At 34.5% G+C, this 72,089-nt stretch overlaps 3 protein-coding genes and 3 long non-coding RNA genes across 6 annotated transcripts; 3 read left to right on the forward strand and 3 right to left on the reverse strand.

The window, feature by feature from the left end:
* Positions 1–5,907: 5,907 nt before the first annotated feature.
* LOC105767643 (uncharacterized) lies at positions 5,908–6,879 on the forward strand. Its single transcript, XR_001125562.2, has 3 exons — positions 5,908–6,205; positions 6,397–6,441; positions 6,532–6,879. It is a non-coding gene; the product is annotated as an uncharacterized LOC105767643 (long non-coding RNA).
* A 12,020-nt stretch (positions 6,880–18,899) lies between these two features.
* Positions 18,900–20,612, reverse strand: LOC105766141 (uncharacterized). The gene is made up of 2 exons (XM_012585487.2): positions 19,947–20,612; positions 18,900–19,469 (listed from the first exon to the last, which is right to left on the reverse strand). Exons 1-2 carry the CDS (start codon positions 20,483–20,485, stop codon positions 19,055–19,057), a joined length of 954 nt encoding a protein of 317 aa, XP_012440941.1. The 5' UTR covers positions 20,486–20,612; the 3' UTR covers positions 18,900–19,054.
* Positions 20,613–32,790: 12,178 nt separating this feature from the next.
* On the reverse strand, positions 32,791–34,247 carry LOC128041050 (uncharacterized). Its single transcript, XR_008195796.1, has 3 exons — positions 34,136–34,247; positions 33,790–33,836; positions 32,791–33,007 (listed from the first exon to the last, which is right to left on the reverse strand). It is a non-coding gene; the product is annotated as an uncharacterized LOC128041050 (long non-coding RNA).
* Positions 34,248–34,578: 331 nt separating this feature from the next.
* LOC105766142 (uncharacterized) lies at positions 34,579–35,814 on the reverse strand. Its single transcript, XR_008195797.1, has 3 exons — positions 35,567–35,814; positions 35,332–35,355; positions 34,579–35,259 (listed from the first exon to the last, which is right to left on the reverse strand). It is a non-coding gene; the product is annotated as an uncharacterized LOC105766142 (long non-coding RNA).
* A 15,245-nt stretch (positions 35,815–51,059) lies between these two features.
* On the forward strand, positions 51,060–52,528 carry LOC105767051 (uncharacterized). The gene is made up of 5 exons (XM_012586581.1): positions 51,060–51,085; positions 51,185–51,254; positions 51,342–51,636; positions 51,880–52,099; positions 52,228–52,528. The coding sequence occupies exons 1-5, from the start codon at positions 51,060–51,062 to the stop codon at positions 52,526–52,528; spliced, it is 912 nt and encodes a 303-aa protein (XP_012442035.1).
* Positions 52,529–53,673: 1,145 nt separating this feature from the next.
* LOC105767052 (uncharacterized) lies at positions 53,674–55,131 on the forward strand. The gene is made up of 4 exons (XM_012586582.1): positions 53,674–54,009; positions 54,112–54,260; positions 54,579–54,802; positions 54,965–55,131. The coding sequence occupies exons 1-4, from the start codon at positions 53,674–53,676 to the stop codon at positions 55,129–55,131; spliced, it is 876 nt and encodes a 291-aa protein (XP_012442036.1).
* Positions 55,132–72,089: the final 16,958 nt, after the last annotated feature.

Raw genomic sequence — 72,089 nt, forward strand, 5'->3', positions numbered from 1 at the left:
GTTAACAGCCACTTTTCCCGGCTGATTCACCATAATCGTCTTCGAATATCCCTTACTATATGAACTTATGTTGTTGACCTCTTTTTCTTTCTTCTTCGAGGCTGACCCTCTGCTACTTTCTCCAGCATCTATCTTCCCGCTTCTGATAGCATTTTCTATTATTTCACCATTCATAACTATGTCAGAAAAGCTTTTAGTAGCACTTCCTAACATATGTGTGATAAATGGAGCCTTCAATGTGTTAACGAAAAGCATTTTCATTTCTCGTTCTAGAAGAGATGGCTGAACTTGGAAGGCAACCTCCCTTTACCTCTGTGCGTATTGCCTATAACTTTCACCGGGTTTCTTTTCCATATTCTACAGAGTGATTCTATCATGTACCATATTGGTTACATGATTGTACTGCTTTATGAATGGCTGTACTAAATCTCTCCATGAATTAATTTTGGTACGGCTCAATTGATTGTACCACTTGGATGCTGCCCCTGTGAGGCTATCCTGGAAGCAATGTATCAGTAGTTGGTCGTTGTTAACATACCCAATCATCCGTCTGCAAAACATAGTAATATGAGCTTTGGGGCTAATAGTTCCGTTGTACTTCTCAAACTCTGGCATTTTGAACTTGTAAGAGAGAACTAAATTTGGAACCAAGCTCATTTCTTTAGCATCAATCCCATAGTAGCTCTCAACACATTCCATCGCTCTAAATTTCTCTTTCAGCCATTTGTACTTTTCCTCTAGTTGTTTTGGCAATTCATCATTCATTTTCTCTTTCCCAGCTGTTTCATCAAAGTCAGGGACAACAGGATTGACAAGGTTATCTCCGGGATTAGAGCCTGATCCAGCTTGAAAATTCATTGGCGTTGTAGTACTGGCCTGAAAATGTTGAGGCTTGATGGTGACAGAAGATTTGCGCAGATATACCTCCACTTGGGTCTGCACATGCTGAGGGGTAAAGCCTGGGGGATAAATGGGTCCCTCACTATCTCCTTCTTCCATATTGAGCATAGAACCCTTTCCTTTATCAGTTCTTCCGGTCAACAACTGAGTTAATTGAGCCATCATACTCCCTTGAGATTCCATCATTTTGTCCATCATTTTTTGCTGAATTTTCTCAAGCTGTTCATTCATTTGTTGTTGAAGCTGATCCTGCATCTCCTTTTGGAACTGTTATAGCCTTTACATCATTTGATCCATGTCTTTAGTTTTTGATCGAGTACCATAGCGGTGTGTGGTGGGTTGGTTTCCAGATTAACTGAGGAATGATTTATATTAATTAGAATCTTTTAATATTTTTAATGCATATGAAAAAAAATGCAATGCATGAAATGAATGCAAAAAAGGCGTCAATTTTGATTCAATTCCATTTAAGAAAACTTTACTAGAAAGCAAATTTCTTTACATAAAGTGAATTACAAATAAAGCTTTGCCCTATTACTCAGCATTCTAATCTTCATAAGTAACACAGCTAACTCTTGCCCTCGATCTAATTCTATCTCGTACTTCACACTCAGCATGTCAGCCTGCACTACTAAAGTTTGTATGTGATCAGCTACTTCTCGAATCTGGACCACCGCTTCCTCTATAATATGATCTCTGCTCCTAACTTGATTCTGAAAGTAGTGAAGCTGTTCCTTATTATGACTTTCAATTGCCTCCAAGCACTCGATCCGAATATCACAATTTTGCAATCTTGTTTCCAATTCTTCTATTCTTTTCTTCATTTCTTCATTTTTGCCTAAGCTTGCTTTCAACTCTATTGCGGAATTTCGATTTTGATACTGACGAAGAGATCTTTCCAACTCAGTCACTCTATCCTTTAATTCACCTTTTTCTCTTCGGCTATTTGACAAACTCTTTTCTAAAGCCTCGTTTCGCATCTGTGTCTCTTAGAATTTTCGTTCTCATCTATCGACTTTGTCCTTTTCCTCTCAAATTTCTGCTCGCCACTGTTCTGAAGTTTTTCCCAACCCGGCAATTTTCATTGACAGTCGTAACTTTTTATAACCTGTCTTCAAACTATCCAACTCCCCTTCAACCTTGTTTTTCCCTTTTCTCAATTTCTCAGTTTTGAGCTTTTGAATGTCTATGTCTAATCTTAAGTTCATCTTCTCTTCCTCCATTTATTCTATCTTCTTTTCTAACTCTGCATTTCTTCCTTCAAAATCTTGTCTTATGATTTCCAACTCAGAAGGGACGACCCGCAAATATTCCTCTATTGATTGGCTATTTTCCTAACTTATCTTGGGTATATTGTCGTTGATTCTCCTAACCCACCATTCATTATACTCAAGAGTTGTCATTGGACCCACCGCTAACCTCTTCATTCGGCGAGTTTGTTTCCATGTGCTAGACTTCTCTTGAATCTTCTTTCTATAACCATCATCCCTGTATGAAAATTCACAATCAGCTATTCCTTGGGTCGTAGGTATGAATTGCCTTGACCTATACTGCCTTAGCACTAACAATGGGGCATATCCAACAGCTCTCCAAATTCCAAGCAGTGGAACCCAATTGAAATTACCACACCTATACAGGACCTCATCTAGAAGCAACCATGGAGCCCTCCACTCGACATCCTCCTCTTGAAGATTCTGAAGAATCGCCATCCACTTCTCCTCCGAAATGTCGTCTCTCCTCGGTGTGGCTACAATCTCCTTTAGTGGCGAGTAATTTTTAGAGAAAACCCTATAGGAAACCCGATCAACCTTCCAAAAGTGATTGTGAAACCATGCGAGTAGGAGCTGTGTACATCCAATGAATCTACCCTCACTCGCCTTTCGACATGCACTCAATAACCTGAAAATTTCTGCCAGAATCGCTGGAATCGGTGTAACCTTCTTATCAAGCCGGTCAAATAAATCGGTGACTGCTTCATCAACATGCCCCAAAGCTTTGGGGAAGACAACTAAACCATATATACTCAAAGCAAAAACATCTAACCTGTTCCTCACATTTGGGTGCGTTAGAATTAAATCTTTCAAACTCTTCCATGGAATGCACTTGCTATCCCTTTTTTGCTTAATCCGTGCAGCAACCCACTGCTCACTCATCCCTGTTACATTAATCAGCTTCTTCGAAAAGGTTGGCACATTTATTGCTCTCAAGTAGACCTTGGCCACTTGAAACTTTGAACATCGGAGTAAAGCCACATATTCTTCTATCGTAGGCACCAAATTGACCTTCCCAAATGTGAAGAAGCTGTAAGCAGGATTCCAAAACTGGGCCAGGGCTCGAAATAAATGCTTGTCTACCTTTACATCAAGCAAATAAGGCAAATCCCCATAATTATTATAAAATAACTGTCTAACCTCGTCATTCCACTGATCCCAGATTTCCTTCAACTCTTGCAAATTGCTTTGAGTTACACTGATGCGAGTAAAATCCCATAGTTTCGATACATATCCGTCAACCAAACTATCGTCTTTCTTTTGCTGTGTCGTTTCAGACCAAGTTCGGACAGCCGCATTTTCCTCCACTTTATCAAGAAACCCTTTTTCCATGATAAGCTTTCTATCTAGCAACTGAATATGAACCGGCGCCTTTTATAATGAAATGAGATGCCATGTCATGCAATCAAAATAAAACACAAAAAGTCAGTATCATAAAATATAATCAAGAAATAGTAAAACACCTATTTGGATATCTACTAGGGTTCAGTGTAGTTCTACCTAAGGTGGATCCCTAAGGTTCACTTATGAAGTTTGGCTTCTAGGGCAAATGTACCCGAACCAGCAGTTTCCTCGATCTTCACCCATTATAGGCTCATATAGACCAAGTTCGATTAAGGGGAATACATTTTCCCTATGACTATACGGAGATGAAAATCTCACTAAGGCATAGGTACCGATGTATTTCGAAAGCGATCCACTATCCTATATGGAGGTGAAAACCTCACGAATAAATGGTTTCTCACTCCCACTTAGAAGGGTAAGATCATTCAATTCATGTAATGTGTAATGCAAACAATACTTAGATCAATTAAGTAAGAAAATAATGAATGCAAAAAGAATATCATGAATTTATTTTTTTCGACCATAAGACAAAAATTAATCAACTTTGTGGCTCGACTCTCTTATTTTAAAAAATGTCCCCAGCGGAGTCGCCAAGCTGTCGAAACCAATTTTATTTTTTTAAAACAAAAATTTGTTGTCGATGAAAATTTGGAGTCGCCACCAATCTTTTATTAAGGTGTGATTGGATCACCTAAAACGACTTTGGTTTACGAGTTTTTAGAAAAACAGGTTCGGGAGTCCGTTACGTTCGAGGAAGGATTAGCACCCTCGTAACGCCCAAAAATTGGTACCAAATTGATTAATTAATGTCTTAACGTCGAGAGTTAAAAATACGATCCTTAATTAAATTATTTATTAAGACTCCCTCATTTTGAAACAGAAAACATCACACCCAATGCGTTAGGGCACGATATTTTATTTCTTCAAGATGAGTTTGTCCAAAAGATTTGTGTGATAAAATTTAAAAGAATATTCAATTGTTTAAGATTTTTGACGAAACCGCAGCCCAATACGTTAGGGCACGATTTCTCAACATCTCAAACATTGAATATTTCCTTTATTAATATATATATTTTTTAAAAATATTTGTCTCGAGAAATCAATACGTCACATCCAATGCGTTAGGACACAACATATTAAATTCCCAACAACAAGCTTTTTCATTTTATTTTTGATCAAAGAGCAATTCTCGATTGTTAGATTTAACGAAGAAAATTGGAACCCAATACGTTACGGCTCAATTTTCTTGAAAATCCTGAATACGAGTATTATCTCTATTTTGAAAAGTTCTATTTTTAAATTCGAGTAAAAAGATGACGTGATTGAATGTATGTATAAATGTCACAATAACAAATACAACAACGGCATAGAAATAATATCAACAAATAAATAAATGAAATGAATATATAAAAAACAAGAATTCATGACATGCAAAATATCAAATAAATAAGAAATATAAATGTAAACACAATTAAATAGCGAAGGAAGAAAGCAAGCAAAATAAATAAAGAAAAGAAGGTATATAATATACACATAGAAATTATGAAGATTAAAATATACATATGATTTACAAATAAAATTTTGGGTTATAAAACTTATATATATATATAAAATACATAATGCATTTATGAAAACAAAAAAAAATATATGCATATATATACATAAATTATAAAATATGTGTTAAAAATATAAATAGGTAGTTAAACATTTTCGAAAATATAAAAAAAATATATACGTATATATATAAGTATAATAGAATATTCAAAAAAATAAATATGTATACATGTAAAATATATTAAAATAACTAAATAATATCTACATTATCAAAAATAAAAAAAATATATGTATATATAAATATGAGGAAAACATTAGTTGAAAAAAATAAATATGTACATAAGAAAATAATAAATATACATATATATATATTAAAAAATAGATAAAATAATAATAATTACATCATTAAAATTAACTAGTTTTAAGAAAAATATAAAAAAGGACTAAATTGAACTGCAAATAAAAAATCTGGGGTAACTCTGCAAATAAATAAAGCCCAAAGGACCGTATTGAACGCGCAAATAATCATGGAGGGACTGGAAGGGCAATTTTCCATTTTCCTCTAAACGGTGCCGTTCAAAGAGGACTAAATTGAGACTGGAAATAAATTTAAGGCGAAATTAAAAAATAACAAAAACTCAATTGTAAAAACATTAAAAGGCGGAGGGGCTAAAAGCGCAATTTACCCCTCCGCTAAGAAACACGCGGATCCTAGGCCGGTTCGGGTCGGTTTCGGGTTGACCCGGGCCTTAAACGGTGCCATTTCAATTGGCTATTTAAGCCAAAAACGTTTCAAAAATAATTCATTTTCATCCCCTTTTAAAAAAAACCAGAAATCCTTCAAAAAATTCTCTCCCCCCCCCCAAGTTCATCCGGCTAGGGTCCGGTCATCGGCCATTCATCGGCCACCACGCCGACCGTCGACCTCCGGCGACAGCACCACCGTCTGCAGTGGCCGGAAAAAGGAAAAATTACCCTTTCGACTCTCTCGACCCTTCCAAGCCAAAATCGGGATTCAAAATTTTCAAGAAACCACAAAAACACCCTCAAAAACCCTAGAAACCTTTCTGCTCCTAGCCGTCTGTCCTCGGAGATGAACCTCGGCTGTTCCAACGGCGTTTCAGAGGTAAACCAAAGTAAGTCCTTTACTTTTTTTGTTTTATTGTATTTTAGTAAAGTAAAAAAAATAAAAAATAAAAGGAAATATAGAATAAAACAATGCTAAAATATCAACCTTTCGATTTTTTTGATTGATCTTTGCTCTTTGGTGCTTTGCTGTGAAAATAATAGTCCTTTTTTGTATTGATTTCCGATCCCCTTTTTACAGTATATTAAGTGTCCTTTTATAGCAAACAATGAACAAAAGAAAAAGGTATGAAATCTCTTAGTGCATCTCGCTGATTTCCTCCGATTTTCTTGTTATTCTGTCGATTCTTGTTTCCTTTTTTGTTATTTCTTGCAGTGCAGGTGAACGGGAGAGGCGGCTGCGGCGCGAGGCTTACCCCAGAAACCCTAGGGTTTCTGAAACTGCTTTGGGCCTGGGATTAATTTTGGGCCTCTGTTTATTTCAGTTTGGGCCCTTATGGCCTGTTTGTAATTGGACTCTATATTTATTTTTATTTGCTTGGTGCGGGCCGGGTAAAAACTAGGCATTACAAGATCGATGATTGAAGCGGTTAAGTCACCGGTTCATCGGTCCAAATAAAAAATTAAAAAATTCGGTTCCACTAAGTTTTTAACTGATTTGTACCAATTCTCAGTCTGATTGGTTTAAAACCACTTTCCAAAATAGTATCCTAACCAATCTAATCAGCAAACAACACTGTTTTTAATTGAATAATAATGACTAAGGTGTTTATTTATTAAAATTTAAAATATTAAATACCTTTATTGTAAATTTGATATTATTTTTAATATATTTTATTGAGTTTGTATTTTAATTCGTGATAGTAAAATCAATTAGTCACGTTATATTAATATAAATAGATAAATATATCTTTAGAATTTAGCATGTAAGCTCTATACACCGACAATCAACAATATAATTTAATTTTAAATATTTAATATCCAAAACTAAAAAATATCAAACAAGAAATAAATATACCAATCTCAATAAATTCATATTTATTCTGGTCAAGTAATACCTGGAACTTAAAAGATTTCATTTTGGAAATTTTAAATTCGCGAAAATTAATTAAAATGAGGATGTAAAAGAAAATCATAATTGGTAGATACTTGGATTTCCAATTAATGATTTATCTTAAAAATAGTAAATAGTGAATGTATATTAATTAACGAGTATCTAAGAAAATCTCATTTCTCAATAATATGATTGACTTGTTGACCTGAAATCCTCCATATTAAGTAGCAAAATTAATTAATATTTTTGTCAATTTTTAATGTTACATGTGTTACACATAATTTTATGTATTTATTTTTTTAATTCATTACAAATGATTGTCGAAACCACCCGTTTTGAAAACAAGGATTTAGTTGTTGAAAAGAAAATTCGGGAGTCGCCACCGATCTTTTAATGAGGTGTGATCGGATCACCTTAAAAAAACGATTTTTAGGTCTACGAACTTTGAGAAAATAGGCTCGGGAGTCAGTTACGCACGAGGAAGGGTTAGCACCCTCGTAACGCCCAAAATTGGTACCGAATTAATTGTTTAATGTCTTAGTGTCAAAATATTGAAAAGATTTTAAAATATGATCCCTTTATCTTGAACAATGTTATTTTTATTAAAGATGCTTGGATAAATCGATGCGGATACCAAAAACCTCCTTGTCTCAGAGTAATAAAATGACACACCCAATACATTAGGGCACAACATTTTTAGTCCTCGAGAATAAGTTTGTCTTTGCTTTTGAAAACTTTTGTGGTGAAGTTAAAAGAGATATTCAATTGCTTTAAGTCAGATGAAAAATCGAAACCCAATACATTAGGGCACAATTTCTCAAAATTCCTAGCATTGAATATAACCCTTATCATTATTTTATTTTTTTTAATCTTCATTTTGAGAAAACGACACGTCACATCCAATACATTAGCACACGATGTATCGAATTTCCGAGAATGAGTTTTAATTATGCTTTGATTGAAGAAAATTTTCGATTATTTAGATTCAACGAGGAAAAATGGAACCCAATACATTAGGGCTCCATTCTCTCGAGGATTCCAAATTTCGAGTATTGTGTTATTTTGAAAGACTTTTGTATAAAATGATTTTGATATTTAAATAATATGGAGCGTAACATTTTAAGCAAATAAAATGCGATTGAATAATGATGTACAACGTGAATTAACCATTCGTAAATTTAAATATACACTAATGAATGCAAACAATCAATCAATAAATATAAACGAGCAAGCAATAACAATTTCATACATTCTAAATATCAACATTAACCAATAAGAGGAAACTAATTGAAAATCAAGCAAGAAAATAACACTCATGAAATATGCAAATTTAAACATAATTTAAGAAATAAGTATAACATGGATAAATTAAAAGGTTAAAATAAATTTGAATAAATTAACAATATTGAAATAAGTTGAGATAAATTAAAATGTTAAAATAGTGGAAAGAGATAAAATATCTATATAATAATAAGAAGTTAACATTAGATTATGTATGTATGGATAATGAAAATAATTTAATATGAAGTATGTACGTATATAATATTATTATATAATAACATTATAAAAAATATTTACAAATCTAAAAATATATAAATAGTGAATTTAGAGGAAATATATTATAGAATAAAATATTAAAATATATATAAAACATCAATTTACATGAAAATATATATAAAATGTGGAAATTTAAATAATGGTACATAATAAATTTTGAATAATAAAACATGGTAAGTTTATATAATATTAATCTTAGATTCAAAATGATAATATATTATAATATTGAAATAGTATTGATAATAAAATTAAGAAATATATTAAACTTAAATAAGAAAGAAAGTTAGATTTTATTGGACGAAATTGTATTAAATTCGAAATAAGAAGGAGAAAAAGAAAAAAATGAAAATAAAGCAAAATTGAGGATCAACAGGGCACATGCGAATAACATGGGGGACCAGATGGGAAATAATTCCCGTCCCTCCAAAACGCGGTGCACAACTTGGGCCAAATTGAAATCAACAACAAATTGTGCTGCCCAAAATTAAATAAGTTAAAAGGATCATATTGAAACACACCGCAAAACAGGAAGGACTTGACACGCAAATATCCCTCCCCATACCAAAACGCGCGGATCTAGCCGCGGTTGGATCGGGTCATCTGGTTGTTGGCCTTTAAACGGTGCCGTTTTGAAACCATAGTATTGGCATCAAACGACATCGTCTCATATTGCTTAAAAACTAAAAAAACCCTAAAGTATCAGCAGCCCTCCTTTATTTTGAAAGAAAAACCTAGGGCAGAGAGGCACTCCCCCATGCGCCGCTCGAAGAACTAGCCGCTCAGAGACTTTCCGATCTCTCGCCCAACTCCGATCATGACGGAGTGACCGACAGTTCGGCAATCAGGTACCTCTTTACCCTCTAATCTCTTCTTTTTATTTCTTTTTGAACCACCAATCACACGAAACACACAAAAAAAGATTAAAAGACGAAAAAACAAAATAAAAGTTTGAATCACCTTTTGTATTCTGAAAATTTTTCTCTGATTTTCTATTTCAAATTTTCGTATCTGTGTGTAACCGATTACAAAGGTTCCGCCTTTTGTTTTATAGGTCGGAAAAGGTAAACAAAAATGAAAAAAATGAAAAAATACAATTTTTGTTGTCTGCTGCGTTGTTTGCGTCCCATTTGCAGGTGTACGGGGGCAGAAGTCGACGTGGAGGTACGGAGGCGAAGGCACATGCGTACGGAGGCCTGTCACATGTGAAGGGGAGGTCCGAAAGCATGTGCGGAGGAGATGCATCAGCAGCAGGCGCAAGTCTTGAGAGCCTTGGGTTCTCTTCATGACCTTCTTGGTCGCTAAAGGCAGCCTAGGGTTTGGTTCTGTTTTCTTGTGTAATGGGCTTAGGGTTAGGTGTATTGGGTTGGGGTATTTGGGCTGAATTGGGTTTGTAGCGTCTGGGCTTAGGGTGTCTAAAACTTTAGGCTAGTTGGGCCTACTCGGATTTGGCCCTGTTGTTGTAAAGAAATGGACTGTGCTATTTTTTGGACTTTTAATTTTTTATTTAGTTTAATTTTTTTTGTGATTTTGGGCCCGGGCAAATTGGGCTTATTACAATGATATTTTTAAAATTTTAAATATCAATTATAATAAAAATCCATTAATTTCAAAAAATAATTAAGAGAGTAAAATAATATTTTAAAAATAATGAAAATGAAAAGAGCCAAACCATCTTATAGTAAAAATATTAAGTAAATAGATAAAATAACTTGTCATTCAAATATAAGTCAAAATTGTATCTACAAAGAATCATTATTTTAGTTCTTGGTTGATTTTGACATAATATTTCAAGACATTTGTTTCATAGAAAATGATTTAGGAATATGTTTTCTACATTTCTGTTTGTTTCATGGAAAACAATTTAGTCAATGAAAAATAACTTACAAATCAATAGAAAATAAACCTTTTTTTCCAATAAAATGACTTACTTTTTAGAAAATATAAGTCAATTTTAAAAAAAAAGCTCTTTTATAAATAATTTTTATATAAAAATTAACTTTATTCAAACCTAATATTATTATAATAATTTTTAAATTTAAATTTAAATTTAAAATTATTTAATATATTAAAATATTAATATAAAATATTATAATTTTAATATTATTAAACATACATATTTAATTATTTTCAATAATTTAATAAATTATTAATATAATAATTTATTAAAATAATAGTACAAATGTTAAAATATGTTATAAGCCCATGTACTCATCATAAATTTAGAATTTAATCCTCTGTACTTTTATTTTCGTGAATTTTGTCATTCTACTTTTCAATTTTCAATATTCAGGTCCAATTATTCACAATGTTAAAATTTTTGTTAACTTTGTTGATGTGACATCTTTAAATAAAAATACTCGGTAGCCATGTAACTAAAAATGACTGTAGTAAGCCTAAATTTAATAACAATATTTTTAATTATGTTAACAGTTGAATCTGAATTTTGACATCTAAAGAGTCGGACTAAATTCTCAAAAATAAAAGTACAGGGACTGAATTCCAAATTCATGAAGAGTAGGACTTATGATATATTTTAACCTAGTATAAAATGTAACGCCCAAAAATTTATCTGATTTTACTTTACACTATTATTAAGGGATTTAGTAGGATTCTGATATGAGAAATTTGAATTTTTGATGGATTAATTAATTTTAAGTTACTGAGAAGCCTTTAAAAGATAATTTATGTCAACTGGACTATATTTGGCCCAATTGGGTAAAAATACATGACTAGATGCAAAAAAGTAATTTTTCCACTGAAGGTAATTTGGTCTAGAGGTGTTCATGGGCCGGACGGCCCGCCCGAAATATGGGAGAGTTCAGGTAAAAATATAGGCTCGAAATATGGGTTTGGAAAAAAAAAGGAAGCTCGTTTAGAAAACAGGCCGGGCCTCGGCCACCACTTTTTTGGCCCGGGCCCGACCCAAATATAATAAATATATATTTTATTTTTTTAATTTTAAAATATTTTTAAAATACTTTTTTATTTTTAAAATAAATTTTTGATGTTTATTAAAAAATGGGTCGAGCTGGGCTTGGACAAAATTTTAGGCCCATATTTCAGGCAGGGTTGGGCCCGAGCCTAGGACGCGGGCCGAAATTATTTTTGGGCCCAGCCCGAACCTAGCCCGGCCCGACCCATGAACACCTCTAATTTGGTCATTTGGAATATATATGGAATTAAATATTAGAGATAATTAGACTTGTGATGATGAGATGATGATGAAGCCTTTTAATTGATATTTAAGTGTTAAAAATAACCTCTTTTTTTATCACATGTATAATAACCTTTGATTTGTTGATCATTTACCATGTATTTTATATTATTAAAAAAATAAAAGATGAGAAATATCTTCTCATCTCTTTCAAGTAGCAGTTGACTCTAATAGAGAAGAGGTTTCTCCATTTTCCCACCATTTCTACCTATTTTTCTCTTCATTTTTCACCCTTTTTCATCATTTCTTAGTAAAATCTTCTTACCAAAACATTGATTGAGCTATTTCTCTCATAATCTCCATCATCCAAGTACTTAGGGTTTGAACTCTAGAGAAAGAGAGCTTGGTAAGAGTGAGAAAATGATTAAGGTATGAGGTTCAAAGCTCTTATTTTGTCACACCCTCATTTGGAAAACATGTATGATTGGAGGGTTGTTCTGGAGAAACCACCTAAGCCGCAAGATTTAAACTGGTTAGCATTGGCAATTTTCCCGGTGATGTATTTCGCAGAGCTTTGCCAAGGTTGCATGGTAGCATGGATAACCTGGTTATTGACACTTAGAGAACATGATTACTGATTAGAGATTTACTTTGAGTGGGATCTGGACTATATTTAGCTATAAATAGGATAACCTGGTAGCATGGAATTTCATCTTCTCTACTCACCTTCATTATCATCGAAGAAAACTCAGAAGTGTTCTTCATTGATTTCAGAAGAGCTAATTGTTAAGCTTATAGAAGCTACCTTCTTTAAGTCCTTTGCTGGAAAAGTCTTAAATCCTTCTTTAAGTTTTACCAGATACAAAGAAGTAGTAATAAGAGCTGTCTATTAGGGTTTCCATCTGAATATTGGACAGTAAGAAAACTTCCTTTTGGAAACTATTTACACGTTTACTGATTCATGTTATTTCGTTGAATTTCGGTTGTAGTATTTAAAAGAGTTATTTGAGTATTTTTAGCCAAAGATACGAGAGAAGGTTCCAGTGCTAAGGGAAAAGAACCTGTCGAGTAGGAAACTCAGTGTGAAGGTTTCTGGTGAGTTCCTTTGTACCTTATGTCTGTTAATTGTATTAACTTGTTTAAATTGTCCTGATGTATATTCAGGTAAGTCGCCTTAACCTTTGGTTTTGGTTCGTATGTCAAAGGAATGTGGAAAATAGGGTGATGCATGTATTGTTAATGTCAGTAAATCGTAGACATGAGTCCTACGTATGTATCGGTATGAAAACTCCTTTCTTGGTGCATAAGCTCTGTATCCATAATAGCATAAGGAGATAACATAGGGTTGATACGTATGATAGTGAAAAGAAGATACAGTATTATAGGTTTCACCTCCGGTATGGTATGACACTTTGATGCAAACCGTGATTGGTGAACACCTGAACTTGTAGGGGAGCACTTACGTATTCGAATTAACAAGGAAGAATGTTGGAGGTTCGGTGGATATAATTGGTCTATTGGCTCCACAGAGTGACATGAAATAAAATATTGATTCTTCGAAACAAGGATCAAAAGCTAGCACAAGGAATGGAGTGTATTAGTATAAAGGTGCATAAATGTGATAGATGATGTGCGGACAATTGCATGATGCGTAAAAAGTACGTGAAATTGTTATGAAAGTTGGTCCATAATGCGACATACTAATAAAGTCAGTGACTGCCTATAAACGAGTTATCGTTTATAGAATAAACACAACACCAAAAATATAAGAATTGAGAACAGCAGTGTCCACAAGTGTAATGTTCAAATTGTAATATAGTTGTACAACGAAATATTGGAAGTATTCCTTGGATCGTACCCAAGGGTGGATGGAACAAATAATGATAATACTTTTTACAATACTAAGTCTAAGTAATAATAGTTAATTCCTATATTACGATGGATCATAAAGTAAATTAATAAGATTAAAAATAAATAACTAACAAAAATAAATAAATAAATAAATAAAGACACATAAATGAATTAAACCGATAAACCAATCAGGAAGATTAACTTCTAATCCTAAGGCCTAAATACTATAAACATAAATTAAAATCCTAAATTGCATAGAAAACAAGCTATTTAAGTGCGAAATTGACCCGAATTAATTACTGCATACATTTGACAATATGTCAAATACCCCCACACTTAAGTCTTTGCTTGTCCTCAAGCAAACTAAACAAAACTAAAACTGAAAAACAAGAAATAAACATGTAAAGACAATAAACTGTACTTGAGCCAGTTTAATACACGAGATTGGGTTGGAGCATCAACACTAGGAAATTTTGCCTAAATTGGTAATTCTAGCTAGAAAATTAAACAATTCAAAGTTATTTATACCTAAACAGATTAGTTCAATAAATTAAAAAGTAAACAAGTAAAAGAAAATCAAATATATTTCTCCATCAAAATGTATATACAAATATAGTACTTATTTTTGTAGAGTACAGTCAATTCGAATAATATTTTTCTTACTCGGTTTGTTTTTGCCTATGCTTTGAACTCTAATACAGTAATATTTCCATGATAACCCTCATGATTTTTTTTATGTGCCAACATACTCAAGATTTTTTCTTGGGCACTTTTTATAAGGGTTATACTAGTCATACTGCACTGTTTCAATAACCATGGATTTTACCGAGTATTTTTTTATTTAATTCAATCATTCTATATTTCTATAAATATAATTATCTATTGGTATATTTACAATGTAATAAACTAAACTAATTAGTCTAAATATAAATAACCTAAATTATTTAATTTCAAGCTAAATTTACAATTTAAACAAGCAACCTAGGTATATGCTCCTAACCAATCACTTGTATTTCTACAAGCTCACGCACAAACATGCAATTAAAAAGAAAATTTAAAACTAGAAACAAGGAAAATAAAATAACTGAAAAGAAAAATTTTTAAAATTTTCCTAAGTCACCCCTACACTTTATTCGGCACATTATCCCTAATGTGCAATTAAAAATGTAAAGGAAAGAAGTTACCCAATTGGCATGGTAAGTGCATCACAATTGGTGGGACTACTCCTCCTTTCGATTTTTTCTCGCAATTGTAGTGCCGTAAAAAATTTGTGGGGTTTCTACAAAGAAAAATAAAAGCACACAAACATATATATGAAAAATACTAAATCCTAACTAATTACTAATGCAAAAATTAAAAATCATCCAAATAAAAATATAGTACAAAAATCCAAATATATAAATGTTTAAAATTAGTCTGACTCAGATTCTGATTCCTCCCTCATCTGGGCCTTGCCTCTATCGCGCCTCGCCAACACTTTCGTTTCTTGCCTTCCCGAAGTCTGGGTCGAGCTGTGCTAGCTTGAGTCGTGGATCACCATGCCTCTCGTCGATGAGTGGTCTGGGTGAAATACTTGTTCATAGTCCAATGGTGTGATAGGGGTATCCTCCTTCTCATCATCGTCACCCTCCTCGTCTGGTGGTGGGAACCTCTCGAGCATGTTAGGGAGTGGTGTTGGTGTGGGACACCCATTTTGTTTCACGATGCGGATCAGAATGTCTCCTATGTCCTACATGCAACAGGTCTACCAATGCGATATCGACATATCAGTAAAGCCCATCATCCTTGACGTTTGTGCTTTTCCCTTCCTCTTCATCAACCCTTGGGAATTGCTCTTATGCTTTTTTCTTTACTTCTTCCCCCGATTTTGCTTGCGTTGGAGCTCGAGAAACTGGTCGTACAAGTTGTCCCCAATTACGCTTTTCTTGGGGACGTTAGCTTGGTAACATAGGGTGGTAATCAGATGCGTGAAGTACATACTTTGCTTTTGATATTGTATACACTTAAGCATCTCTTTGTAAATCCAGTGGCCTACACAAATTTGTTCATGCTGCAAGATCGAATAAAACATAACCGCTTGATAAACGGTAACGTTAGAGGCATTGTTGGTAGGCGCTAGGCGGGTATAAATAAATTACATCCATATTTTTGCCATTAGGAACATGATAGCCGTGTTAAATTTAAGAGGTACCTTGGAGTTGGCTTGGCAAGTCCACTCGCTACGCCCTCCAATCAAGTAATTGATTATACCCTCCATATAAAAGTCTTCTAATGTAACTAAATTTAACATTTCTAAATGGTTATGGGTATAATATGAGGCATCATAATATTGACAAATTGTGTGCGGTGCAATCGACACCTCTTTCCCTCGAACGAACATACGAGTGATTGTCTCACCCCCGCTGTTTGTGGTTCTCTTTATCTTTTGGGGAGGTGTAGAATTCATAAACTACTACGTTAACAGTTGGTTCAATCGGGGTTGCACAAAATTTGTTCTAACGATGGAACTATATCAACTCCCATATTTCATTACATGCCGCATTGTGGGATTGAACCCACGTACTTATATAAACAATGGTCCACTCATTTGAAGAAAGAATCGTTCAAATTTCGCATTATAGAAGCGATTGATCTTGATATTAATCGGTGCTTGAGTGGATCGTGGTTGTTTTCGTGGTTCCATAGTAAAATTAAAGTATAATAACAACTAACCCAAGTAATAAAAATGATACCTTGGGTGATTTTCGACAAGCTTTGATTCTTGATCGATGTAGAATGAAAACTAAAATGAAAAGAGGGCATGAACACTTACTTAGGTGAATCAGAGGTTAAAAGTGCGAAAGATCGAGGCTCAATGGCGGGGAAGACGTGTGGTGGTTCCAAAGGGATTTTTTTCTCTCTTTTGGGTGTTTTAGATTGTGTGTTCTTATGCCTAAAACCAGTGGTTATAAATAGAATTTCAATAGGCTTTATGCTTGAAATGACTCGATTTCGGCTGAAAACACAGGCGTGTCGTGCCACAGCCTGTGCATTGCGTGACACGACACCCTAATATTACCTATTTTACATTTAAAGTGTTTGTGCCGCGCCACAGCTTGTGTGTGGTGCAACATGCCCCTTCAACATTAGATACCATTTTTAATTTCTTTTAAATTTTTGAATTTTCTATATATTTTTAAATATTTATAATTTTATAAAATTTTTAATATTTTGAGTTTTTATATATTTTCTTAAAATATTATATATTATTTTAGAAAATTTTGAAATTTTCTAAGATTTTAAATAAGTTTTCAATTTTTATAAATAAGTTTGAAATTTTTTTATATTTTTTCAATTTCTTAAATGGTTTTATTTTTATTTTTATTTTTTTAAAGTGTTAGAAAACATGCACAATTAAGAAATTTACTTCAATTTTAAGATTGGAAGAAGCAGAGGAGATAGTGGGAGAAGATGACAGCAGAAGCATATTAAAAGCTGGATCTAGGATTCTTTTTGTTAGGATCGACCCGATTAAGCAACAAGTAATAAAAAATAGCAGAATAAACTAAGAAATTAAACACACAAATTTAACGTGGAAAAACCCTTCCAAGGAGGATAAAAAACCACGGGCAAAGATAATTTTACTATAATGACAAAAACGAAGAGTACAAAAGATGGAGATAAAAAACTAAACCCAAAAAAACTCAAAAACAAAGAACCCTCAAAACGTAAACACAAAATTTTCTAAATGTATTATGAGTTCTATTCTCTAATGGGTGTGTTTTCTAATGTTGTAAAAGAACCTATTCATAGGCTAAATTAGTAAATCAAATAAATATGCTAATAAATGCTAAATATATTATACTAATAAATACTAAATCTTCTAGAAAGAAAATATAAGCAAATCTCTTAGAATTTGAGTCACACAACTTTAACACTTTTGATGTTATTTAACATGGGTTTTATGAGGACTTAAAGGGGTTAATTTAAAATTTTGTAATTTTAAAAAGATTAAAAGAATAATTTTTCTCTTTTAGCAAGTCTAGTTAGCAATCCATTAATGAGATAATGGTTAAGTGATCATTTTGAACAATTTTTCGATAGCAATGACTAAATTGACAAAAAAATTTAGAGTGATCAAAATAAATCTAACCCTATTTTAGGGTTATTAATTGAGTAGTTTACTCAAAATACTATTACCATCTTGAGGGTTATTAATTGAGTAATTTACTCAAAATACTATTACTATCTTGTTTTTGAAATTAAATTCTACTATTAGCACTTATATTCTTATATTGTGCATTAGTAATTTGGTTATTTTCAATCTTTGGTACTTTTAAAATTTTAGCTTTTAACCAAATGGTAACTACTAAATTTATTAAATTTTGCACTTTTCAAAAATTGATGCGACCAGCATATTATCATATGTGTAATGAGATATCAACTTATTTTTACATTTTACCTATAAAAACCAATTAATATATTAAAGGACTATTGTTTGCATTATAACTGGAATTTCAGACTTGAAAAATATAGAAATTAAAATTATTCAATTGGAGAACATGGACTAAAACTACAACTTTAAATATAATACAAAACTAATAGCAAAATTTAACTAAAGAGATTTAACTTATACTATTTGTTCAAGACTAAAATCTCAAAAACCAAAAAGCACTATGCCAAAAATTGATCAAACTGAAGTACAAATATTAAATCAACTTAAGCAAAGCAGAAATTGACCTTCACGTTATCATTGTGTTTAGCCCGTTGAGATTTTTCTGTAACCCTGTAAATGTATAGAATTTTATTTTATTTTATTTTTTCATTTTTGGAGATCATATTCATATAGAACCCAGCGTAAATGCTTAAGAAAATGAATAGTTGAAGCAATATGGTAACGGTGTTCACTTTGCAAAGGATGTTGGAAAATCCAACTGATTCGACTAATTTTCATTCAATCTCACAAACTGAGGGAGGATTTAACACATGATTTTGCCTACTAATGGTTGAATACCACGCAGCTTGGACTCGGGATGTGAGATATAATGTTCAATTTTCTGAACTTTTTCATGTTTTCAAGGATCATGGCCTCATAGCTATTTCTGAATCTGTGATGGATCACGGATAACAAGAAAATGAAGACCATGTATAGTTCTAAGTCTCTGCTCCTAAAAATCACAATCTTAATTATTGAATAAGGGTTTGCATATATAACAGAGATGCCCTTTAAGATTCTGATAGATGAATCATACAAATCCAGACATGGTAGAAGAAAAAGGGGCAATTTCAATAAGTAATTCAACATTAGTTTGATGCGCTCGAAGACATCTTAATATTCCGAAGGATTTGCCACATAAAAGTCGATATAAAGAAGAGAAAGATACCGGTAACAGTGGCGTACTTGAGACCGAGGTTCACCAGCAAGTTTACGAGAAGCCCGGCAAACACAACACCAACGAAATTGGCTGATACAGCTGACCAGAAGGGCATTTCAAGAATCGAAGCTACAATGGCTCCAGTCCATGCTCCCGTTCCAGGGAAAGGAACAGCCACAAAAAGCATTAGGCCAAGCCATTGAAATTCTTCCACCGGACCAGCCTTCTGTCTGGCTCTCTCGAAGAGACTGCTAAGTAACTGAGATGCAAACTGGTTTTTCCCAGCAAGAAATGTAGTAAATCTTTTCAGGTAAAGTACAATGAATGGCACTGGAACCATATTCCTGCAGTTAAATGATACTTTTAGAAAAAAAAATTATCATCAGCTTATTTAATTTCCCAGAAAAATTATGCATAAGAAATTAATTGTTAATTTTTAGTACACTCAAGCACATGCATTACAATATTAAAATTAGCTCGTTCAATACCTCAAATTGCTCAAGCTTGACTTCAGAGTAATCAAACCAAATATAAATTTTACTTTTTAAACTAACCCAAATAGCTTACCAGCATATTTGCCTATTTTACATCCCTATGACTAACTTTCAGTATTATTAAAAACAAAAAACAAAAAATGCTACCTTAAAATTTCAGTGACAAGTATGCATTCTATGGAAACTATTGAAGCCAAAATTTTCCAAAAACAAACAGGTTAAAACAAAATCTTTCACAACAATTAAGCTCAACTCTATAAACATGAAGCTATAATGAACTAAAGACTTGAAAGATCCTCAATTAACGAAAAAGAAAAAAAAGCTAACCCAAGAATAGATAATATTGTCAGGAGTGTAGGCTTGAGTTGCATCCAGTAACCAACAGGAATAGCTCCCCGAAGCTCAAGAATAGGAAGCGTTGCAAGAGTGAAAACCACGGCCTCATCGGGCCAACCCAAGCCACGCAACGCATTGGCAATCTTGAGGCCAAAGCTTGAAGCTCTAATGGAGTCGGCAGCAACAGTAGCCGCTTTAGCGTCCCCAGATGCAGCGTACCAAACAAGAGACAAAGAAGCCCAGAAGACAACCCAGAAGATGATTTTCACTGGAGCCTCCTCAAAAGAAGGCAATATTTCATCTTCTTTGCTTGTATGAGCTGAATTAAGAAACCCATTTGAGGAAGCTCTAGTTCGGGTAGAAGGAATTGGAAAACACTTCCGGTTTTGAAATTTTGACCTTAAAAAGAGGTCATTGCTTCGAGCAGTAGGGCCATGTAAATGGGAGGGTAAGATATTGAGATGGGTTTTCTTCAAATAGAATGATAATGTCTGTGGCGAAGTTGCAATTGCTGGTGATACAGTAGCCATTGTAAACTACGAAATTGGGGCTATTGGAACTTTGTTTTTTGCTCCCATTAATGAAGGGGTTTTAGAGAGGAAGGGAAGGATTGTGAGATTGATACAATCAATTAGAGATTTTTCTTTAATGCCTTAATGCATCATTTAGTCCTAAAGTATGCCTTTTATTCGTTCTGGTCCTCCAGGTTTTTTTTCTCAAATGAGGACGTAACATTTTATAATGTCGGTCGCTCTGGCCATCAATTTATCGGTCTGACCATTCTAGTTGGTTCAATTAAAAATTATTTTTGAAATAAAAAAATAATTCAATCGATTTTTAACCACTTGAATTTATCTATACTGGTTTTTATTAGTATTTGACATTATACTTTTGAGCTTAATATAACTTACCAGTATGTTTTAAATTTATTTTAATTTTGTCACTTTACTTTTATTTTATTAAAGTTTGTTATTAAAATTTTATTTTTAATTGAATTTTACTATTTAATTTTAATTTAAAAGAATTTGAAGTGAAACTTTAATGAAAATAATATTATACTTAAAAATAAAAATAATATGAAACTAACAATTAATAGAAAAAACAAAGATTTATAAAAAAGAGTAAACTTATTCTGTTTTTATTTTTTATTTTCAAGTATTTCTTTATTAAATAAAATTTTAAGTTAATTTAATAGTTTTAATATTTTGTAAATTAGCTTATTGTTAACTATTAAAATAAAATATTTAAAATTGAATTTTTAGTTAAAATTCATTTTCAAATCATCAAAATCAATGTAAAATTTAATTAAAAACAACATTAGTGGTAAAATTCAACAAAATTCAAATTTTAATGGTAAAACTCAATCACATAAAATTCATTTGAAAATTTTAACCCTATTCTCAAATTATAAGGGCCAAATTAGACAGAATAAAGTATAGTGATAAATTTTAATACTTCCCGGTAGCATGGTGAAATTTTGCATTTTAACTCTAATTCTTTCTATGTTATAAAAATATCTATAGCCATTCATTATCTGTCATATGTCAAATGATAACCCCACAATACTTTATCATTCGAAAATTCTTTTTTTTTTTAAATATTTAGAATAAAAAATTATAAAAATTATTAAAAATTTATAAAACTCTAAAATATATTTTAAAAATATGAAATTATAAAAAAAATGTTGAAGGAAGATTAAACTTGCACGATTACCTATATATATAGACCCGTATCCCAAACATGCTTCCAATCTTCTCCAACATTCACTCGGATGGGGTCTACCACTATCCCCACAAACACGAGTCTTAGTAACAGCAACTGGTGTCTCAACCCGTGGAGGCCCATCAAACCTGGCCCGTTTTTGCGCTAAAGGGCCCTGTATCCCTTATAGTCTTAGTCCAACCTCTCTCTCAGTCCCTCTTTTTGCGCTTAGTGCGCTTGACTTCCTCAACAATCTTTGTCTTGTCTACCAAGAGGGAAAAAAACTCGCTCCCTCTGTGGAGCTATCAAAACCTTGAGGTCATACCTCAGCCCCTCCCCGAAACAAATGCTCTTGTTGTAATCAATTGAGACAAGCTCACGAGCATATCTGCTCAACCTCAAAAACTTGGCCTCATACTCGGCCATAGTCATATCCCCTTGAGTAAGGCCCATAAAATAGCGTCTACGAGCCTCCACATAACTCGCGCCGACATACTTTCCCTGGACGACATTTTTAAAATATTCCAAAGTAATTTGATCAAGTTGAATACCATAATCAATGGTCAACCACCACTGGTAAGCTTCATCGTGAAGCAACGACTCAACACCCTTTAATTTTTGCTCAGGAGTGTAGTCGATATCGTTCATAATCCTTTCTATAGCCTCCAACCAATATTCGGCCACAGCTAGAGCGACCCCAGTAACGCCCTTAAACAGCTTAACACCATTGGACCAAAGTCGTTCAGTTACTGACCCTCGGCTCCCAGATCCAGAATGGGTCCCAACAACCCTCTCTAAACTCTCAATATGGCTTAGAGCAATACATCGTCCCCAACCGTCTGAGCCTAAGACCAATCTTAGCAGTATGTGTACCCATGGTTTCACTTGTATCCAAATTGGGTATATTGCCCATCGAAGATGGCTCAGCTCCAGCTCCTCTTTGACGCCCGCCGCGCTCACGGGTACCACATCCACGAGTTCCACATGCACTCATTGTATTTTATCTACATTGGTAGAATTTTATGTATCAATTTAAATTTTCTTATCAAATGTCTTATGCCAAAGATCATATCATAATATTTTTTAGTGTCGCTATAGTTTTTAACTAAACCAAGAGTTTTACTTAAACTACAGTATTATTTCTAACTAAGCAGTTTAACTAAAGCAAAAGTACTTACATGATTGGTGCTGGAGACTCGGTATTCAAAAACTTGTTTTTTCAGATTTTAACAGAAAGACACTTTGTTAAAATAAAACATTCTTTACAAAAATTTAAACCCAAATCATAGCTCGAGTTTTGAACCTAGGCTCTGATACCATCAAATGTAACACTCTAAACCTGGCCTAGACGTTATGGCCAGATCTGGTGATGTTACTGCAAAACATTTGAAAAAAACCCAAAAATTGTTTGATTTGTAAAGTTGATGCTAATTATTACTAAGTAAAAATCCAGTTTATTAGCGATCATTTCTTTCTTAACCAAATTCGATGAAACCGTTGATTATTTATACTTTTTAAATATTTAGATTTGTAGCAAAATTTTTAATCTTACTCGATTTTTTAAAATACGATATGTTGTTGGAAAACCATAGTTTTACAAATACAGTGAGTATCATAAAAATTATGTCAAAGTACTTTAAAACGGAAATCAGAATAAAATCTAAACTTTAAACAGTCAAAAATAGTCCAAAACAAAATAAACCAATTTTTTTGTAAATACCAAATAATAAACGTTTTAATCGAGCTCCCGTTGCTATGACCCGTCTTAAGCTTGAGAGTTACTTGACAGAACGAGCTTCGAACTCAATGTGTAGCATATCATAAAACCAACAAGAATCATTTCAGACATATCCCGAATACAAAAATAGTGTCAGAACATATCGGATGCATATTTATATTCCTACCCCTATTCGCTACACACCATCTACGACCATCCAACACAACATATAGGGTATCAAATACCTATCTAACCTTACACACCGCTTAGTGTCAGTATGACACTTTTCAGAATATTTGCAGCTTAGTTGCTAGATCAATAGGCGGTTTATCACCAAATACAATTATACATGTGGCTGAGCCACCAAATACGACAGATAATTAAACTGCCCACACTTCCTCCAAAACACAAATCCCACCTTAATGCACATAAAAAATTTATCGGATATCAGAATATACATGTCATACATACTCTTATAATAGATACAGATCATGCTTGATGAAAAATAGATCAGACTTACTTTATTTCAGATCATGCGAGCATACATCATAATAACCATGCATACACATATCAATATTTCACATTAACATAACATTAGAGATCATGTTTAAAAAGCTTAAGTTATGTTTTACGGACCCTACAGAAGGCCTACGTTAGACCCGAATGACGCTTACGGTCCTAGAGTAAAATTTTAGAATTTGGGTCCACACGGCCCAATTGGCATAGATTGTGTGTCTCACACGGTCCAGCACACGACTTGTCACATGACCGTGTGCCACAGACGACCTACTACATAATTATACAATCTCCTTTTTTAGTTTTCATTGTTCACTGTTTTCTTGAGTTTTCGTTACACACCTTGATTGTTTCTAATGTAATTCCAAGAATCGAGTAATCCAATACCTAATTTGACAGAAAATACGAGTCAATTAACATGTTATTTTACAAAATCTAAATGCAAAATCGACAAATAAATGGGCAAAACTATGTTGATTGAAGTTCCCAGCACAACATTTAACGACTTTGATACAGACTAAATGGAGCTCAAGGTTTCAAGTCTGCCAATTTTGATTTGTTTTTAATTTCTATTTGCTTGTTGTTAAACACTGCGTTTAGTTTAATTTTGATTTCAGTGTACAGCGGACCGTTTAAATGAAATGATAAGTTTTGTCTTTGCTTTGGGCAGTTGTTTATCTGTTTTGGCTGTACCTTTTAACCCCTTATGATAGCAAGGAGGGTATGATGAAAAACATGCCATTTTTCCTTCTGTTGGTTTTCTCCTCTCAACTTCTTCTCATTCTCTTCTTCTTCTGTTCTTTCTTTCTTCCCTCCAATTATTCAACTCAATTCACTGATGATATCAAGGGTATCAGAGCCATAACGATATTGATAGCCGGTGATGGTGTCACCATGAGACTGCAAAAGGATATGAGAGTCATGCAAAAAGACATGGGGCTGATGCAACAGGAACTCGCTCAACAGTAAACCAATGTACCCCAAATGGACACTCGAATAGAATCTCACTTTAAAGAGTTTTATGAAACCATAAAACTTGGCATTCGAACCGAGCTCCAAAATTTCTTTGACCAGCATGTCGGACGTGTGACCCCAACCACTCAGGAGCAAATATCAGACACGGGAAAGGGGGTGTTGGGGGGTACGCCTCCTAGATTTCCACCAAATGAGTCTCTTTTATTGTCACCTATGGTCGAATCAAGTCACATGGGCATCCATTCAAGGGCTAGTACCTTAGACTCTATGGGAAGAAACTCCAAGTTTGAATGTCGAGGTTTGATGGGGGTGACTTCTGAGGGTAATGGTCGAAATTAGAGTAATTTTTTGAAGCTGAAGGTATATTGGAACAATATAAGGTGAGAACTGTTATGCTTCATATGGAAGGAAAAGCATTGGACTAGCATTGGACTAGCACCACTTTTTGAGCCAACGACATGGAGGGATTCAAATGTTATCGTGGGAAACCTATGCTCCTAGGCTGCAAGAGAGATTCGGCTCTTCCAACTTTACTGACCCGATGACTGAGTTGGTCACCTTGAAGCAACAGGGGTTTGTTGACGAGTTCCACTACCAATTTGTAAGCATTTTCAACCAGCTACACTTGCCTGAACCTTACGCTTTAAGTATATTCATAAGTAATCTTAAAGTGGAAGTTGGCCAGTACCTTAGATTATTCAAACCTCAAATGTTGTTAGAAGCTTTTATGTTAGCTAGGCAGGTCGAAGGCATTGTATCTACAAACATGGTCAAAAGGCATTCTCTAATGGGGGAGTGGAGGTATTCTAAACCTTTATTTCCTAACCCCAAACCCATCAGTCATGTCCCCACTTCTGGAAGACTTTCTCCAACCCATAACAAACTGAAACCACCTCTAAACAATCATCGCACTCTAACCAAGTCCTTATCCCAAGCCGAAATAGAGGATAGGAGAAAAAAGGGCTATGTTTCTGGTGCGTCGCAATGTATACCCCAGGACATAAGTGCGTGAAGTCCCAACTGTGTTAGCTAGCGGTGGGATCTCACAATGAAATAGGAATGGAGGCCATAACCTGCCCAACGAAAGAGTTTCAAGATTGTTCCAAATAGCTTGAGAATACAGAACCCGAAGTTAAAGCCATCCCTCCTGTTCTCTCATTACATGCATTACAGGGATCCCAAGGGCATAACACCATGAGAATTGCAGCTAGAATTGGGCACATTGATGTGATAATATTGGTAGACTCGGGTAGCATACACAACTTTGTGGACTCCAAACTGGTCAAGAGAGGTAACTTATCTGTGGAACCAGCTAATAAAATGGAGATTATGGTTGCTGATGAAGGAAGTTTGTACACGAGGGGACGGTGTCAAGCTATTGAGTGGCAAACACAAGGCTACAGTTTTGTAACTGACTTTATGGTCCTTCCGGTGAAAGGTTACGATTTGGTACTGGGATACAGTGGTTACTTTCTTTAGGAGCCATCACTTGGAACTTCCAGCTTCTCACTATGAAGTTCGAACACGAGAGCCACGATTACTTGCTTCAAGGTATTTAACCTGGAGGCTTACATATACTGACGGGTCAACAAATGTCCAAATGCTTGTCTATGACACCACTCGGTCATTGTCCCATGATATTGGCTGCCAAACAACACACCAAGCTAAAAATGACACCTGCATCTACTCTAACAGATTTGCAACAACTTTTAAGAGAATATGACGATGTATTTCGAATGCTTGATACACTTCCCCTGTCAGAACACAAGATCATAGAATACCATTGCATGACGAGACAAATGTGGTGAATGTGAGGCCGTATAGGCACCCTACAATACAGAAGATAGAAATTGAGAAGCTCATCAGGGAGATGTTGCCCGCTGGGATCATAAGAGACAGTAACAACTATTTTTCTTCACCGGTTGTTATGGTTAAGAAAAAAGACGGGAGTTGGCGCTTGTGTGTAAATTACCGCCACCTGAACCAACTAACCATTAAGGATCATTTTTCGATACCCACTATAGAAGAACTGTTAGATGAGCTTAGACAAGCTCTCTTTTTCTCCAAATTGGTCCTTCGATCGGGCTTTCACCAAATTCGAATATATGAGGGAGACATTAGCAAAACTGCTTTTAAAACACATGAAGGGCATTACGAATTTTTGGTTATGCCCTTTGGCTTAACCAATGCACCTTCAACCTTTCAGGCAGTGATGAATGCTATCTTCAAAGATTTACTAAGAAGGTTGGTCTTGGTATTTTTTGACGATATACTTGTCTATTCCAGTAGTTGGACTGAACATATGATGTATTTACAAGAGGTGTTGCAGCTTTTGAGGAACAACCATTTGTTTGTCAAGCAAAATAAATATACATTTGGCACTCATCAAATAGAGTATTTGGGGCATGTTATAGCTGCAGAAGAGGTGACGATGGATACCGCAAAGGTAGAGGGAGTTTCAAATTGGCCCACCCCAAATTGGTCAAAGAATTAAGGGGCTTCTTAGGCCTTTCGGGTTACTATAAAAGATTCATAAGAAGCTATGGGGTTATGGCTCGATCGTTGACCAATTTACTCAAGAAAAACACCCCTTAGAATTGGACCAACCATGAACAAGCTGCCTTTGAAATGTTAAAGCAAGCAGTATGCCAAGCACCAATGCTATGCTTGCCTAACTTTAATAAAGAATTCTGCATTGACACGGATGCATGTGGTCAACGGGTCGGGGCCGTGTTACACCAAAAAGGGAGACCAGTGGCATTTTTTAGCAAAGGGTTAGGAGTGAAACATCAAGCACTTTCTATCTATGATAAGGAAATACTTGTGGTTCTCTTGGCAGTAAAAAAATGGCACGCCTATGTGGTTAGAAGGATGTTTTAAATCAGAACTGATCACCAAAGTTTAAAATTTTTAGCTGATCGACAAGCTATTACTCCATTTCAACAAAAATAGGTCATTAAAATGCTCGGTTATGACTACTACATCACATATAGTAAGGGTGCTCAAAATTTGGTAGCTGATGCTTTGCTTAGGAAGGCCCACGAATTCGAAGGACAACTCCTTCAATGTGTGGGGAGTACTTCATGGTCAGACTTATGGAAGAGAGTGGTGAAATTTTCTTTATCTGACCCCAAGTCGCACCAAGTATGCATTAAGCTTCAAGAGGACCCTCAGAGGCATCCAAAATATTCGTGGAATGGGTAGGTACTAAGGAGAAAAGGGAAGGCAGTTATAGGGAACGACATAAAACTCAAGAGGGAGTTGTTCGAATGTTTTCACTGTAGCCCATTGGGAGGTCACTCAGGGGCGCACGCTACCAAAGTACGAATATCTGAACAAATATACTGGAAGGACCTAACCAAGGATATAAGGAAATGGATCAGAGAGTGCCCTGTTTGTCAACGATGCAAGACAGACCATGTTGCCTCCCCTGGTATCCTACATCCCCTACCTATCCCCGATCGAGCTTGGGAGGCTATCAGCATGGATTTTATAGAAGATTTAGCTATCGTCTGTAACAAAAGCACCATCCTAGTGGTAGTTGACAGACTCAGAAAATACGGGCATTTCTTACCTCCCTCACACCATTTCACAACCATCAGCGTAGCTCAAGAATACTTGACACAAGTTTACAAGCTACACGGTATTCCTGAAACAATTGTATTAGATCGGGACAAGATTTTTGTGAGTAATTTCTGGCAAGAATTGTTTAAAAGATTAGGAGCTAAACTTTGCTTGTCAATAGCATACCATCCATAAACAAATGGATAGACTGAAATTCTGAACCGGTATCTAGAAGGCTATCTAAGATGCATGGTGAGTGAATGTCCTAAGGAGTTGAATGGTGGTACAATACCACACACCACTCAGCAATCCACACCACCCTATATGAGGCCCTTTATGGTCAAACACCACCCCTACACTTGCCTTACCCAGCTGGCTCTTCCAATGTAGCTATTGTAGACCGAAGCTTGCAAAACAGAGAAGTCATGAGGAAACTTTTTCACTTCCATTTGAAAAGGGCTCAAGAGAGAATAAGACAAATTGCCAACAAGAAAAGATCTGATCGGAGTTTTAAAGTAGGGGATTGGTTGTACTTAAGGTTACAACCATACTGGTAACATTCACTCTGCAAGTTGAAGAATCATAATCTCTCTCCTAAATACTTTGGACCCTTCCTTGTAGAAGCTAAAGTGGGTCAAGTTGCTTACAAGCTAACCTTACCAGTCGGATCAAGAATTCACCCTACGTTCCACGTTTCCCAGCTCAAAAAGCACATTGATAAGACACCAACTTCATCTATACTACCTGTAATGGGGACTGATGGCGTCATCGACAAGGAACCCATGAGAATATTAGACAGAAAGATGGTCAAGAAGGGCAATCAGGCTGCGACAGAGGTGCTGGTTGAATGGTTCAACACTTATCCAGAAGGCTCAACATGGGAGGACTTACAAGGATTACAGCACAGGTACCCTACTTTTGATCCTTGAGGACAAGGATCCTATTCAAGAAGCGAGTATCTGATACAGGCCAAATGGAGCTCAGGGTTTCAAGTTTGCCAATTTCAACTTGTTTTTAATTTCTAATTTGCTTATTGTTAAACATTGCGTTTAGTTTAATTCCGATTTCAGTGTACAAAGGACCGTTTAAATGAAACAGTAAGTTTTGCCTTTGCTTTGGACAACTGTTTATCTGTTTTGGCTGTACCTTTTAACCTCCTAGGACAGCAAGGAGGGTATAATGAAAAACAGGCCATTTTTCCTTCTGTTGGTTTTCTCCTCTCAACTTCTTCTCCTTCTCTTCTTCTTCTGTTCTTTCTTTCTTCCCTTTGATTATTCAACTTAATTCATCGACTATATCAAATTTACCCCTAATGACACAGTTGAATACCACAGAGCTTAACTTGCTGAAGGATCAAACGCCTCGTGAACTTCCCTTGAGAGAACTCAAATGATTAACATGAAATAGCGCAACACACACAGATCCTCATTTTAACAAAAGATAATGAGAAGAACAACACTACTTACTCAAGAATGAAATAGCCTAGCAATCAGTCACACGTCTACCACCAAAATCGAATTGACACACGGTACCATAAATAAGAAGTAAAGAAAGATTGAAGTTGAAAAGGAAAGAAAAAAAAAAGAAACAAATGCTAGCAATTTCTTTTTACTGGAACAACGTGAAACAATTAGGTAGGAAAAAATGGGAAAGATGGGAACGTGCCAAGTGTAGAGAAAATTAGGGGATTTTGTTGAGATTTATTTATTTTTTAAAAGAAAAGAAATAAAATATTTAAAGAAAATAAAAACTAAAACCAACCCAACTTCTTATTTTTATCAGATTATCCAAATATAAAGTTTTATTTTTAACACAATCACCATAAGGGAGGCTCAAATAGAAATAGCAAAAAATTTGTTACTTTGCTCACATAAGGATTCAAACACATAACTTTAAAGTAAGTTAAAGTCTTACTACTAAACCAATAGACTCATCCTTATTATGAATTGACCGAAAATAATATTTAAGCCCAACAAACAAGATAAGGCTAGGTGCAAAAATAATTGAACCCAAGACCTCCTACACACTATCAATGCCCCTAACTATTAAAACAAATTCTTATTTATAAAAGAATTTAACAAATCAAAAATTAGATTTTTGGGGCATTACAAGCTTTACTTCTTACTGATTAGATTTAAAATTACGTTTTCTTAAATAGTGCATATTTTTGGACACTCGAGAGCCAAACTTTATTGATTCTCTTTCGCTTTGATTAGATTGAGGTTAATGGGAGGAAAGTTAAGTAACTTTAAAAGGAAATGATTTTTCTTTCTTTTGTTTGAATAACTTATCCTTTTACATAGAAGGGAAAGTAGAGGGAGTTGCTGTCCTTCAATCTCTACCAACTTATGCTTTTTCAGTTTTTTTGGCTCCTAGGGGCGTGGTGGAAGACATGCTATCCAAGATTTGTAGAATGTGGTGGGATAGCAAAGAAAGTGGAAGGTTTTGGATGATGCTTCCGTGGGAGAGAGTTTGTCATCCCAAGGGCATGAGTAGGCTTAGGGGTGTTTATTCGGTTAACCGATCGATTAACCGACCCGAAATAGCTATAACCGAATTAATCGACCTTCCAAAATTTTTAACCGTTAACCGAACTAAAATTTTTCGGTTAATTAAGTCGGTTAACCGAATTAACTGAAAATTATATGTTTTTTATTTTTGGTTAAAAATTAACCGAATTAACCAAATTAACTGAATTACCGAAAAATTCGGGTAATTAACCGAATCACAACAAGGACTCCTTGTTGATCAGATTAGTTGCATAAATTCAAAAACAGTGCCAAAGCTATTGACACCAAAATATGAGAAGATATCATTCTGAGTCTTCATTTAACAGCTCGCAATCACAATTAACAAGCGGTAATCATGAATAAACATTTTGTGCTTAATACAACAGAAGTTTGTATTGATGAGCTGAAACATCGAGTGCTGTCTCAGCTGCAATTTGGATTCCAATTTTGTTTGCCCTATTAGGTATACATACATGTACCTTCTCTGTAATTCTGTTTCCTACGAAAAGAGGCAAAAACAAACAAAAGAAAGGATTTCTTTGTTGTTGTCTTTTCATGCAAATTTAAGCCAAAACTACGTACACAGTTAAAAGGTAAAACATGATTTGAAATACATTACATCTCATCTAACTTTTCGACAAAACAATCCGAAACATTTGGATAGAGGCCAATTTGACACAATTTTTTTCATTTTTTAACAAGTTTAAACATCTTTAAACAGGGAAATTAAATGCTGAAAGTCCAGCATTTGGACAGAGGCCAAAGTTGGCATTTAACCTCTCATAATTCCCTATTATTTCAATCAGTAGTAGTCCATATCCTCAACAAATTTAAGTATATTCAGTTCAGCAATTTCATACTTAAAATTTCAAACTTTAAATGAATACATTTCAGTCTAATCTTAAACTATAAGCAACAATTAATGAACTTAATGAACCTAATGAAATACATTCCTTAATGAACTTAGCCTGATCTTAAACAACAATTAATCTAACTAAGCATTTTCAAAACTATAACCAGTTTTATGAATCCGGATGTGGTCTGTACTCGGCCGCCGATTCACGAATCCGGCCTTAAACAACAATTAATCTAAATAAGCATTTTCAAAACTATAAGCAGTTTCACGAATCCGGATGTGGTCTGTAACTACACCAAAATAGGTTTTTAGCGGCGCTTTTTTAGGCCTTTAGCGGCGCTTTTTAGCGCCACTAAAAGTATTTGCGGCGCTTTCACTAGCGCCGCAAAAAATGCCGTTATTGACAACGTCGCTAACTTTTGCGGCGTTTATGTAAAAAAACGCCGCTAAAGAACATGATCTTTAGCGGCGCTTTACACACAAACGCCGCTACTAAAGAACATGTTCTTTAGCGGCGCTTACCCACAAATGCCGCTAAAGAACATGACCTTTAGCGGCGCTTTACCCACAAACGCCGCTAAAGAACATGTTCTTTAGCGGCGCTTTACCCACAAACGCCGCTAAAGAGCATGACCTTTAGCGGCACTTTACCCACAAACGCCGCTAAAGAACTTGATCTTTAGCGGCGCTTTTGTCACAAATGCCGCTAAAAGTACGGTTCTTTAAGGGCGTTTATTAAAAAACGCCACTAATTTTGGCAAATTTGTAATATCCGATTTTCATTGATATACAATCCTTCTTGTAGCATAAAATCCAACCAAAAACGACAAATTTAAATGATACTTCAAATTCAATGAAAAATATATGATATAAATTGATAACTGAATTATAATTCAAAATATTCCTACAATAATATTAAAATTAACAATGTTAAAAATATTCTTACAATAACTAAATCACACTAAAATGTTTACACAATCACCTCCGAAGCAGTGCAGCGAGAACCAAAAGAAAAAAAATACACAAATCCAGAAACAACAATTTTTGGCAATCACTTTTTCAGGAGTAATACCGAAAAAATAACCCCCTGGTTTCAACAAAAATGACACATTACTTAGAAGTCTCATTGCTCTGTCTTCAGTTTCAAGTCTTAACAGCAAATAGAAGAATAGAAATGCACTTCAGATTCATACATTAGAAGACAAAACCACATCTGCAAATAAATAAAAGCAAAACATACACACAATAAGTACTGGAAAATTAAACCAATACTAACTTTCAAGGTAACACTTTGGAATAAAAATAAATAAGTAAAGGTCTAATTATGAATTTTATCCCTTTAATTTACAAAACCTGATAAGTTAGTCCAATTAATTGGATAACATTAATAAACCTTACTGTTAAATTACTAGCTTGAATATCAACACTTCAATATTTAATATGTAAGGAATTATCAAAATCAACATTTCAACATGTTAGCAAAGCAGCCTGTTCCTGCAGCATGCAAAGATAATCCAATGCTTTAATAGCATAAAAAAATTAAAGTTTTAAGCACACTAAAATCCTAAAGAGAAATAAAGAAATTGACTTGGTCAAAGATATAGAAGTTTTTCATTGGCATAAATTTCAGTTAGAACATTGAACAAATAAAAACTATATATATATATATATATATATATATTGCAAAGTATAAATCCTGGCAATTCAATCAATTTGATTAAAATCTACCAAATAGTTTGAACTCACATGCTTACCTGCTTCCTATATTGAAAGACAAAAACATGCATTAATTTTTCTATAGGAAGTGAAATCATAAAATTTAAGACTAAATAGAATATGGGTATCTCCCCATTATAAGCTTAGATCAAACAAAATTCAGAAGAAAATCGAAGAAGATACGCAAAAAAAATAAAAAAAATCAACATGAACCAGTTAAGGAATGAATTAAAAGAAACCCAATAAGCAGACAGGAAAAAAAGGAAAATTTATTATTACCTGTAGAAAGTAACTTCAAGGGTGATTAATGTAAAAGCCTTTTTCAGCTGAAAATAACGATAAGAAGAGAAGAGGTGAAGGTCCAAAATCCTATGCAAATATGGGTTTACTTTTTTTCTTTTAATTATTTCTCTAAATTATTTACAAGAGAATCGGCAATTTTATTTAGGGGGTGGTGGAAAAGCAAGAAACCATTCGAACCGAAAATTATAAAAAAGCAAGAAGCCAGGTATTTAAATATATTCTCTTTTAGCAACATGGAGTTTTTGGGATCAAATTCTAACAAATTAAAGTTTCCAATGCAATTCAAAATTACACCATTAAGTAAATAAGAGTTTTAAATTACCTGAGATCAAAAACCCATTTTGGGTATAAACTTTTGTAACTATTTATTAAATCTGCAATGTCGTTTCGATGCTTTGGTTCAATATTAGCCGAAGCTTCTCTAAGTTCCTGCAATTTTAAAACAACAAAATTTAAAAGAATAAAAAAACAAAAGCTTTTTTTGAGATGGGGATTCAATGAGGCAAAATATTTGATTTCATATAAGTTTTGATTCTGTCTAATATAATCAAAACAATTACTGATGAAGATGAAACTGTTATATACCCTTTGTAGTTAATCTTGTGTCATTCAAAGAGTTGATGGAAGTATAGATATTGAGCAGTAAAGGAGCACATGGCTAAATGGTGACTTTACCTAAGGTTGTCTGCCAACAAAATCTTGGCCGACCTAAGTAACTAAAGCAAATATTTAGTAAGCTATTTTTGCTTTGAAAATGTAACTTGCCTGCTCGTATCGGTCTGTATGCGCCTCATTTGTGCTTTGCCTCTCACCATGATGAGGATCTTCTTACCTTCAAAGCCAACAAAACATATATATATGTGAAATACCAAACAGGCATTAAAACAAACACATGGAAAACATAAGAATATAAATGAACAAAAAAAGAAAAGCAGTTATAAAAGAAGCAAATTATAAAACCCAGAAAACACTTTTTTAACTCAACTCAATTGGATCATACAAAATTTAACTCAAAACCAAATTAACATAACTCTGAAGTGAATTGTGTCCCTAATGATCTAAAACCACACCCAATAAATAAACCTCAGAACCCAAATTAAAAACAACTGAAAGCTAAGATCGAAATCATCTAAACCCAAAACTAATCCACACCGAAATCACCCTAAAACATTGAAGAAAAATGAACCCAATTCATAGTAACTAGAGACAATGTTGAAATGTATTTCTAGATTGAATGTAAGCTAGGACAAATTATCTTAGAAAATAAAAATCATCTAGCATATTAGATTTGGGGTTGCCACAGATTAAGGTTCAGGGTTAATAGCATCTCAACCAGGCCCGGTATTGCACAGTAAAAACTTCAAATTCATTAAATTCCCCCTATAAATATACGAAAAGGATATTCTTTGTGATGATGGACTCCGACATTGTTTGAAACCTGGATTGCTGCAAATGAAATATTTGTCAATTACTGAGATATATTCAAACAACTGTAGAATGGGTCCAGTTATAACTCACCATTTGTTGAAGAAGATTTTGCACCTAAAAAAAAACAATCAGTCAAAAAAATCATTAACTAAATCCCTAAAATAAACGACCTCGAGAAGCACAGTAAATAATTTCTATAATTATACTCATTTACTAGGATTGATCGACTTTGCAACCTAAAAGTCGAGACTATACTAAAACTAGCAGTGGATATGCCCTCAAGGTACTAGCAAAACAGCCTACATTAAAAGCAGGTTATTGTTACATGCTATAAAATAGGGTTGAGTAAACTCAGCAGTGCTTTGCTTTGAGTCTTCCAAATTATGCCCGTCCAGCAAAAATGTGTACCAGGAAAGTTTTGCAGAGAAAGAAAAAATAGCTTCCCAAATTTGGGCGTTTAAGAATGGGGGTTGAGGAAGAAAAGATAGCAATGGGCATGGAGTTAAAAGTTTTAAACGGTGGTATGTTTGTAATGTTGGGGGTTTCAAGGGGGAAATTAGGGATTTTAGGGGGAAAAGATGAGGATTTCGCGCGCCGGAATTTATAAAATGGTGAAATTTTTTTAAACTAAAATTATTTTTTTGTGGCGTTTTTTATAAAAACGCTGCAAAAGAGCGTTTTTATAAAAAACGTCACAAAAAATAATTTTAGTTTAAAGGGGGGAATTTATAAAATGGCGCAATTTTTTTAAACTAAAATTATTTTTTTGTGGCGTTTTTTATAAAAATACCGTTATTACTCACTTTTTGCGGTGTTTTTATGTAAAACGCCGCAAAAAATTATTTCATTTGGAATAAAACGACACTGTTTTGCTATGCTAAAAATCTCGTTATTTTTTAAAATAAAATTATTTTTTGTGGCGTTTTTTATAAAAACGCTATTTCTCACCTTTTAGCGGCGTTTTACATAAAACGCAAAAAATTATTACATTTGGAATAAAACGACCTTTGTTTTGCTATGCTAAAATCTCGCTATTTTTAAAATAAAATTATTTTTTGTGGCGTTTTTATAAAAGCGCTATTGCTCACCTTTTATGCGTTTTACATAAAAACGCATAAAATTATTACATTTGGAATAAAACGACCTTTGTTTTGCTATGCTAAAAATCTCGCTATTTTTAAAGAAAATTTATTTTTGTGGCGTTTTTTATAAACGCATAAAAAATTATTTTATTTTGAACAAAATAACATTTTAATAAGAAAACAAATGATAAAATGAGTGTAATTAATTATTAAGTTAGAATTATCTAAATTAGATAATTACCTATATACCCATATCATTTTATTTTTGTATTTTTTCTTATAATTTGGACCTATCCAAATTAAATAATTACCTATATATCCATATCAAATATTTTAAAATGTAAAAATATTAATTAATTGTATAAAATTGTATCATTTAATAAATCTCAAATAAACCTTAAACCCTAAATTGGCCATTCAATATACATAAAGTCTATCTATTATATATCTCTTAAATAATATAAACTATACTCATAATTTTAATATATTAAAATTATTATTATCTCTTTACAATTATATAAAACATATTTAATATAAAAATTTAAAACTAATTAATCTAAACCCTAACCTGACCCTTGAATCCCTAAATCCTAACCCCTAAATCACTAACTCTTAACCCATAACCCCTAACTACTAACCCCTAAACCTTAAATCCCAACCCTTACTATAATCCCTAAATCCATATATAATTATTTGATCATGGCGGGGGCAAGGCAAAACAAGCAAAAAACTGAACCGAACACTAAAAATACTGAACCTGGATGGGATAAGATGGGGATATCCTTGGATGTAGCTTATATCGATTTTGAAGAACCAAATTAATATTATATCTTTTAAAATTATATAAGAAATTAGTTAATATATAGATTAGAAAACACTAGTTAACCTAAACCCTAAACCATAAACTTAAACCCTAAAACCCTAAACCCATAAACCCTTAATACATAACCTTTAAACCTTAAACCCCAGCCTTTAAACCATAAACCATAACCTCTAAACCTATAATCCATAAACCTTAAAATGGTAACACCTAAACCTTAAACTCTAAACCATATACCCTAAACTATAGTGATAATAAATTCAATATTTTAAAATTAATACTATCTCTTTTACGATTATATAAGAAATTATTTAATATATAAACTAAAAAAAGCAGTAATGTATCCAAAAAACTTTAAAATTATTTTAAATAATAGTATTTTAATTTTTCCATTTTTAACAAATATTTTAAATTATTTTAAATCCCTGAGCATTAGCGGCGCTTTCCCAAAAACGCCGCTAAAGCCCTGAGCATTAGCGGCGCTTTCTTAAAAACGCCGCAAAATCCCCGAAAGCTCACAAAACGGTGTCGTTGGGCTTAGGTTTTTTTGCGGCGCTTTCCCAAAAATGCTGCAAAGCCCTGATCATTAGCGGCGCTTTCTTAAAAACGCTGCTAAATCCCCGAAAGCTCAGAAAACGGCGTCGTTTGGCTTAGGTTTTTTTGCGGCGCTTTCCCAAAAACGCCGCTAAAGACTTGAGCATTAGCGGCGCTTTCTTAAAAACGCCGCTAAATCCCTGAAAGCTCAGAAAACGGCGTCGTTGGGCTTAGGTTTTTTTGCGGCGCTTCACCAAAAACGCCGCTAAAGACCTGAGCATTCGCGGCGCTTTCTTAAAAACGCCGCTAAATCCCGAAAGTTCAAAAAACGGTGTCGTTTGGCTTAGGTTTTTTTGCGGCGCTTTCTCAAAAACGCCGCTAAAGCCCTGAGCATTAGCGGCGCTTTCTTAAAAACGCCGCTAAATCCCCGAAAGCTCAAAAAACGGTGTCGTTGGGCTTAGGTTTTTTGCGGCGCTTTCTGGAAAACGCCGCTAATGCCTATTTTTAGTGGCGTTTTCCATAAAGCGCCGCTAAAAGCCTGTTTTGGTGTAGTGTTGGCCGCCGATTCACGAATTAGGCCTTAAACAACAATTAATCTAAATAAGCATTTTCAAAACTATAAGCAGTTTCCGCATCTAAGACAAGTATATGCATAGCATGAATTAATACAAGCACACCAAAAGCTAACCCTACAGAAATAAAAGCCTATCTACAGATTAATAAAAAGATCATCACTTACCCATCTAGTGTACTCTAACAATGAAAGTGGTTTCAATCAGTTTCTCAAGAAACCCTAGCCCAAAAACAAATAAATAAAAGTAGAGAAATGGAGATTTATTACCTTTTTGGAAAGTTGCAAGGAGTTGAGGGTTGACAAAGTTGCAGAGAAGAACAAGAAAAATTAGAGAGAAAGAAGAGAAAAATTAGAGAAAAAGAAGAACAATAATCGGAACAGGCGGTCGGGTGGACGGCCTGACGCGGATGGAATGGAATGGCTTTTAGTTTTAGACTATTACAGCTGTTAGAGACTTAGAGTTAGACTTTAGTTTTAGTTTTATTGGGTGGGTAATTGGGTATACTTTAATTTTAGTTTTATTGGGTTGGGTTGGATAATTTTATTTATTAATTTTTCGGTTAAACTGAAAAAATTCGGTTAACCGATCAGTTTCGAACCGAATTAACCGTTAACCGAAAAATCAAAAAAAAAATTAACCAACCCCCGATCGGAAAAATTCAGTTAACCGATCGATTAACCGAATTCGGTCGGTTAACCGAATTTTTTTGATTTTACCCAAATTATGCACACCCCTAGGTAGGCTTGGCTTTAGGGACCTTCATCTCTTTAATTTGGCTCTCCTTGGCAGACAATTGTGGAGGCTCATCTCCTTTAAAGACACATTATGCTATAAAGTTTTGAGTTCTAAGTACTTCCCTGGGGTGACATTTTCTAGCCCAAAGTGGTGGACAAACCGTCCTTCACTTGGTCCAGCATTGTCGAAGCTGCTAAGGCACTCAAGAATGGCTTCGGTTGGCAGGTTGGCAATGGTGAAAGCATCGATATCCGTAATGACAATTGGGGTTTGAAGGCTTAAACGGTAATGTTTTGAACCCCAATACTCTGAATACTCATGAGAGAAGGGTGAAAGACTTGTGGATCGACAACAGTAGAAGATGGAACAAAGAAAGGGTGTGTGCGATCTATGGTAATTTCTTGGGGAACCAAATTTGCAATTTACTGGTTGGTGATAAGAATCAGAGTGACAGAGTGGTGTGGTTTCACAACCCCTTTGGCTTCTTTTCCTCCAAATTTGCATACTCTTGGCTCATGTTGAACCAAGTGGGTTTCGGCCCCCATAGCTTTTTTTTTGGAGAGCTTTATGGAAGCTGAACACCCTTCCCAAAATCCGTGTTTTCACCTGGCGTGTGGGCCATGAGCTCCTGCCTACGAACGCTAAGATTGCTTCCATTCGCCAGGGCTTTCGACAGGACTGTCCAAGGTGCGGTGTTGATAAAGAAACTCTAATTCACGCTCTTAAAGACTGCTCAACAGCAAGGGCCATCCTATCCATTGGTGGCCTCGATAACAAACTTCTTATAAAAGATTACTATTGCTGCATCGACTGGATGGAGGACGTGATGCGGATATTGGACAAGAAAGCTACTGCCGATTTCGTTACAACTTTGTGGAATAGCTGGAATAATCGAAACAAGTTTATCTTTCGAGGGAAGGAAGATGATGCGCATGTTGTCTGGGAAAGAGCCAAAACCCTCAGCATGATTTCCGTATTTACAATCTGGTTAATGATCCCTTGTTACCTGTTACTCCTGCATGTAAAAGATGGGAGAAACCACCGAGTGGTTACGCAAAAATAAACTTTGATGCCTCTGTTAAGAATAATAAAAAAAGGCTGTGGGGTTATTGTTCGTGATGAGGATAGTTTCACAATTGGAGATGGTGGGGGTTTCAAGGATGAGGTTGTGACGGCCGAGTGGGCAGAACTGTATGCTTTTGAAGAAAGTTTAAAGATAGCGTGTTCCCTCAATATTACAACGGTTGTTTTTGAGACTGAGAGTGCCAGTCTTGTTAATTGAGTTAAGAACCGCGGTACAGACGTCACTATCATGGGTGTGCGGGTCAACGAAATTCACAAAGCCATGGAAAAGTTTAAGTCGATTAGTATTTGTTGGGCCAACCGTTGCTGTAACAAGGTGGCCGATTTTATTTGTAAAAAATTGACCGCTGACTCATGTAATTGGTCCTTTGATATGGATTATCCTTTGGAAATCCATGAACTGGTTATTAGTGATGCAATTTAATTGAGTTTGACCTTTTAGGTCTTTTTATATATATATAAAAAAAGAAGACTTTTTTACTTAGCCTTTTTTTGCAATTGAAAGTTTTCTCATTTTAATATCTTATTATTTTGTTATAAATGGTTTTATTATTTTTTAAAAGGTAAATTACACATATAGTCACTTAACTATTAAAATTTTCATTTTAGGCACTTAAAATAAAAAAATTTGTAATTTAAACACCCACGTTATATAGCTTGGTAATTTTGGTCACTCCTATTAAAATAAAAACGGCAAGCTAAAGTGGCAAATAAAAAATTGGTATGATAACAAATTTAGCCCTTAACTTTTACAATTATATCGATTTAATCATAATTTTAGAAAATTAACCCTCTAAATTTACAAATGTTCTTAATTTGATCTTAATTCTAAAAATTCAAAATAAATATAAAAATAAATAATTTCAAAAAATATAATAATAAATTTAAATTTTATATTAATATTAATATTTCTATTAATATTAAATAAATATAAAATCTATATAATAAATAAAATATATTAATATTACCATTAACATTTAAACTTCTTATTTTAAAATTTAGTCCGATAGATTTAGTATTAATAAAATTACACTTGTATATATATAAAATTAATTGGTATAAACATACATTTCAAACATAACAATAGAATATAGTAAGTTCCATATGAACTTACTTGAAAAACAACCACCACAAAGTCTCGTGGACTAATTTGCAATTTCTCCTATTTCTCGCTTAACTTACGATTGATTTAATTCCAAATATATAATAATTCAGAACAATTTATCAATTTCAACAACCTTATAACATCTTAGAAGATGCACATAAAAATTAATTTATTTTCACACAATTTCCTAAAGTTTCACATTTTATTCAATTTAGCCCTAAAATCGAAATTGTTATATCTTTAAATTCTAAGCTTCATTTATCAATTCGATTTCAATTTCATCCTTGTAAAGCCTTCTAAATTCAATAAATTACTAAAATTTCATGTTAATTTTGAAATATTTATATTTTAGCCCTAAACTCAAAATTAACAAAATTTATTTTACAAATTAGCCCTATTCAAATTTAAGCTTACAACTAAGTTATTTAACGTAAAAAACATCAAAATCCATCAATGACAACATTTTAAAACTTTGATAGTTTTACGATTTAGTACTCGAATTAGCTAGATTAAGTTACAACGATATCAAAAATATAAAATTTACGAAAAACAAACCGCAATTAAACCTCCATACAAGGACAATTTGGCTGAACCTTAAAGCTTCTTCCATGGTGTTTTGGTGTTTTATTTTTAGTGGAGAACTAAACGAAGATGATGATTCCTTTTGTTTTACTATTTTAACATATAATATTATTAATTAAATATATTTTTAACATATAAAATCTTTAATAAAAATCAGTAACCCTCCACTTATGTTAATTAGGGTCTAATTATCTCTTAGATCCTCAAGCAATCATTAATCATGCATTTTAGCTAATAAAAATCAATAGTAACTAACTTTTATAGTTTTTACGATTTAGTCATTGTACCTTAATTAACCATCCAATCATTAAAATTTCTGAACCAAAATTCAATTCACCTATATAATAGCTCTGTAAAAATTTAATATTTAATAAAAGTATTTATTACCTCAATTTGCAGAAACGAGGTCCCGATACCTCAATTTCCAAAATCACTGACTTTTGAACCGATACACTTGTACCTTGACTAACTTTCCACATAACTAAAATTATTAGACCAAAATTCAGTATAGTATTGTAATAACCTCATCAATATTAATAAATAATATTTACTGACTCAATTATCGAAAAATAGAGTTCCGAAACTATTATTTTTGGTACTACTAAAAATCGGGTTGTTACAACTCTCCCCCTTAGAAAATTTCGTCCTCAAAATTTCTTACTTGAAATATAGTTCGGGTTCTGTGTTCTCATGGATTCTTCGGTTTTCCACATAACTTCCTTTGTACCATGTTGGTGCCACAGAACTACCACTAATGGTACTAATTTATTACGTAATTCTTTTTCTTCTTACACCAAGATCTTTACCGGTTTTTCTAAATATGATAAGGCAGGTTATAATTCAATTTCATGTGGTCATATGAATCTCGGTCTGAGCTTTCCTTTCTTTTTAGATCGATATACGATTTTTGATGGTTTGAGGCGACTTCCAAATAGTTTTGGATAATGTAGACTTTATCTACTTTTTCTCTGATCAAATCAGTCCCAACTAGATTTCTTTCACTCAATTTTGACTAGTGTAATAGAGTTTTGCAATTGGAACTTTCAAGTGAGTAATCTGTTATAACCTAAATGAAAGGTGTGGATTTGGTGAGTCTGTCAACAATAACCCAGATTGTGTCTTTCTTTTTCGATGATAGCAATAAACTTGGTACGATACGAAGTCCATAGTGAATTTATCCCATTTCCACTCCAGAATCATCAGAGGTTGTAACAAACCTGACGAAACTCTATGCTCGACTTTAGCTTGCTAACGCAACAAACTTCTTGTTACATATTCTAAAATCTCTTTTCTTATACTTTACAACCAATACAACTATTTTATAAAACTGAACGCTCTAGTACTAACCCGATAACACGAATAGGTACTGTTGTGAGCTTCATGTAAGTTATCTCATTTTAGTTTTGAATCTTTCAGCATAGTCAAACAGTTACAAAGACGTAGATTTCCGTTATCATCAATACTAAATTCGGAAGTACAAATCTTCATTTAACTAGCAAACTTCAAATTGTCTTTATGAAATTCTTGAATTCTTTGAAGATATACTGGTTTGGTTTTTAAGTCGACTGAGAATAAAATCGTCATAACTCCAAGTCAAACGAGTATTCACAATAAACTCTGTCAACCATTTCCTAACCCGATGAAATTAGTAGTTTTCTGTAATAGTTTCATTAACGGTAATGCAACCACCACAAAGCCTCAATTAACCATCTGTAGCACTTACTTATTCTCAGAAATTGTGCTCTTCCATACATTTTTAGAGGTTTCCAAATAAAATTTGATTTTTTTGGATCAATACGAGTACCTTTAGCCCAAAATATATGTTCTAGAAATCTTACTTCTAGAAGTCAGAACTCTCATTAGGTAAATTTTTCATACAATTGCTTTTCTCAAAAAGTTTTCAGTACATATATTATACGTTGATCAAGTTTATCTATATTCCTCATGTAAATCAAGATGTCATCAGTATGGAACAACAAATATCTATTATTTACAATAGTTTCATTCAATTTTCTGCAACTAATATGAAATCTAAAAGTTTCATCTTTCTTTTTCACAATTACGATTGATGTATCCCAATGTGGTACATTCAAATAAACAAACTCTTGGTTTAATAGCTCTTGCAACTGAGGCTTCAATTCTTTCGATATTGTCGGCGCTATACTATATGGTGTAACAAATATTGAAGCAGTTTCCAATGCTAATTCAATAACAAAGTTAGCTTTTCCTTTAGGCGAAAACTCTGGCAAATCTTCTACGAACACATTAAGTAATACATTAACCATCAGAATTGTTTTATCTTCAATCTATATATTATGTATCTAAAATGCAAGACCTTCTTAGATCAATATTTGAGCAGATAACATCACTATGATATTGGTGGAATATTTAGATATGGCATATCGATCATTAATCAATTTACTGTTATATTATCATAATACAATCCACTTTCTGTTTACAATTTCTACCATTTCTTAACAAGTTAACCAATCAATATTAGGAATAATATCAAATTTTAAGGAAATGTACCCGTAATGACATCAGGAACAACAACCTCTCCATGAACTCAAAATAGCATAAGCCTTGATAGTAGCTTGAGCTTCAGATCTGATAGCCGTATATTTAATCTCCACTTTACTATCCCTCACGCTAACATTATATTCTCGATCGTCTACTTTTCTGAGGAGTGGTCACAGATTTCATACTCTGTCTCTCGTATTGATTTGTTCAGTTCAGGCAATCTTATTTCCAATGTTCTTAAGAACCAAATAAATATAAGCCTTTATATTTAGTCAACACTCACTTCAATAAGTTTTCCACTATGAATACAAACCAATCTATCTATTCTACGAACACTGCCAGCACTGGCTGCTGATGTAGTCGAGGCTCTCAAGTTACTCGAGTTCGACTTATCTTTTCCGAAAATCTTGATGAAGAAGTGAAACGACTATAAACATCTTTTAATTTCTTTAATGGAAGAGTAAAAAATGATCTAATTGTACTCTGTTTATCGGAATCTTAGAGTCTCAACTTAGTATTTTCCCTTTTATTGCATACGTCTTCCATTTTCTGTAATCGCTTAGATAAAATTACAAACTCTTTCAATTTTAGAGCTCTCACTAACATTTATATGTATTCGTTTAAACCCCATTCAAAACGAGTATACATTTCGGCTTTTGTCTGAAAAATATCTTTGGTATATTTACGGAGTCCGATAAACTCTCATTCATTCTCTGCTATAGACATAATTCTCTATTTCAACTCTAGAAATTCTCTGTACTTCTTATCTAGATACTATCTGCTAGTGTATTTCTTTTTGAACTTTGATTAGAGGAAATTACAATTTACTCGATCTTTAAGAACAACTACCATCAAAATTATTCATCTCCAATAAACTTCATCTTTCAAAATGACATAGCGTTTCAAACTGTCTTCAGAAGAACATACTATTTCATAAAAAATTCACTGATTATTTTCCAACAATATTTGATTCTGACTGAATCATCATTAGTTTTATCCCTGAATTATTCAATTCCACATTTTCAAATATTGTCAATTAGAATTATGTGAACATTTACCAGATTTTGAGGACAAGAGACTACCGTGGAGGGCACAATTGGGGGTGGAGGTTGTGTAGTTGCAAGATTAGCTCGGGTATCTTTAAGAATCATTAGTTCATTTTTTAAAAGAAAACACCTTTTATTTCATTATTTGGTCTTTGCAAAATGGCACACTAAGACTAGATCCTTGATTGGAAACATTACCATTTACCTGATCTGATAGTTCACGATTAAACTTAGCCTACATAGTAAACCTATAAGAAAACAGAGTCAAATTGGATCAAAAACATCACACTATCATAGATTATTGTGGCATGTATTTCTAGACTCAACACATGCTACGTTTAGTCCTAGAATCGACTAAACTGTAGTTCTAGTACTACTAAATGTAATTACCCTCACCCGGTCCGACCGTCGAACCCGAGCTATAGGATGTTACAATAATTAACAGAGCAATCACATATAATACCAACTTTAAATATTCAATTAAACAATAAAAACAATGGTTAAATATAAAATTGGTACTTGAACTTGTCCACTTCTCCCATATTGGTACTTATGGTTTTTTTTTTGTCTTAGGTTGCTACCCGAACTTTTTTCCGTCAACTAGTTCAGTACTTTTTTAAACATCGTTAAGCTTGGGACAGGTGGAAGTATCAAACAACGACATATGTCATTAGTGACATCATGATGATGCCATTATTTTTTATTTTAATTTTTCTATTTTTTACCTTTATATTTTTTCTTTCACGTTCCTCCTAGTCCCTCATTTTTCTCTCCTTATTCTCTTTCCCCCTTTTCCTCTTCTTCTTGCCTCATTGCCACCGTCGTTGTCGCTGTTAATATGAACCACCACTCTCCAATATGAGCACCTGCTCTCAAACTTTCATCTATGTTAGGAGGATAAGATCATATAAGGAGATTTTCTGGCATTATTTTGGGGAGCTTTTCCCTTCTTCATTTTTTTGGACTATTGATGGAGGAACTCATGGGGCTGAGCATCAGTTGGAACGGATAGGTTTTGAACAAAGATATTTTTTATTTTACAGATTTGGGTTAGTTCCTAAAAAAGGAAAATTTTGAACTAAAGCTCTAAATTTCATTGATTTGACTAAGTGTTTTACAAAGAATTTTTTTCCTTTTGTTGCAAATTTGCTTCAATATGTAATAAAGAAAATTTCAAATTTTGGGATTGGGTCCAACACATGCATTCCATAGCTGTGGATTTAAGCTCTTCTCTAATTCCTTCATCGATTTTTTGATTCAGCCTTTGAAAAAAACAGAAGAAAAAAATCGAAAAATTAGCTATGAATTTAAGCTTGAAAAGAATTGAATCCAGTTCATTACTTTATCCATGTCAGGAGGATAAGATCGTACAAGGAGACTTCTTGGCATTATTTTGGGGAGCTTTTCCCTTCCTTTTTTGAACTATTGATGGAGGAACTCATGTGGCTGAGCATTAATTGGAATGGATGGGTTTTTAACAAAGATATTTTTTATTTTACAGATTTGGGTTAGTTTCTAACAAAGGAAATTTTTGAACTAAAACTCTAAATTTTGTCGATTGGACTAAGTGTTTTACAAAGAAAACTTTTTTCTTTTGTTGCAAATTTACTTCAGTCTGTAATAAAGAAAATTTCAAATTTTGGGGTTGGGTCCAGCACATGCATGCCATAATTGGAGATCTAAACTCTTTTCTGATTCCTTCATCGATTTTTTGATTTAACCTTTGGAAACAAATAAGAAAAATGAAAACCTAAAAATTATCTATGAATTTAAGCTTGAAAAAAAATTAAAATCAGTTCATTAAAATTTTCTCACCTTTTTCTCAAATGTATATTTATTTTCTTTCACTTTATCGTGCGAGGATTAAACAAATTGAAGAAACAGACTAAAAAAAGAACACAAAAAATAAATGATGATGGATTTTCAAGGGAGGCAAAAAATGATGGTGTTGTTGGTCAGAGAGCTCACCGGAGGAGGTTGGATGGTGGCCTAGCAGTGGTGTAGATGCAAGGTGACTAAGGTAGAAAAAAGAAAAAAGGGAAAATGAAAAAGAAAAGGATCTAGAAAAGCAGTCCACGTGGCGCCACGTGAATGGCCAACATTACCACATTAGCAAAATCTTAACACTGTTGGGCTTAGGTACTTGTAATGCCCCAAAAATATAAGTTTTTAATTTCTGCATGTTATGACACAAATTGCTTGTTTGCTTTAGTGGCTAAGTGATATGGGTGTGTATGAGAGTATTTGAGAAGCCTAGGTTCAAGCCTTGGCTTTTGCAAAATTTTTAATTTTTCTCTTAAATGAACCTAGATGCTAGTATATAAGCTTTAAAAATAATAGTGTTTGTTTTATGAAACAAAAGAGCTTGTGATCTAGTGGTAATGTGGCATGTGGTGTAATTGTGAGGTCTAAGGTTCAAGTCTTAGGTTACGCATTGGAGTATTTATTTTGCTGCTTGAGCTGGGTAGGTGGTGGAGTTGGATTAGAATACTGGTTAAGGGAGTTTGAGAGGATTTGATGGAGGAAATTAAAGAGGGATATGGGGAGAGATTTTAGGAGAAAATCAAGGAGTTTGAGTTTGAGAGTGAGGGGGGAAGTGTGCCGCTTGGGGGTAATTCAACTTGGAAAAATCGACTGGGGGACGAGTTTTGTGCCGAATTTACTCATTGGTCAGTAAGGTAATCAGTTTGGGGGTCTTTCTTTACTCTGTTTGCTTTGGTTTTGTTTAGCTTTCCCTTCTCCCTTTTTGTTTTCTTTGTGCCGATTTTCGCAGAGGACCTTGGAATCTCTCGGGTTTGTTCATCTACCTTTCCTACTTTTCCTTTATTTCTTTTTGATTGGGGTGGTCGAATAGTTTTTGCATCCTCTCTACAAAATCCTTTTTCCTCTTTCTTCTTCTTTTTATGCCGAATCTTCTCTTCTCATCTCTTCTTGTCCTCTCCATTTTTGTGTTACAAGTATTATCGACTACCGGTAAGTGTTATGCTCTTCATTCTGTTATCTTCTTTTTCTCTTCCTAAAACTGAATAGCCTCCTCCGTAATACTTTGATTTCTAATTACTGATGTTTTTCTCTCGATATGCTGCTTGTTGCGGTGTTAAGGTTTTCCTCGAGGCGTGGTGCAGTGTAAGCATTGTAAAGTCGTCGAAATCTTTCTCTCATTCCTTGATCAAGGTAGGTAGGCTAATTTTATGTGAATGCCGAATGTTCTATGGTTCTGCATATGATCATGTGTGGATTTCAACCACATGATTAATCAATATTCCTTAATGAGATTGTTGTGTTGCAGATATCTGAGAACAAGTTTGAAGTTAATCCTCATCGGTTGTAAAAGTGGGCTAAGCCATTCTTGTTAGTGGAGGCAAGTATTAGTTTAGATTTGATCTTGGATATAAAGAAGGAGATCAGTCCTACTGTTAGCGATTAATAGAAAACGTGTTTGAATACAGATTTTGGGTGTTTGTGGATTTAGGTGCGCCTTCGCAAACAGGTGTGTAATCACTCTACTACAACCGTAGATCGACGAAAAGTTGAAACACGACAATCGAGGCCACATGAGCGTGCGATCGCTCGTTCGAAAAATTAAGCCCACAAAACTGGGCATTGGACTATAGAGGCCTCCATGGGCATTTCTCTGGGCTTGGGCCAAAAATTTACTGAAATACCCTCGAGGAATAAAATTACTGAAATACCCTTGAAGGGTAAAATTACCACAATACCCTCGAAGGGTAAAATTACTAAAATAACTTCGAATGGTGAAATTATCGAAATACCCTCGAAGGGTGTTATCAAAATACCCCCGAAGGGTAATATTACCGAAATACCCTTGAAGGGTAAAATTACCAAAATAACCTCGAAGGGTAAAATTACCAAAATACCCCTGAAAGGTAAAATTATTGAAATACCCTCGAGGGGTAAAATGACTGTTATATCCCAAGGGGTGAAATGAGTGTATGACCAAATTGCTATACGATATATATATATACATGACTGTTACTGAATATGACATACTGCATACACGAATGATTTATAACATGACATACTGTATGGGGTTGGGATTTTGATATAGGGGAAGTGTGCTGTATTGGTGGCCTTACCACAAATACTATTACTGGTAGCTTTCTGCATTACTAAAATTGGCAGCTCTACTGCGTTACTATTACTGGCAGCTTTACTGCGATATTGGTGTATTGGCTGGGTGGGTCGATTTTATCCCCACATGGTGTGTTGGTGGTACGGAGTGGTGTGTTGGCTGGATTGGGATGGGTTACATTATTGCATTTGTACTGATTACTGTTTTGGGCTAAGGCTCCACTGTTACTGTATTGGCCTAAGGCCCATACTCTGTTACTGTAATGGGCTATGGCCAACACACTGCTACTGTATAAGGCTCAGGCCGAGATTGATTCTGCGTGTTGTATGCTCATTTTTTGGTAGAAGATTACACACTAAGTTCTCGTAAACTCACCCTCTCTTCTAATTGTGCAGGTAATCCTCAGCCATAGGCGGTTGGTGCTGTAGAGGGTTCGGAGGTGGCCACACAATCACTACTGTTCACTTTAGCTTTTGTTTTTATTTTAATTAATAAGTTGGGTTTTGTTTTTGTAATAAGGTATTTTATTTGGTTTTAAATCTTATTTGGGTTTTTACTTTCATATTTTATACTGCTAGTTATTTGAAAATGGATTTTCAAAATGATTATTATTTTCAAAGACACGAGCTTTAGACGTTAGAGTTTTCAAAATGCTTCCGCGTTTTAAATCAACTTAATATAACAAAAAGCAGTTAACAAGACAAGCATATGAATAAGTGCTCCGTTAGATATTAATAAGAGGTTTCCAAAATAAGAAACAAGTTTGTCAACAAGCTAAATTTTTGAGAGACACTTCAATGTGACACACCAGATACAGCTATAACGTCTAGCTCGGGTTTAGGGTGTTACATTTAGTGGTATCAGAACTTGATTGCAAAACTTGGCTGTGGAATGGGTTTGAAAAAAAATCTAAAATTTTTGGAAAACTGTTTTGAATTATTTTTGAAGGTTATAAGTGTGGCACACTGAGTCTTCAAAGCCGAATCTGTAAGTTTTTATATACTATAGACTACATAAACTGAAAAATATTGAGGGATTACTATAGATAGTAGGACAGTACTAAAACTCTTAAGTTAGAGTGAAACTGAGACCGTAGGAATTGAAAACTATAAGGAAACCAGGTGTCACGAAAACAAAACTCTGATTACAGCTCTACATAAGACATTTCTTAACAATTACTAGAACTTCAAACTGATGCATAAAATTTCTTAAAACAGATAACACGTTAGCTGATATGAGCACTAGAGGAACTCGTGAAAGGGGTACACGTGGCCGCGGTAGAGGCCGAGGAGGTGCTAGGGCTGGGTCTTCGGCATCATGCCATAGGCCTAATGTTGGGGCCAGGGAGGTACCAGCTTCACCGGTGACTGAAACAGGATCATTTGATCGAGCAGCTGGGGATGATGCACTATCCCAAGCTATGCTTCGTATTTTGGAAAGTGTCGCAGGTACTAGTACAGGTACTGTGAGCCGTGGGTCAATTTCAGAACTACTTCGTTCGAATGGAGCGGAAATTTTTTGTGGTGTTTCTGGAGTAGCCCCTAATGTGGAAGAATACTGGTTGGAAGCCCCGGAAAGAATAATGGATTACCTTGATTGCACTTCGGAGTAGAAGCTAAAAGGTACAGTGTCTTTATTACGAAATGAAGCTTATCAGTGGTGGCTTACTGTGAGAGAAGGTACTCAGGTTGATCGATTAACGTGAGTTATGTGAACACCCGAAGAAAGGAATTTTTGAGTTTGGTTTAGGGGATTAAGACTGTGGCAGAATTGAGGCAGAGTTTCTGCGACTGAGTCATTATGCACGGGGGACAGTGGCAACTGAGTATGAATGTTGTGTACGATTTAAGGACAGCCTCCGGGATGAGTTGCGAGTCCTGATAGCTCCGTAGAGGGAGCGAGATTTTGCTGCCCTTATTAAAAAGGCAAAAATTACCGAGGATGTGAAGCGCTCTAAGCGCCAGAACCGTGAGAAAGATAGGGGCCGGTTTAGGAGGGATTCGGAGCCCTCAAGTTCTTCTAGTAGGCCTAAAAAGAAGGCCAAGTTTGATGGGCCAGTTCGAGCTGGGGTTACTGTTGCTAGACTACAACCTTGTGCTAATTGTGGGAGACATCATCTGGGTGAGTGTTGGAAGAAGATTGGGGCATGTTTCAGATGTAGGTCTAAGGAGCATCAAGTTAAAGATTATCTTCAGAGGCCTACTCAGATGCAAGCTGTAGGTTAGGGTTTTGCTCAGCTAGTGAGAGGTGGTCAGTAGCCACCGAGAGGTCGTGGGTAGGTTAGAGGTGGTAAGGGTGTAGGATGAGGTCGTGGAACGTATGGTAGAGGGGTTGATCACATTGAGGTGAGGCAGCCAGCACTGGTTTATACTGGTTGTCACTGAGAGGATGGTGATGCTCTAAATGTGATAACCGATATGTTCTTAATTCAAAATGTACCTTATACTGCTTTGATTGATATAGGGTCTACGCATTCATACATTGTATGCACCGTGTCTGGCACATTGGGTATCAAGTGTGAGAGTACTGTTAATGAGATGACTGTGTTAAGTCCACTGAGACAATCGGTTAAGGTAGACAAATTTTTCAGAGATGTGCCCCTAGAGGTTCAAGGAGTTATATTTCTAGCGGATTTGATGGAGCTACCATTTGATGAATTTGATTTAATTTTGGGGATGGATTGGTTGGTGAAACACCGTAGAAATTTGGATTGTTCTGCTAAACATATGGTATAAAAATTATTGAGGATGAGGAGGTGACTGTGATTGAGTAGCGAAGGGATTTTCTGTCTAATGTGATTTCTACATTAAGGGCCGAAAAATTGGTTCGCAAGGGTTGTGAGGCGTTTCAAGCCTATATTGATGTATTTGACTCTGAGGGTCCTTCTATTGAAGATGTTAGAACGATTAAGGATTTTTCTGATGTGTTTCCTGATGAGCTCCCTGGGTTGCCTCCGAATCGTGAAGTTGAATTTTTAATTGAGCTTCTGCCAGGAACGGCTCTAGTGTCTATCGCCCCTTATAGGATGGCACTGAAGCCATTGGTGGAGTTAAAAGCTCAAATCAAAGAACTGTTGGATCGAGGATTCATTCGACCTAGTGTGTCTCCATAGGGAGCACCGGTATTGTTCGTAAAGAAAAAGGATGGGACCATGCGCATGTGTATCGACTATCGACAATTGAATAAACTGACTATTAAGAATAAGTATCCTTTGCCGAGGATAGATGATTTATTTAATCAGTTGCAAGGAGTTTCAGTTTTCTCCAAGATAGATCTTTGTTCTGGGTACCATTAGTTAAGAGTTAATGAGGATGATATGTATAAGACTGCGTTTAGGACTCGTTATGGTCATTACGAGTTCCTAGTGATGCTGTTTGGGCTGACAAATGCACCAGCTACCTTCATAGGCCTAATGAATTGTGTATTCTAACCCTACTTGGATCGGTTCATGGTGGTATTCATAAATGATATCTTAGTGTATTCGAGAATCGAGGATGAGCATGATGCACATCTCTGAATTGTTCTGCAGATTCTAAGGGAGAAACAACTGTATGCTAAGTTCAGCAAGTATGAGTTCAGTTGTGAGAAGTGAGATTTCTGGGTCACGTGGTGTCTGCCGAGGGGATTAGGGTTGATCCTCAAAAAATTGAAACTATACTGTATTGGAAACCACCTAAGACCATATTTGAGATTCGAAGTTTTTTGGGTCTGGTAGGTTATTACAGACGTTTTGTTGAGGGGTTTTCCTTAATTGCTGAACCTCTGACTAAGTTGTTGCGTAAAAGGGTACCGTTTAACTGGACTGATAAGCAACAATGAAGTTTTGAGAAATTGAAGAAAGTTATGACCGAGGCCTCTGTCTTAATACAGCCAGAGTTTGGAAAGGAATTCAATGTATACAGTGATGCATCACACGTTGGCTTGGGTTGTGTGCTAATGTAGGAGGGTAAGGTGGTTGCTTATGCGTCTCAGTAGCTTAAGCCTCATGAGACGAATTACCTTACTCATGACTTAGAGTTAGCTGCGGTGGTTTTCGCTTTAAAAATTTGGAGGCACTATCTCTACGGTGAGAAGTGTACTATCTACACAGATCATAAGAGTCTTAAGTACCTCCTCAGTCATAAGGAGTTGAATCTTAGGTAGCGAAGATGGATAGAGCTGCTTAAAGACTATGATTGCTCGATTGAATACCATCCTGATAAGCCTAACGTGGTAGCTGATGCACTGAGCCGTAGGGCTGTATTTGAATTGAGAGCGATGTTTACTTGTCTCAACTTGTTTGATGATGGGAGTTTGTTGGCTGAGTTGCAAGTTAGACCGACATGGACAGAACAGATTAAGGGTAAACAGTTGTTGGATGAGTCACTAGTTCTTCGTTTCCGACAAGTTGAGAATGGGGAAACTTCAAATTTTAGGTTAAATTGTGAAGGGGCACTGTTTTTCTGTGGGATAGTTTGTGTACCGAGGGATAATGATTTAAGACAGTCTATTCTGCGAGAGGAGCATAGTAGTCCTTATGCTATGCATCCAGCAGAGAATAAAATGTATCGAGATCTTCATGAGTTGTACTGGTGGCCTGGATTGAAACGTGAAGTAACTAATTTTGTAGGTAAGTGTTTAACTTGTCATCAAGTGAAGGCTGAACATCAGTTACCTTCAGGGTTACTCTAGCCAGTTAAGATTCCACTTTGGAAGTGGGAGAGAGTAACCATGGATTTTGTAAGTGGGCTGCCCTTAACGACTACCAAGAAGGATTCGGTATGGGTCATCGTTGATCGATTGACTAAATCTTCCCATTTCATACCAGTTTGTACTGATTACTTTTTACAGAAGTTGGCTAAACTGTATGTGGCTTAGATTGTAAAACTGCAAGGGGTACTAGTTTCTATTATATCAGATAGAGATCCTCGTTTTACGTCTTCATTTTGGAAGAAGTTACACGAGGCTTTGGTTACAAGACTGGACTTTAGTATTGCATTTCATCCCCACACAGATGGTCAATCAGAGAGGGTGATTCAAATTTTGGAGGACATGTTGAGATTTTGTCTAATGAATTTTCGAGGCAGTTGGGAAGATTATTTGCCATTAGCGGAGTTTGCGTATAATAATAGCTACCAGTCCAGTATTCAAATGGCACCGTACGAGGTGTTATATGGTTGTAGGTGTCGTACTCTCACCTGTTGGAGCGAACGGCGAGTTCTGGGGCCAGAGTTAGTATTTGATATCGAAGAGAAGGTGAAATTGATTCGAGACCGGTTGAAGGAAGCATATGATATGCAGAAGTCCTACGCGGATTTTAAACGTCGAAAGATTGAGTATTCTGTGGGGGACTATGTATTTCTCAAGGTTTCCCTATGGAAAAAGATACTGAGGTTTGGACGGAAGGGTAAGCTTAGCCCTAGGTTCATTGGGCCTTACCGTATACTAAAGTGTGTGAGACCGGTTGCATATTAGCTTGAGTCGCCTCCAGAGTTGGATTAGATTCACAATGTGTTCCATGTCTTTATGCTAAGACGTTATCGCTCTGATCCTACACACATTGTTCTAGTTGAGGAATTCAAGGTTAGGCCAGATCTGACCTTCGAGGAGGAACCAGTGCAGATTTTGGATCGTGAGGTTGAAGTACTAAGGAATAAATCTATTCCTCTAGTCAAGGTGCTTTGGCGTAATCACAGTTCAGAAGAAACCATGTGGGAACCCGAAGAGGCGATGTGACAACAATATCCTCACCTTTTTTACCAGGTAAATTTTGAGGCCGAAATTTTGTTAAGGGGTAGAGTTGTAATGCCCTAAAAATATAAGTTTTTAATTTCTGCATTTTATGACACAAATTGCTTGTTTACTTTAGTGGCTAAGTGATTTGGGTGTGTATGGGAGTGTTTGGGGAGCCTGGGTTCAAGCCTTGGCTTTTGCAGAATTTTTAATTTTTCTCTTAAATAAACCTGGACGCTAGTATATAAGCTTTAAAAATAATATTTTTTGTTTTATGACACAAAAGAGCTTGTGGTCTAGTGGCAAGGTGGCATGTGGTGTAACTGTGAGGTCTGAGGTTCAAGTCTTGGTTACACATTGGAGTATTTATTTTGCTGCTTGAGCTAGGTGTAGGTGGAGGAGTTGGATTAGAATACTGCTTAAGGGAGTTTGAACTGGTCATAGAGGGAGTTGGAGAGGATTTGATGGAGGAAATTAATGAGGGATAAGGGGAGAGATTTTAGGAGAAAACCAAGGAGTTTGAGAGTGAGGAGGGAAGTTTGTCGTTTGGGGGTAATTCAACTTGGAAAAATTGACTGGGGGAGGGGTTTTGTGCAGAATTTCCTCATTAGTCAGTAAGATAATCAGTTTGGGGGTCTTTCTTTACTCTGTTTGCTTCGGTTTTGTTTAGCTTTTCCTTCTTCCTTTTTGTTTTTTTTGTGTCGATTTTCGCAAAGGACCTTGGGAATCTCTCGGGTTTGTTCATCTACCTTTTCCTACTTTTCCTTTATTTCTTTTTGATTGGGGTGGTCGAATAGTTTTTGCATCCTCTCTACCAAATTCTTTTTCCTCTTTCTTCTTCTTTTTGTGTCGAATCTTCTCTTCTCATCTCTTCTTGTCCTCTCCATTTTTGTGTTACAAGTATTGTCGACTACCGGTAAGTGTTATGCTCTTCATTCTGTTCTCTTGTATTTCTCTTCCTAAAACTGAATAGGCTCCTCTGTAATACTTTGATTTTTGACTGCTGATGTTTTCCTCTCGATATGCTGCTTGTTGCGGTGTTAAGGTTTTCCTCGATGTGTGGTGCAGTGTAAGCGTTGTAAAGTCGTCGAAATCTCTCTCTCATTTCTCGATCAAGGTAGGTAGGTTAATTTTATGTGAATGCCGAATGTTCTATGGTTTTGCATATGATCATGTGTGGATTTCAACCACATAATTAATCAATACTGTTTAATGAGATTGTTGTGTTGCAGATATCTGACAACTAGTTTGAAGTTAATCCTCATCAGTTGTAAAAGTGGGCTAAGCCATTCTTGTTAGTGGAGGCAAGTATTAGTTTAGTTTTGATCTTGGATATAAATAAAGAGATTAGTCCTATTGTTAGCGATTAATAGAAAATGTGTTTGAATGTAGATTTTGGGTGTTCGTGGATTTAGGTGCGCCTTCGCAAACATGTGTGTAATCATTCTACTATAATCGTAGATCGGTGAAAAGCTGAAACACGACAATCAAGGCCACATGAGTGTACGATCGCTGGTGAAGAAAATTGAGCCCACAAAACTGGACGCTGGACTGTAGAGGCCTCCATGGGCGTTTCCATGGGCTTGGGTAGAAAATTACCGAAATACCCTCGAGGGGTAAAATTACTAAAATACCCTCGAAGGGTAAAATTACCGATATACCCTCGAAGGGTAAAATTATCGAAATATCCTCGAATGGTGAAATTATTGAAATACCCTTAAAGGGTGAAATTACTGAAATACCCTCGAAGGGTGAAATAACCGAAATACCCCCGAAGGGTAAAATTACCGAAATACCCCTGAAGGGTAAAATTACCAAAATACCACCAAAAGGTAAAAGTACCGAAATGCCCTTGAAGGGTAAAATAACTGTTATACCCTAAAAAGTTGAAATGAGTGTATGACTGAATTGCTCTATGATATATATATACATGATTGTTACTAAATATGAAATACTGCATACACGTATGATTTATGACATGACATACTACATGGGGTGGGGATTTTGATATAGGGAAGTGTATCAGATCGGTGGCCTTGCCACAAATCACATTCTTGGCGCTTTCTTTGCGTTAGTGAAACTAGCACTCTCTCATGCGTTCTTTCACTTCGATGACTTTGTTGCATTACTATTACTAGCAGCTTTGCTACGATATTGGTGTGTTGGCTGGGTGGGTCGATTTTATCCCCACATGGTGTGTTGGTGGTACGGAGTGGTGTGTTGGCTGGATTGGGGTGGGTTGCATTACTACATTTGTACTAACTACTGTTTTGGGTTAAGGCCCCACTGTTACTGTATTGGGCTAAGTCCACACTTTGTTACTGTAATGGGCTATGGCCCACACACTGCTACTGTATAGGGCTCAGGCCCAGACTGATTCTGCATGTTGTATGTTGATTGTTTAGTAGAGGATTACACACTGAGTTTTCGTAAACTCACCCTCTCTTCTAACTGTGCAGGTAATCCTCAGCCATAGGCGGTTCGGTGCTGCGAGGGATTCGGAGGTGGCCATACAATCACTACTGTTCACTTTAGCTTTTGTTTTTATTTTAATTAATAAGTTGGGTTTTGTCTTTGTAATAAGGCCTTTTATTTGGTTTTAAATTTTAATTGGGTTTTTACTTTCATATTTTATACTGCTAATTATTTGAAAACGGATTTTCAAAATGATTTCTGTTTTCAAAGACACGAGCTTTAGACATTAGAGTTTTTAAAATGCTTTCACATTTTAAATCAACTTAATATAACAAAAAGCAGTTAACAAGACAAGCATATGAATAAGTGATCCGTTAGATATTAATAAGAGGTTTCCAAAAATAAGAAACAAGTTTGTCAACAAGCCAAATTTTTGAGAGACAGTTCAATGTGACACACCAGATACGGCTATAACGTCTAGGAGTTTAGGTACCAAACTAGTGGACGAAAAAAAAGTTTGGGTACCAATCTGGGAGAAAAGAACCATAGGTACCAATCTAGCAGAAGTGAACAAGTTTAGGTACTAATTTTATATTTAACCCTAAAAACAATTCATAATCCTTATTTCAATTAAAACATGAAATTATTTCATAAATACACAATTAACATTCAAATAAAACATGAGTCACACAATGATAGTTAATTCAAGTCATAATCATCAAATATAAATTTTCTCGGGCCTTATACAAGCTTATGTATGCCCTAATATCAACCTAGAATTTAACTAGGACTAATTTGCAACGTTTCCACAGTTATAGATCAATTAAAGCATAAATAAATTCTTCATATAATCTATCATGTCATAAACATTCAAATATTATGGTATACATTTAAATTTAAGTCTTATTCGAGCTTATGAAAGCTCTTAAGTTGACCTGAGTACAAATAATGACTAAATTAAAAACTTTTCAACAATTGAGGAAAATTTTCAAAACAGGGCCACACAGCTGTGTGCCTAGGCCATGTTACAATTAGAGACCGTGTGAAACTGGAGTCACACGGTTATGTACCCATGCCGTAAAACTCACTCAAGCTATGTGGACGTAAATTCAAAAATCCAACAAAAGTCACACGGCCGTGTGGTTGGGCCGTGTAACTAACTCAGATCATGTGTCATAAATGCAACTTATTTTCCAATGGCACACGGTTGTGTCACAAGCCCGTGTGTGACAAATGATCATGTGACACCAAAATATGTCATTTAAGTGCTTGTATCGAAACCAACCATTAAGGTAACTTCAAAAATACATTTTGACAACTTTAAGCTTGTTCAAAACATATCAAGGCCAAACCAAAATATGTCATATAACATCCTACTAATGTCTAACCAATATTCCACAATGACACCATCACAAAGCAAAAGTTACAAAACATTTGAAATCATTCAACTAGTTTAGTACCATTCATGCCATAAGCCAATATTACCATTTCACATTCTAAGGTCAAACCATTTTACATCCCAACCTTAGTAACATTCCAAAAGATTATCATTCATCTATCACAAACATTAGTTATCTCAATACCAATATTTCCACATTGATTAGCATTCACTATGACTATTATACTTAAACATTCTATCATCATCATGAACTTTTCACATATTCATTTAAAAGCTTATATACATATTATATAAGCCCTCAAGATCAAGCATGATATATGAACCTTAATTTTCATAACTCAAACAAACACTTATACAATTCAAAGCCTATATACATAACATATACATATCCCCAAACAAGCTTTATAGCCAAGAATAATTTCCTCAACATCCAAAATAAACATTTAATCACATTTAAACCTAGACACATGCCACATAACTAGGTCTAGAATGATTGAAACCATCGAATAGAAGGCTTGATAGTGTGAGCTCTAGTATGATTCGATCACCACGTTTCGCAAAATAAGCTATACAGAGATAGAAAAGCAAACAAGATAAGCATTATGAATGCTTAGTAAACTCGTATGAAATTTACGCAACATACCATGACCTAAAACTAAATTAAACTATTAAACCAGTTTGGTAATTAATATGACATCCTTATCTTCCTTGTACTTCCGTATAAATTCCAACAAAAGCAACCAATAGGTTAGTTTATTTATACATTAAGAACTCGCAAATGCAAATCACATATACTTATATAATGATTTAATATAGCAAATCATATGATATCCAATTCATGCTCAATTTATAAACACATATAATTAAATTCTTTTCATATCACATTCAATCATACTCGTTTTGCAACATTACAATTTAATACATTTAATCTTTTATTTACATTCCATTCATACGTATAACAACTGATTTTCACATTTAATCTTTCTATTAATTTCGAATCCATTTACTTACTGTTTTCGCCTAGAGAACTATAGTAAATATAATTCAGACACACAGGACAAGATTGCTCACACAAGATGTACAAATAAATTCTCACACGAGTTGTGAAAATGGGCGTACTTACATGAGCTATGGGCTAGGATGGTAACTTTACGCAAAGTTGCTAACATGAGTTGTAAAGAATCTACACCAAATGTAGGACCTTAGTCATCAATAAAACAACAAGACTAACACCTGGAACTGTATAAACCCTAATGACATATAATTTGTATCCTAGGTATTCACTAAGTTCACACAGGCCTAATTCCTCGTATTCAATCCATTTTCAATCTTAGTAGCCATATACTCGCTTTTCATTTTTTTTTATAACAATTCACATGCATTTACAGTGAGTTATCATCATATACACATCATTCCATCATTTTACAACTTCAATCAATAATAATACTCATCTATTCACTATTAACATTTAAACTTCTTATTTTACAATTTAGTCGATAGATGTCGATATTAATAAAAATTACACTTGTATATATATAAAATTAATAGGCATAAACATACAATTCAAACTTAATAATAGAATATAGTAAGTTCCATATGAACTTACCGGAAGATGACAACCACAAAGTTGTAATTATCAAAATTCCATGTTAATTTTGAAATATTTACATTTTAGTCCTTAAACTCAAAATTAACAAAATTCACATTACAAATTAGTCCTATTTCAAATTTAAGCTTACAACTAAGCTATTTAACATAAAAAAAAACATCAAAATCCACCAATGAAAACATTTTAAAACTTTGATAGTTTTACGATTTAATACCCGGGTTAGATAAATTAAGCTACAACAATATCAAAAACCTAAAATTTACGAAAAACGGACCTCAATTAAACCTCCATGCAAGAAAGACAATCTTGCTGAACCTTGAAGCTTCTTCCACGGTGTTTTGGTGTTTTATTTTCGGTGGAGAACTAATTGAACATGAATTCATTTTGTTTTACTATTTTAACATATAATATTATTAATTAAATAAATTTTTAACATATAAAATCTTTATAAAAATCATTAACTGTCTAGTTATGTTAATTAGGGACTAATTATCTCTTAGATCCTCAAATAATAATTAATCATGCATTTTAGCTAATAAAAATAAATAGTAACTAACTTTTATAGTTTTATGATTTAGTCCTTATACCTTAATTAACCATTCAAGCATTAAAATTTATGGACCAAAATTCAATTCACCTATATAACAGCTCTGTAAAAATTTAATATTTAATAAAAAATTTATGAGCTCGATTAACAGAAACGAGGTCTTGATATCTCAATTTCTAAAACCACTAACTTTTGAATCGATACACCTGTACCTTGACTAACTTTCGTCATAACTAAAATTATTAGACCAAAATTTAGTATAATATTGTAATAACCTCGTAAATATTGATAAATAATATTTATTGACTCGATCATCGAAATTTTTTTTCCCAAACTACTATTTTCGGTACCGCTAAAAATTGGGTTATTATAGATAGTATCAAAATTTAGGAGCTAATGTGGAAAAATAATCAAACTAGAAAAATTATCTATACAATCACATTAACATGTTTTTATATTATAATAAAATTTATCTTTTTCAATTGAGTTAATTTCATTTTATTCATAACATTAACTCAATTAGAAATTTTATTAACAATATGAATTCAAGTAGTATTGTGAATTGGGTGAGATCATTTGATTTTGGATTAGGTAATTTTGTGATTTCAAAATTTTAAATCATTTTCCAATTTGAATTTTGAGCCACTTGACTTCGAAGGTGTTTAGCCAAGAACATCTTACACAATTTTACCCGATAAGTCTATGTACCGTGCTTCAGAAGTTGGTGACTAAAACAATTATGAACATATTACGGCTTATCATGCCAAAGTTGATTAGACATTGCAGGCTAGTTTCATTGTTGGTCGAAACATAAACAATATTTTTATTTTTATCTATGAGGTCATCCACACTACGCTTACATGTTCTAGGAAGAAATCTTAGATGGCTATCAAAGTTGATTTGGAAAAAAACATATGACGAAATTCATTAAGATTTTTTTACAAAACACTTTGGTTGAAGCTGGTTTTCGTAACTACTTGATTCAATTAATTGACTGTATTTCTTCCTCCACAATGTAGTTACTATTGAACGGAGAACTCACTGAGTAGTTTATACCAAAAAGGGGTGTGTTTCAAGGCAATCCACTTTCCTCGTATTTATTTGTGATCGGAATGAAAGGATTGGCACATCTTATTGAGGATACAATGATAAAGAAGGAGTGGGTTCCGTTTCAATTGTCCAAAAGGGGCCTAGCTCTCTCACACTTATTATTTACGGATGACCTTATTCTTTTCTCTAAAGCAAACTTGGCGCAAGCTAAGGTGGTGAAACGAGTATTTGATACCTTTTGTTCAACTTTGGGTCATAAAGTGAGTGCAAGTAAGACAAATTTTTTTTTCCAAGAATGCCAAGGATATTGTGGCTTCATTTATCAATTTCTTGGTGGGATTTGACAAGTTGGCAATTTAGGGAAATATTTGGGTATGGCATTGCTTCACTCTAGAGCCTCGATTAACACCTTTAAAATTATTGTGGATAAGTTAGAAGGAAATTATTTGGGTGGAATGCTAGCTTACTTTCCTTGGCTGGTTGAGTGGCTCTGGTTGAGTCGGTTCTTCTTGCAATTCCAACTTCCTTTATGCAAGCAATAAGTTTGCCCATTTTTTTGTATGGATATTAAGAATTTTGTTAGAGGGTTTATCTGGGGCTCATCTGGCTCGTGCAAGCCAGCTTTGGTGAATTGGGAACATTGTTCCACTCTTTTGAATAATATTGGGCTTGGGTTAAGAATGGTGGTTGAATGCAATAAAGCTTAGCTTAAGCTTGGGTTTTAATATCTTATATAATAACTACTCGATCTGGGTTCAAACTTTCTGCAATAAATATAGGATTACAGGAAGATAGCCTTGATCTATTAATCGAACAAGATCTGATCTTTGGAAGTCACTCTCGAGAGTATGGACAGAAGTTCTAAATAATACAATATGATCTTTTGGATATGGAAAAATTGTGATTTTTTTATGATTCATGAATCTCGGATATAGGCACGTTATGAGATCATATCATGAATCTGAACTTCAAAGTTGCGGATATGATGGTAAGTAAATTTGTTAATGATAATGGCTCTTGGATTTGGGATTAATTTGCTCTCTTATTTTCTCCTCTTACATTAGCAAAGATTTTGGCAATTAGGCCTCTTTTAGAAGAGGATGGTCATGATCGATTGGTTTGGCATTACCTTAATAATGAGTGTTTCTTAATAGTTAAGATATGTGAGAAATTTACAAAGTATAGATGAGGGCCAAATGATTGCAAGTAGGATTATATTTGGAAAAGGAAGTTACCTTACAAAACTAAACATTTCTTGTATCTACTTGCTAATGATCGCTTATTAATGAATGACATAATGTGTCAGTGAGGAATGACGATAAATAATCACTGTTTGATTTGTGGCTAAGGGAGGGAGACGAGGGATCATGCTATTCAAGATTGTAGGCTGGAGGTAATTATTTTGAGGAATCCAGTTCCAACGCATTTTCATAGTAATTTCTTTTCTTCCAAATATAATTCTTGGTTGTTTGAGTATCTTTAGAATATTGGTGGAATTGTTGTTAATGATATTGAGTGGGAGGTATTATTTGGCATGTTGTGTTGGGGGATATAAAAGAATAGGAAAGCTTATGTGCTTGGGGTTGAAAGTAGGGGTTTGAAAGATATATTGACAGATTGTTTGGCATGGACTAAACATATTATGAAGGCTAATAGTGGTGATGTTGATAAGGAGAATGTCATTATCATGTAGTCGATCTGGGAGAGGCAACCAGAGGGTTGGGTTAAAATTAATGCAGACTTGGTGCTCATGGAGGCGAATGGTAGATTAGCTACTGATGGGTGTAACGCGTAGGTTTGTGCAAGTGTACACAGTCGTTATCAAGTAATAAGTAAGTATCGAGTTATCGTCTCCACAGGGATTGTATTTGTGCTAAGTCACTTAATTTGTAAAATTATACTAACAATTTGGTAAATAAAAACACAATATAGTTGAGAAGTAGTGATTAAAATATATTAAACTAAATGCAATGATCCCTAATGCAAATTATCCTAAGTATGCAAACTACATGAATGAAATAGATTTTAGTAAAATTAAACACAATTTGCAACAATTATAACATAAATAAACTAGGACAATTCCTTTAATTAAACTCAATTTATTATCAACATGCTTAATAACATTCGGAAGAACATTCCATGGCAACTCGATCTTTCATGAGTTTGGAAACTACATTAGGTCCTTTCGAAATCCTTTACTTAGTAAATACACATTTTACTGATCCTTATTTACTAAGGGTTTCTTAGCATTCATGTGAAGTAATAGGGACGTGTCAGGTTTGAAACAATTTAATCACACAAATCTAAAAACTATGCAGATAACAGAGCTTGGTCAGAATTGTTATGCAACCTCCAATTTAATCGAGTCAGGATCTAAATTGAGCATGCATATTTCAATTATGTGTCCATTTGCAATCATCTGGTTAGGATCGCTCAGCTAATTCAGGTGTATTTCAATCATGTATCAATGAAATACATACTTGATTTTAATTGAAAACATGATTGATTGAGGCACAAATATTATAAGCATGAATCAAATAAATATTATTTAATCAAAGCAATCATTGTAGCTTAAATAAAATTAAGCTAACATTGTTGTAAACAAGAACAAAGAACACGTAGCAAACATCTTTATATTAAATTAAAGAAAAGAAAGATTAAACCCAATTCAGAGTGGCTATCACCCAAGACTTTGACTAACGAGGCTCCTTCGTTCCTTTGCTTTTCTCCTTTGCTAATGGCTCTCCAAGGTGGCCGACCAAGGTTTCTTTAAGAGGCTTAATTGCTAAAATCTCTATGAAGAGATGATGCTAGGTGTGAGAATGGAAAAGGCTAAGAGAATTTAGAGAAAAGAGAGAATGATGAATGATGAGAATGAATGAGGAATGCTTGAGGGAAGCTTGAGGGATGCTTGAGGGTTGATTAATGAAGGAATGAGAGAGTCTTATTTATAGGTGAGTAGAGGGGGATAGTTTGCTAAAAATAGTGGATGTTAACCTCTTCAAATCTCCTCACATTGTGGTTGGCCATGCTTAGTGTCTTTTGACTTGAATTTTAAGCAATTTTGGATGCCACACAACTTAGGACTAAGACTCGGTCAATCGTAAATCTTCGGGCAAATCTCTAATTTCTTCAACACTGCAAGAACCTTGTGTAATTAAACCAAAGAATGGTTTAAATGGACATCCATGTGTAGCCGAATATTGGGTTGACTTGGTCTACAATTTGGACAGTTTTGTAATCTAGCAAAGCTATCAGACCTATCCAGAATAAATCAACAAGTTAGAGGACCAAAGAATAAAATTTATCCAATTTAATTAATTAATTAAAACCCAAATTATTAATGAAATATTTTAAAATGAATTATTAAATATAATTTTATATTTTATTATTTAATTTAATCATGCATGACCCACTTTATGTCTTAAAAATTATAATATATTCAAATTAATATAAAATAAGTCATTTAATGCATGAAAACTATATAATAAAGCATAAAATCACATTTAAATAATTTCTACGTCCTAATTTCATATTTTCATATATTTCATTAATTTATTAAATAATTACTTAGTTTTAACAGTGTATTTAAATAAAAAAGTGATAAATTACATAGGAAAAATCCTATATATTTTTCTATTTACACACCCCCAAACTTAAATCATTGCTCATCCCGAGTAATGTTTATGCACAGCAAAAGGTCCTGCTAAGGCAAAATTGCTAATTGTGTAAGCAGCATCAATCTTTGTCCCATAATCATGTATTAATAACTTCATGCTTATCGAGCTTCTTTATTAACAAGTAATTCATATGCAAACATTCCTTAAGATTATACTAAGCTTCAAAATATGACAACATGAATCATAGTTTGCATGTATGTCACAGCCATAGATAACATTCTTCAGTCAACATAATTTCCTATCAATCAAGCAAACAATCACAAGGCTTATTTATGATCTTCATATGTTGAACTTAGAGCTTCCTCTCCACTAATGTAGGTGACATAATCATCAAATCAATAGGTCTTTTATAAGGTTGTAATGGGGCTCAGTTAAAGGTAGGGATTTTAAAAGATGAGAAATTTTGGTTTTAAAAATCTTAACCTTTAACTTTGTCTTGGTTTTCTCGTAGTACAACCTTTTTCTTTAAGTGAACCTTTGGAGCACCCCCAAACTTATTTTGAACTCAAGCATATACATTTTTCCTTTTTGAAGATTGAACGAAATTTTCTTCGCTCTTTTTTTTTAACGAACATCTTTATGAAAATTTTCTCAAATGTTGATTCCCAAGACAACTTTAGTTAAGATAAGTCCACAAAATTAGTATAATTTTAAAAATATGGTAACTGGCTTATAATGTAGGTTTATTTTAAGCTCAAAATTACAATTTCAAGGGTCTAATATCATAGGGTTGGCTTGAAAAGGCTCAAACAGTCCAAAGAAATAGTGCCTATATCATTTTAGATTTTTATATCCCCTAGGATTTAGTGTCAAGAAAGTTACTAAGTCAATTCTAAAGATATAAACCTTCATGCATGCTTAATCTCAGAAGGAACTAAGTTTTCATAGCAAACATTACTAAAGCTAAGATCATACAAGCATTCCATTCTTCATAATAACATACTTTCACTTAGATAAAATCATCATTCATACTTGCATACAAACTATCTCAGTAAAAAAAATATCTCTAAACATTCATTTATTAAAACATACTTATGAAAGAAATAATTGAAGCATACTTGAAAAAATTTAAAAGTTTGAGCAATTTATTTGCCTTACCCCCTTTAAAAAGAAGCAATGAACAAAGTAATGAATGAAAATTGAACACTAGGTAGGGTTGTAAAGAAAGAGAGGTGAGTAATTAAGACTGCTTAAATACCAAGTCTTCCCTAATAACCCAATTCTAGACATGTTCATTCCCATTACCACATCACTTAGTCTTATTCTTTCTAAAGAAGTGTTAAGTTTGTTCATGCTTGCTATGTTTTATTCTGCAGAAATTAAATCCTAATTACGAAAAAAAATTCCTAAAAACCTAAAAATAATTAAATAAATATCAGGATAAGATCCCCCCTTTTATTTTTCTAACTTATTCCCCTTGTCTTTTTTAGCTCCATCTCCGCTTGCATCGTCAGTATCTTCCGTCCATGTCTCAAAGATAGCATTTGGGAACTCAGGAACAAAAGTATTAGAGATATTTTTAAAATTATTTCAAATTGCGTCATCTCTAATTTTTGCATATTTCCAGTAAGTTTGTTGTTGATTATGCATGAACTTGCACATATCCATCAAAATTGACAACTTCGATTTCCTTGAAGTACTTGCAGAAGTCGGCATAGGAGTTGTATATTCAGGTTCAACACTTAGCTTGACTGGTTCTTCTTCTAGCTCAACCCTTGGTTTAGGAATGTTCGATTCCTTACTAGATTCTTCCTCTTCAGTGTCTGTGACTGAATTAGCTTCAATTTTAGTTCCATCTGTTGACTCCTCTGTATCTGGCTCAATTGGCTCTTCTTGCTTGCCTTGATTCAGTTCATGCACCCTCTCTACTAATCTTTCAAGATCATAATTTGTAATGCATCCTTGAACTTATCGCCCCTTCAGATTTGCTTGTGTTTTAACATTGGCCTTTAAGTAAAGTGAAGTGATTAATGATGGGAAATAAGTAGTTCCTGCCTTCTTTTTAGCACAATCGTAAATCTCCTTGAGGATAATTTTCCCAACATGAATGGACTTTTCTGTCAAAATTGCATATAACAAAAGCATCCGTTCCATCGAGATGGTGGAACTATGTGAGATAGGCATAAAACTGTAGCGAACGAAATAAAACCATACCTTTGCTACTCGTTTTAAGTATTCTCTTCGACGAGAATGGCTCCTATACTTTCTTATAATCCATTGGGATCCCGGATTTGTCACAACATCAAGCACTTGTTGAAGAAAATCCCAATTGATATTATTCATCATAGGGTAGTACTCGTCTTCTTCAACATCAGTAGCATCTTGCATAGTCAAACTAGCATAGAATTCTTGAACTAGTTCACCATCGGGAAGTGAACGAACATCACAAAATTGTTCCCACTTGAGAGTATTGATTTTCTTTCTAATCGGTATAGGGACAACCATCAAATTATTACTCTTATAGTTAAAACCTTTTTCCGGCATCATAGGTTGATGCTTGAAGATTGAATCAAATCTCTCTTTCACTTCTTCATTATCAAAATTGGGTTTTTAGGAGTAGTCTTTGAAGATCTGGTTCTTTTGTGAGACATGGTATCTTTTCCAGAAAATTCGGCAAAGTTTCTGCACAAAAGAGAAACAAGAAATTGGGAAAGTGGGTAGAACTTTCTACGGCAAAAATCTTGTGACGGTAAAAGGGAATTTAGGCAAAAAAGGAAGAGAACTAAGGTTTCTTTCGAGATTTGAGGTTGACAGCACAAAAGGGAGATTTAGGGATTTTTAGGGTGTAAGAAAATTATTTTGAGGGATATGAAGATTAGTAGAATGGAAATGGGTTTATATAGGAAAAATTAGGGCAACATGTAGCAAAAAATTAGCTACATTAGGGTTACTTGGGCGGCAAGCAATTGGTGTGACGGCAAGGCATGAATTTTTCCCTCCTTTTTGCTGTCTTGGGCCTCAAACTCAGACTGTATCTTACTAAAAAAACTGATTAGTACTTGGGCCAAATTTGACCCACTTTATTAACATAAAAATTTAAAATTTAAACAGAACAAATGAAATTTTTTTAAAAAAATTTAAGTCTTAATTAGAAAATTTTTTCTTAACAAATTACATTAAATTAATTCCAAGAAAAGGTTGGAGGGGTCACAGCAGTCCCACTTAAGTTCCAATCTCCTTAGCCAAAATTAATTAAATGTAATAAGTTAAGAAAATAAGTTCTAATTAATTATTTATTTACAAAATGAGTTTATGAAAAATTAAGGGTCTGTTAATTTGAGCGAGGATTCAACTCGCTCAACTTCACCATCCCAGTAGTGTTTGAGATGTTGACCATTAACTTTAAATGTACCTCCATAATTGTTGTATAATTCAATAGCTCCATAAGGATAAACTCGGTAGTTGGTATAAGGTCCTTTCTATCAGGATTTAAGCTTCCCAGGAAATAAATTCAACCTTGAATTAAACGACAAAACCTTCTGACCCTCTTTAAACTTGCAAGGTTGTATATGACTATCATGCCATCTCTTTGATCTTTCTTTACACATTTTGGCATTCTCATAGAAAAACAACCTCAGCTCTTCCAACTCATCAAGTTGTAACATCTTTCTCTCACCGGCTTGCTTAAGATCAAAGTTCAATTGCTTCAAAGCCCAGTGAGCTTTATTCTCCAACTTTAATGGCTAATGACATGCCTTTCCAAAGACTAACCGATACGGAGTCATTCCTAATGGAGTCTTAAATGTTGTTCGATAGGCCCATAATGCATCATCGAGCCTTCGAGACCAATCTTTTCTGCTAGGGTGTACTACATTTTCAAGGATACCTTTGATTTTGCGATTCACTCTTTCAACTTGCCCATTAGACTGAGGGTGATAGGCAGTAGCAATCTTGTACTTCACACCATATTTGTCAAGCAACCACTTAAGCTATTTGTTCACAAAGTGAGAACCTTCATCACTAATAATAGCTCTTGGTGTCCCAAACTGTGTAAACACATGCTTATGTAGGAATCGCATGACTACCTTAGCATCATTTGTAGGGTATGCTTCAACTTCAACCCACTTGGATACATAGTCCACATCAACTAGGATGTGTTTGTTCCCATACAAAGAAGGAAATGGGCCTAAGACGTCAATGCCCCATACGTCGAACAATTCAATCTCCAAAATGTTTGTCAAGGTCATCTCATTCCTCATTGATATATTTCCAGTCCTTTGGCATTTATCACAGTTCTTCACATAAGCATAAGTATCTTTAAATACTGTAGGCCAAAAGACACCTGCTTGCAAAATCTTTGCTGCAGTACGTGAACCACCAAAGTGTCCCTCACTTGGAGATGAATGGCAATGATACAAGATCTCAACAATCTCGCTTTCAACTACACACTTTCAGATTGTATTATCTGCACATTGTTTAAACAAAATGGATCCTTCCAAAGATAATACTGACTATCATGAAGGAATTTTTTCCTTTGTTGGTATGTCATTTCTCGAAGAATTATTCGACATGCAAGGTAATTGGAAAAATCAGCAAACCAGGGTATTTCATGAATTTGATTTACCTCAAATAAGTGTTCACCTGAGAAATTCTCGTTGATAGGCACACATGATTGAGTTACCTCATCTTGCTCCAACCTTGACAGATGATCAACTATTTAATTTTCGACACCTTTTCTCTCTTGGATCTCAAGGTCAAATTCTTGGAGTAAAAGTATCCAACGAATTAGCCTTGGTTTTGCATCTTTCTTCGTGAGCAAGTATTTAATGGTCGCATGGTCAGTAAATACTGTAACTTTGGTACCTATAAGATATGAGCGAAATTTGTCAAAAGTAAAAACTATAGCGAAGAGTTCCTTTTCGGTTACCGTATAATTGTGTTGGGCTCCCGTCAAAGTTCTACTTGCATAGTAAATAGGGTGAAACACTTTATTTCTTCTTTGACCCATTACTGCTCCAATGGCATAGTCACTTGCATCGCACATGAACTCAAAAGGTGAGTTCCAATCAGGTGTAACGATTATTGGGGCTGAGATTAATCGCTTCTTTAGCTCTTCAAAAGCTTCCAAACATGCTTTGTTGAAATCAAACACTGTATCTTTCTCTATCAACAAACACAATGGTTTAGAAATTTTCAAGAAATTTTTGATAAACCTTCGATAAAAACTGGTATGGCCTAAGAAACTTCTGATTCCTTTCACATTCATTGGGTCCGGTAATCTTTCAATTACGTCCACCATTTCTTTATCGACTTCAATTCCTTTTTTGAGATCTTATGACCTAAGGCAATCCCTTCCTTGAGCATAAAATGACATTTTTCCCAATTAAGGACAAGATTTGTCTCTTCGCATCTCTTCAGTACCTTAGCAAAATTACTCAAACAGATATCATAAGTGTTACCAAAAGCAGAAAAATCATCCATGAAAACCTCAACAAAATTTTCAACCATATCAGTAAATATTGTCATCATCCATCGTTGAAAAGTTGCAGGTGCATTGCAAAAACCAAAAGGCATTCCCCTAAAAGAAAACGTACCGTATGGACAAGTAAAGGTTATTTTATGTTGGTCCTCTGGGGCTACAACTATTTGGTTATATCCTGAATAGCCATCTAAAAAATAATAGAATTCATTACGTGCCAGTCGATCTAACATCTGAACCATAAAAGGCAACGGAAAATGGTCCTTCCGAGTGGCTTTGTTCAACTTTCTGTAATCAATACAGATTCTCCAACCGGTAATAGTTCTTGTTGGAATTAACTTGTTACACTCATTTTCAACAATCGTGATTCCACTTTTCTTCGGCACACATTACACCAGACTTACCCACAAACTATCTGAAATAGGATAGATAATTCCTACATCTAACCATTTGATCACTTCCCTTCTCACAACTTCTTTCATAATAGGATTGAGCCTCCTTTACCCATCAATTCGAGCTCTTTCACATTCTTCTAAAATGATTTTATGCATGCAAAAAAAAGGCTTATACCTCGAATATTAGCTATGGTCCAACCAATTGCTTTCTCAAATTTCTTTAGAATAGCAATTAGTTACTCCTCTTGATCTTTCGTCAGTTCAACTGAAATAATCACAAGCAAAGTAGAACAATCACCTAAATAAATGTATTTCAAATGGGAAGGAAGTACCTTTAGTTCGAGTTTAGGTGGTTCTTCAATTGACAACTTGGGATGCACAAATTCTTTGACTTCTAACTCCAACGGTTCAAATCGTGTAGATTGAATAAAATTTTCGGGATTGGCT

The sequence above is a fragment of the Gossypium raimondii genome, chromosome 5, assembly GCF_025698545.1.
Source record: "Gossypium raimondii isolate GPD5lz chromosome 5, ASM2569854v1, whole genome shotgun sequence".
Taxonomy (NCBI): Eukaryota; Viridiplantae; Streptophyta; class Magnoliopsida; order Malvales; family Malvaceae; genus Gossypium; species Gossypium raimondii.

Excerpts from the sequence above, each read along its gene's own strand:
- LOC105766141 (XM_012585487.2), bottom strand. The coding sequence starts at position 20,485 with ATGGCTACTGTATCACCAGCAATTGCAACTTCGCCACAGACATTATCA. Across the intron at positions 19,470-19,946 it reads ACAATATTATCTATTCTTGG|GAATATGGTTCCAGTGCCAT; the intron begins GTTAGCTTTTTT and ends ATTTAACTGCAG.
- LOC105767052 (XM_012586582.1), top strand. The coding sequence starts at position 53,674 with ATGTTTACTTGTCTCAACTTGTTTGATGATGGGAGTTTGTTGGCTGAG. Across the intron at positions 54,010-54,111 it reads GGCCTGGATTGAAACGTGAA|TGGGAGAGAGTAACCATGGA; the intron begins GTAACTAATTTT and ends CCACTTTGGAAG. Across the intron at positions 54,803-54,964 it reads ACTGAGGTTTGGACGGAAGG|TTGAGGAATTCAAGGTTAGG; the intron begins GTAAGCTTAGCC and ends ACATTGTTCTAG.
- LOC105767051 (XM_012586581.1), top strand. The coding sequence starts at position 51,060 with ATGAAGCTTATCAGTGGTGGCTTACT. Across the intron at positions 51,086-51,184 it reads CTTATCAGTGGTGGCTTACT|AATTGAGGCAGAGTTTCTGC; the intron begins GTGAGAGAAGGT and ends AGACTGTGGCAG. Across the intron at positions 51,637-51,879 it reads TACTCAGATGCAAGCTGTAG|GGTCTACGCATTCATACATT; the intron begins GTTAGGGTTTTG and ends TGATTGATATAG.